We start from the raw sequence: 72089 nt of genomic DNA, 5'->3' as shown, positions 1-72089 counted from the left end.
TGAGAAGAAGATTTTTAAAGATTGTCTCAATATATTCCTATGTAAAACTTGATCCCTCTCTTGTGGCCCATCCCTACCCCCGGGGACCATGATTTGAACAAACTTGAATCTACACTACCTAATAATGCCTCTAAACAAGTTTAAGTTTTTCAGGCCGAATAGTTTTTGAGAAGAAGATTTTTGAAAAATACCAACACATTTTCAATAATGCTCAATTAACCCCCCTTTAAAGAGGGCGTGGCACTTCATTTGAACAAACTTGAATCCCCTTTACCTAGTGGTGCTTTGTGTTAAATTTGGTTGAAATCTGTCCAGTTGTTCTTGAGAAGAAGATGAAAATGTGAAAAGTTTACAACGACGACGACGACAACAACGACGACAACGCCGACAGACAACGGACAAATTGTGATCAGAAAAGCTCACTTGAGCCTTTGGCTCAGGTGAGCTAAAAAAAGTGTATCAAAAGATATAACTATTGCTTCTTAGAATAATAAACATTATTTAATATTTCCTTTGTTTCATATTTCAACATTTTGCTTATTAGCTAAAACTCCTGAGTATTTTTCATTTGTGGTATTCCGAATTCTGTTTAATTCAACAAAACTAATTCTGAAATGATATTGAACATATTTATTTTCCATATAAAAGCATTAATATCTAAACTGACAATAAGTAATCTCTGTTGTGTTCATTTTCGCAATTTTATTTACACTCTTCGTTATGGAAATCTTGGATAGTGTCGTAATGATCACTCTCCCATAGTTGTTTGTTTATCGTGTTGTAGGTATGAATTGGCTCAAGGTTGGTATTGTCCACCACGTCAGGTTTTAATTTGCGAACGACGAAAATCACGACGACGACTATTAAGATGTCAAAGACAAATGTACCAAACGTTACACCGACATATAGCGATTGATTCCCGTTTGAGGATGACGGCAGCTGGCACTCGGATCCACAGCACTTTTCATTGCATTCTATGAAGACAATTTTTGGTATAGCAATTATATTTGATAATTCTTAAATGATTGATATTGTACATATAAATTAATAGTTTTCAACAAAAAGTAAGGTCTTAATAAATGTTACGTGCATCAAATCATAAATCTATCTTAAGGAAGGAGTCTTTTCTGGTTTTCGACTTGTCAAACATAAATTTGATTAAATGTTCATTAATTCAAGATGAAAGGAAATTAAAATAGTATATTTTTCTTTCTTTTTAAACTATCATACAACTTGGCATAGAAAAGTAATCAATGTTTAGAATCTAACAAGAACTATATTTTTGGCGGAATATTGGCGTAGGAAAATATCACATGTATCGCAATTCAGAATTGCTGCAGATTAATGAGTCTGTTTTAGCATTTTAAAAACAATAATATTAATGTTGGTTTTTTTACTAATGTGAACTAATGATATTATACTTGGGATTCAGAATATGTTTTTAAAATATGATTTGCCTATCAAATCACATTTTTATAAGCTTTTTAAAGCGCCCATTTTATACATTGACTTTTGTGAAAAAAACACTAAAATCAGTTTTTCTCTCTTATTAAATGGTCAATATATTAGCCTTTCTGTCAATTTATACCTTTATATAAAGTCTTCAATAAAAATCAGAAATGTTTTATCATTGGAAGCATAAAAAAATAATCAAAATTACTTCAAAATTTAAGAAATTTAGAGGAAATGCGGGCTAAGCAATATCAGTTTTAGTATAAATATTAATTCCATTTGAGTAGTATAAGCTAATAGACATTCTGATATTCTATCATTTCATTGAAGAAAAGACTCTTCAAATCTTAAACAAAGAGCTACACTTATTTTCATCATCCTTTGTGTTGAGGGAAAAGGTAGTGACCTTGACCTGACCTTTATGCGAAAACAAAAAGTCAAATTTGATTAAACTGATAGAATCATTTGGTAATATGATCCAATGGACTGTGTCAAAATTTCATGAATTTCTTATTATAAGAAGTATGTTTAATTCCTTTATTTATAATTTTATGGATGCACTTTTTTGTGGACAGTAAAACTATTGAAATGAAATTCATTCCTCAACGACAAAAACGAATATTGATGACAAACCATCTTTTAGACATTGTTGAGATGGACATAATTCCTTCAGGCCGCAAAATCCTTTCAGGAGGTAACCCTTTTTATCGCTAGTACACCAAGAACAACTTGATGTGCGGAAACACTCACTAACAAACGAAAAAAAAATATTAAACGTGAAGTTGTAAAGATTAAAACGTTCACATCTGTACAAATTAGTGGCCTACAATCCGTTCATGTATAATTTCATTTAACATTATTGCCTTTAAAATTTATATGAACTATTGGGCAAAACAAATTTAGTTGGAATGATCCAGCAATTAATATAAAAGATGTCAAAAATGTGAATATTTGGACGGACAGATAGACTGAAGGTCAAACGAACGAGGTAAAAGCGGTAAATAATGCTTACTTCTCTTTAAAGAAGCATAATTAAGAAAAACAAAAACTTAAACTAAAATTCTGCAATAGAACTGCACTTATCGTTTTTTACTTATAGCGAGCGAAGCTAGCTCTAAGAACCAGTGTGCGCGGGAAAAAGAACGAGCTAAACCTATAGATTCATCAAACAAAATGTTGTGTCAACGTCCCATAATGCTCTCTAATGGTTTCACCCGTTGTGCTATGCTAAAAATGGCCGACATTTAACTCGTAATTTAGGGCGTCTTTACGTTTGAAGAAACGTTCTGAGTACTGCTCAAACTTTGGCGAGATCCAAGAGATTTGTTACATGCTTCCATACCTTCGTATTGTGTCGAGATACGTAAACAGCGACCAAAAAGTTCATGGATGACGTCACAGTTCTCTCGCAATATATTTCCCGCGATAAACTAGAGGTGGATCAAATATCTGTAATGCGAGTACTAAATAGCGATTTAAGTATAGACTGCGATACCTGCCTCAGATGATGTTTTTAAAATTTGTGTTCGTAGGTTTTGATAGAGAGATTAAATATAATAGCAAGAGCCATACTTTACTGTCATATCGATCCAATTTTAAGCTGATTTTGTATGCATGTTCAGTAAATATAAGTAGGGAAGATTTTTAAAAAATAGGTCATTTTGAACTAAATAAAGAATAACAAAGAGAAAAAATAAAAAGTTGAAAAATCTGTTGTCAAACAATTAATTCAAAATGGAAAATGGGAAATTACACACCTACAAACAGTAACCGGGGGCACGGATACAACGTTGTAATTTGACTGCAAAAATAAACAAATAAAAAGAATATGAACCAGGTAGAAAAAAATACAATTCAGATAACAACAAGGTACCCCCAAACTAATACTGTATTTATCGTTAACAGTTTTGACAAAATCAAACACGAATTACGTTTTGACAGACTGATCAATTCTCTCCAAAAGTAGAGAACGATTTTAGGTGGAAGCAAATCTATGTATTTTGTAAGAATTTTTTTAAACTTAGAAATATATCTTCCTTGTCTGTCTTTCTTTCTTTTTCCCTCTCCCCCTCTGTCTGTCTGTTTGTCTCTCTGTCTCTCTCTCTCTCGCTCTCTCTCAAATTCTATTACAGTTGATAACTAATAACATGACAATGATGCAAGGTATGTGTAATACTTGCTAGCTGCGCTCGCCCCAACCGTAGCACCGTTAAAGATATTTTAAATAAGAATCAAGTGCTTGCCTTTCTGTTTTTCTACATTCACAACTAGTGGAAAAGCACGTTGGTAGATTTCTAGTTTTATCCTCTTCCGGTGTACTCACTGACCTCAGTGTTGGTAACTGGGGACTACATGGACTAAAACCGTCCCTAACGACAAAAGTTAGTATAACACACTTATTTCTATCATATACATGAACATGTATGTATATGATTAATCTTTAAATATTCATTATTTTTGACTATCTATTCTTAGAAGGATCTACTTTCAAAGCCATATTTATTACTTTAATCCAAGTTTTTTGTAAAGTTCGTGAAGTATTTAGAAAAAAGAGCTTACATATTGTCTCCCGACAAAATGCAACTAAAATAGATACCGAGGCCTGTTTAATCCGACGGCGACAACTCTTGTAATTTGTCATAGACTTCGACAACGTGTTAATGATCACGTTTAATACTTACATATTGGATATCTATCGTGGGTACTGAAACAAAATTTCGTACGATAGAGGCAAATTAAATCATAGTTCATTCAATACGCCATTTCTGATTTCCAAAACTCTCAACTAAATATGAACCTAAACCATAAAAAAAAACTCCATATCTGCCGTCAAAAATAGTGCAACGGCATTGTAAATGCAATCAGCTATCATATTCGGAGTAAGCAAACCAAATACAAACTAGACCTTTACGAAAAAATTCTGATATTGTCAATATCATACAAATCAGAGAAAAAAAGAGTTTAAACAAGGTTCTTACATGGTATCATATTCATTCTTGCATTCGTTGAAGGACAGTTCTTTGTAACAGAGGCAATTACATACTCCTGTGCCACACTGTATTGAGCTATGTGACGTATAGGGCTGTATATAAAAAACAAGGTAAAAACATGCAAATTAAGGTATTTATCGTGCAATATCAAACCTTAGTATTGTTAGATAATGTATCAAATCAAATAGTGATAAAGAAAATGAGAGACTGAAAAAGGTGACAATGTAATCATTACAAAAAATTGTGAAAAATAGAAGCAATGTTTTGTGCCATATTTATTTTTTAAAAAGTAGAAGTATATAAAGTACTTAATTCTCATTAAAGTTTAAGAAAGGAAGAAGTGGAAAAGAGGAGGCATATAGAGAAACAATTTGTTTATTTCAAGTAAAAAATGACTATTATTATTCCTTAAAATAAAAGTCTCAGTGCACATGAACGGAAAGGTCTGACGTACCCCTGACGTGCAACATGTTTCTTCGTCCTGCAGGCGTCTATGTTTAAGAATAATATAAACGTTTGACCCAGATACTGGACGCAGTTCATATCTTTCATCCGAGTCAAAAAATCCATTTGAAACAGACTTCGGCAGCTTAACCTGTCAAAATTAATGGGTTTTTTTTAAATAATACGCGATTCTTTTTTTAAGTTTCTATGATATAGCTTTAATTCTTTTAGTGAATCGTTTACCTTTTTATCACTTAGCTAATCAAATAGCCTTAATAGACGTTCCTAGTTCATATTGCAGAATTGACTTAGTAAGGCAATTTGACCCATCCATCTCCAAGGAATAAACATTATTGGCAACATCTATTAATTTAGGGTTATACATAATTGACGAATCGTAGTGTCTCTATTTGTTTACTATCCGACTTTGTTGCTCTTGCATCTTTAAAGTTGACTGCTATCGTTTTAAATATATATTATTTTTACCCTAAATGTGAACTGTTCCTTTTTATTTCCTGTATCTCTACACGGTTGTTTATACATAACTGCATTGCTTATCAGAGAACGAGAAATTCTTTCCTCCTGTAAAAAAATATTTTGTGACTACAAAATTAACAAAACGAAATTTTCAGACTATCACCATCTTAATCGGTAAATAAGTGTATTGTATTTGTATTTGTATTGTATTTGCTTTACAATCCCCACTTAAGATAAAATGCAAAAAAATACTTTAATGAAAATATCGTAATCACGTTTAAACCTATACGAATTACTTACCTTATAAGTTATATGAACCGGTGCTTTTATTGAGGTTGTTGTCTCTGTGTAAAACGGATGCAAAACAATAAACCCGCTGTTGTCGATCACGATACAACTAAATACAGGAAGTATCACAGAATGCAGAAAACCAACGCAAATTTTAATATAAATGTTTGTTAAGATACACCAGGTAGAATTAAGATTAAAATTCATTATGCATAAAATTACGATTATAAACAATGTGATTTGTTTACTAACGTAAAATATGAAATGGGAAATACAATAGAATACAATAAAAAAAAAATCGTAAATTTTAATATAAATGTTTGTTTAGATATAATTGGTAGAATTGAAATTAAAAATTATGTTGCATAAAAATACGATTGAAAACAACGTGATTCGCTTATTAACGTAAAATATGAAATGACGATTAAATATGAAATAAAAACTAAAGAGAAAGTTGAAAACAAACGTAAACTTCATTGCTAGTAAATGGCATAATACTTTACAAATCAAATAAGATAATGTTACTAAATATAAAAATCTAAACTTTTAAAGAAATCATAACTTTACTAAAATGAATTGCCAATCGACTTACATGTAATTAGTTTTGTTTGCACAAATTGGATATTTATCTTCCAGTATCTGCTTAAAGTAAAATACTGAGAAGTCTGTACCTATCACTGCTTCCAGTTTTCTATCTGGGTTGCTTCCTCTGCAAAAAAAGTAAAGTGAACGCAGAGTGTTTCGAACGGCGTTGATTCCAGAAAATTTTCAACCTAAAGTTTTGACTGACATGTCCGGTAAGATCGTAAAATGTGGGGTTAGGACAATATCGGTCGTGACTTGAATGAGGAAGAGAAAATCTTTTAAATAAAGTGTTATTGAGTAATTTTAAGTGATGAAACTAAAACATTCTTCGTTAACAATGAATTGTCATTGACATATATGTACTTCAGACTTTAATTTTGTATTTATAGTCAGTGATAGGATTTGAATGAAAAAAATCGTTTTGATAATTTATTGTTAAAATGACCTGCGCACATTAATAATGCATGATGATATTTTACAGTAAATGAAACTTGCATGAAATATTTTTCTGAATTTGTAATTTGAAATGAGGTCTCTTATTTTTCAGCTAATTACCAATAGAAACACGTAAGCTGTAAAAATAAAATGATTGCAGCAAAGTAGAAGCTGTTTTCTTTTATCATGGAGATAAACAAGCGTCCCATTTATAATCTTATTACTAAACTTCTGAAGATACAGAAAAGTAATACTACAAACACATACATTGTTATTTTTATTTGAAAAAATAATTTATTATATAGGAGCTATCATTGGAAGGCCGCTTATATCAACTAACATTTTCATTGAAACTTTGATAAAAAATCATAGTTTTCAAAACATTTATCTGAAATAAAATGAAATTGTGTGTATGTAAAATATAACAAGTATTCCTTTTAAAAGAATGATCGGCAATAATGATATATTGATAGCTAGAAACAATCAACATGATCAGTTTGATGTAAATTAATCAAAAAAGTACTGTATTTTTACAAAACATAGAATATTTTGAATCTGTACACTATAATTTTATCATTATTAACCGTCAACAAATATAATTTTGAAATAAATTTGGGGAAAGCTGTTCGTAAACTCCTTGTCTACTTTTATATTTTTAACGTAATTAATAAATGTTAATGTATCTTCTTCAGAATACTGAGTAGGGCTCTTCAAAGAGCATTAACACGTATATAAAGAAAGAGTTGTATTAAAATAATTTTATGCGACTGAAAAACATTGAATGTCATCATAACTTGCTATTGAGGTTGCATTATAAAATAACCTTGTTTATAAATCAAGCCGTCTTCCTAGCTACTATTATGCAACATCAAAAAATCGAGGTCAGTTCATGGAGCATCTTCTTATGATTGAGGTCAGTTCATCGAGGTCAACTCCATTACTGAATGAATCTTTCGATCGAAATTCTTACGCATGAGACAAAATGTGCATTCTTGAATTAACAGGTCGAACTGTATTTTGTGTATGAGGTAAATGAATTGAAATAAAACTGAGTGAAATGTTATATAAATACTAAACCAAACTTCAAGTTTTTATAAGAACTACTTTCTTGGAAGCATTTGCCGGATGCCTCATATGGACACAACAGTGATCGGCCAAAGCCGATCACAAAAACACAGTGGATAAGGCACCAATGTTTTTCATGATTTAAACAACAAGAAGATTGTTCAACATGCACGTCCTATATTCACTGTTTCGTAAATATCTCCATTTTATTAAGCGTTTCATTTATTTTAACCATTTACAATTTATTTCACACAAAGATTGTATGACTCATTTTTGTTTAAATTTGGCCGAGTGGCTTAAAGAAAAATTCAAAAATGTAAAAAGTTTTTAAAAAACACGGATAGAAAGACGGATGGACATCTCAACGGACTGACGACGGACAACAAATGATCAGAAACGCTCAGTTGAACCTTCGTTTCAGGAGACCTAAAAATGACATATTAAAATGGTCAATGATTTATATCACATTATGTACACGGAATTTAATCATGTTACATGAAATAGTTTTTATATAAATTCCTAAGCTTTCATTAATCTTTGTCTACACGTTACGTAATGTTCAGTTGTCATTCCGTATGAAATGCTATGAATCAAGCATTTCTGTAACGTTCAATTGTGGTTAACAAAAAATAGCCAGAAGTTTTTTGGTTTTTTTTCAACTGGATGCTCTGTTTAATTTTCTTTGAATTTGTCTCCACTGTTCTCCATTAATCTCTAAAACAGGTTTTGAGTCTCGTGAACTTGTGAAAAGATTTCTAAAATATGATTTCTTTTGAATCCACCCCTTTAAATAATCTTGTTTGGAATATTGAAGCAGTTTATCAAAATGATATGTTCCAAACACGATTAGAACCATTCTCTGGATGACTTCATGTTGTAACTTGTAACTTGACGTTTCTGCTTCCTGAATTATAAACTCCTTCGACAGCAATGATTTCACATATTCTTTATTTTTGTATATAGTTTTAGGCTTAGTTCCAGAGCATACATCATTCTCTGTATAACAATCTTCTTTTTTTGTGGTTTTAGTAGACTCCATTTGTGTTGTAATCCTATCACTTTCATTCTCACTGGTACCACAGCTGCAGGACCTCAGTATTTCAAAAAGTGTCTCGTTAGGGGCGGTGATATCTATCTCCATTTGATTCATACTCATATATACCAGCAACAAAAACTTTTCATTATCTTTGGATTCATGCATTTCTTCAAAATGTGATTTTAAATAATGTAGTGGACGACTACTGAATACTATTGGACAAATGTTTTGGAAAGCAGCACATCTAGAAAACAATGCACATATTTCTGGATATCCTAATGAATGTTCATTGTTGGCTAGTGCAAGATGTTTGACTTTACTGAAATCTTTATTTTGAGTGAACGTGGTAAAATGTGATTGAAAAATTTCAGTTCGATCATCTTTTGTTAGTTTATTAGAAAGATTTATGAACATGGTGTCCTCTTCGCCGTGCGTAAGAGATATGACCAAATTATAACAATGTTTCATATCCCCATTAAGTGTAATTATTATGAACTGTTGACTTCCAAAGCGTGACATGTTTTCATATAATGTCTTGATTTTATCTCTAAACTGGTCCTTTTCAACCTCCGTTAATTCTTTAGAGATTGCAGTATCAAATATAAGGGGTCGATCATTAAGACTGAATGTTAAAGAATTATGTATAATAATTGGAGGTGAATTGATGAAAGACTTGTACACTTGCTTAGCTGTGGTCTTTTTTCCAGACCCCCACTGTCCTACCAAATAAAGAAATTTTCCACCATTTTTTATAAAATTCACTCCTTCATCAAACGCCGCTGATCCGTAGAAAGGCTCATTTGAAGCTGGTTAATAAAAAAATGTAGAACATTATGACTATTAAAGGGGTATTTGAAATATTTGACTCATAATCATTTTTTTATGTTTTTTTTATTTAAATGTATTCATACCAAATTGTAGAAGCAGTGGATTACTTTCTTCACATCGCCTCTGAAATTCTTCTAAACAATACAAAAAAAAACATTTATCTCTCTTAAACTTATTTTACTTTTAAGATGATACTTGAAACATGGGCTGATATTTTTTGTAAAAATAAATGCATACTTTGAATTTTTTTTAAAACTATTGACAGCACATGTCTACGTCATCGTTATGTCGTAAATAGGCTCTATGTAGCTTAAACAAAGTATCGCTATTGACACATTTAATTGTTTTCACTTAAGATCTGACATTTTAACCTGTTGGTCCTCTTTGGCGTTTTAAGTTTGTACTACCGGTACTATCTTACATTCAACTTTGACTGTATCAATTACTTCAGTACAATGCTGATAATGTTGTCTTGCATAAAAACCATGCTACAATGATATCAATTGTGCTTACAAGTAGACATTTTGTATCTTTGCCAGGATTACACTAAGCGTTACATTGATAAAAAATACTACACAATTGCATTGATATAAAAATCGGAGAGTTAAGCAGTCATCAATAGTCATCAATAGTACAAAGTATTAAACGCACTTAAAGACGTTGTTTACTCAGGGTTTGTGTTCTCAAATTCAGATTGTTATAAAGTTCAATGTCATGAGTACAATTTGTTCTAAACACTAAAATTATTCATGAACTGAATTATTATTGACAAACCATTCGATATTTTTACTATATTATGGAATTAGGCTCAAACAAAGTTGGACTTTTAGCAAAACAGAGGAAATTCGGACTAAATATTTTGAATAGTACTGTATTATTCAAAGTTAAGATTTTATTTGTTAGTCAACATAATTTTGCTTATGTTATGTTGTTTTTATCTCACTTTTTCGTTTAGATATTCGAATGGCACCCACTACAAAAATATTGAAAAATGCATAAAAACGATAAAGGACACCATATCTCAAACTTTTGATCATTGACCTCATATAACTTTTATGCCTGCAGGGTAAGGCTAATATACCTAGTTTAATGCTTTAAATGTTTTAGTACTATCATCATTCAGTTTTTTGTAAAATTGAATAAAAAAGGGGTAGGAATTTGAAAAATGATAGAGGAAATTCGGACTAGAATATTCATAAAAATTGTGAATGAAAACTTAATGATTTGTGTCTGTTTTGTGTCACTGCCATTCATAAACTGTATTTCATTTTTAAAAGAGTTTAGCAATTTGTATTATTTTCACAATGAAGAAAATTTTTATGATAGTGTAAAATTTTTAAGGACTTTTCTTAAATTTTCAAAGAATATTCAATGGCTATTATCTCAAAAAGTAGATATTGACCTAGTTTTGTGAAAGTGAAAAATAGCACTACCGTGATAGGTCTTTAACACACAATAGATGGTTTTTCATTATCATCAGTGGAATTTTTTTTCATTCTGAGTAAACGTATACCTTAACCATAAAAATTATCAATAAATATTTCAATATGAACACAATGTATCATATCTATTCTCAATTATTCGATAACATACAATTAATATATGTGAAAAAGAACGTAAATTAGAAAATAGTTAATTACATCTATAACAGTGGCCCACAATTCATGGGAATAGCAATTAACCTAAGCATAAAGGTGAATTTAATAATATTGATTTGCCTAAACTGCATTAAATACATATTGTCAATTTGATTACCTTTGTGCACTTTTCAAAAGACTTGTCTACCCTTCATTAAAAATTCATAGGTATTAAATTTTACCATATATTCTAACCAAAATGGTGCAACTTTAGATACAGATTAAAAATTCAAAACGATCTTCTGGAAAAAATTCTCTTCTTTTTAAACAACGCTTTATTTACAATTTTCTAGTATACACACGTGCATCCAGCAAGGCGTGAGACTTTGTTTTACTTGAAGTTACACATCTGCTTGGAAATCAAGCCTGGACCTTTTCAGCCCCTTCGGAAACAACACGCATCAAAAATTCAAATGACCTTGCATTATTAAAAAAACTCGGATAGCTAGACCTCTTACAAACTGTTTTTCATCTCATCAAAAAAATTAGCTCCTCTTGCGTGCGAAAACGCCCCAAATTCAAAGTGTAATTCGGGAAATATTTTGCCCCAGCCATGTGAACCATCAGTTTAATACTGTCATGACACCATAAAATATGAATATTTCAATGTTTTAATATTTTTTAAGAAAGGAAAACTTTACAAAAAATGTTACAAAAAGATTTGCAAGAAAGAGAGTCGTACTAAAACGATATTTTTTAAAAAGAGGCTCAGGGCCACATTGCTCACCTGAACAACCATAGCAATAACTTTTCTTTATAGTATCAAATACAAAACTTTTAGGCAACGTAGTGGCGTATAACTTGTCTTTAAAGATTAATAATTTTGCTCCATTTTTTTAAATAAAAAATTAAATTCCTTTCGATCTTTAGGTTTTCAAATATGATTTATAATTTTTTTTCTCTATTTATTTCAATGTAAATATTCCACACGCCTACTCCCCAAACCATTGTGGCCTCACTCTTCCCACCACTTTGTGATCCCATCATACCCCCAGGATCATGATTTAAACAAACTTGAAACGACAATGATTAAGTATGTTTTAACACAAGTCACTGCTTTTATGGTCAAATGGATATTTAGGAGATTTTTTTTAAAAAATCTCTTTTATTCCTTAATGTGAAATTCTGGCTATCTGTGTAATCCAACCCTACCCATGGGGATCATTATTTAAACAAAATTGATTGTACACTACCTGAGGATGCTTTCGAAAAAGTGAAAAAAAAATGCAATTTGTTTTTTAAGAAGATTTTTTAAAGATTTTCTCCATATATTCTAATGTAAAATTTTGACCCTTATTTAAGCCTTACACTACCCAAGGAGATCATGAATTGAATAAACTTGAATCTACACTACTTGAGAATGCGTCACCACTTGTTTTTATTGCCAATTGGTTTATAAGAATAAGTTTTTTGAAAAACACGAACAATTCAATAATTCTTAATCATGTCCCCTTTAAAGGAGACGTGGCTCTTTATTTGAACAACCTTGAAAGCCTTTCCCCCAAGGACGTTGTGTGCCAAGTTTGGCTGAAATTTGCCAGCGGTTCTTAAGAAGAAGATGACAATGTGAACATTTTACGACAACAACATCAACGAGGACGACGACAGACAACGGACAAGCCTTTGGCTTAGGTGAGGTAATATCAACTAAAATTTTATCAGTTGTACTAAGCAGCTATTAGGTATGAATTGCTATTGTTATAAATGGACGGCTTTAAACTTTTGAAACAATAACTTCAGTGAAATGCAAGAAAAGATATTTAATTAGACGTAGTTTTCCAAATCATGTGTTAATAAAGGTAAAATAATAGCTACAACCTGATAAAAACCACAAATAATGACTTACTTCTCTTAAAATTTCGCCGATTTCGGCACCACACAACACAGCATGCAATGAAAAGACAGATGAATAATAATACCACTCCAACAAGGATCCATGGAAGCGGTAGGACATTATCTTTAGAAACTCTAAAATAAACACAGAAAAACATAAGACCATTTGTGTACCAAATATTTCCCTTTTTACTTTTTTTTATCAAAACTACCATGAGGTTAAGATATAAGCATTTATTCAATAGTATTTTTTACCTAACAAGTAATGAGCATTACTGTTTTGTTTAATGACGAAAATAATCCGGATCCGATCCTAAAAGCAGTTTCGTGTATGTTAGCTCACTTCCATTTATGTGTATGTGCTCACAGTATTTTACCGATAGAAATCGTTTGTCTTCCGAGGTCATAATGCATCACAGAAGCATGTTATTTTGTTTTATGAGTATGTCTGCATTGAGAAAACATATTATGCTGTTGCTTGCTTTAGTTTTGCCTGCATTTATTTTGTACTATCTCTGAAATTGAAATATTGTTATGTTCGTCAATTAAGTTGGTCTAATGTTAAACATAAATTGGCTTAATTTTTATACTAATGTCTTACGAATAACAGTGTCAAGCAAGCGTCAAGTCAATAAATTTATCAACAATATGGAGGCTAATTACTTGGTCAATTATATTATGAAGAAGCATGCCTATTGCTTGTAAACATATGTAGAAATTCAGTCATTCCAGAAAATGACACAGTTTGCGTGTTGAACGTTGATTTATTTGTGTGTCTCTATTGTTTACATTTTGTGACAATGTCATTATCTGTTTAAAGTTTTTATACTCTACGAGGAGGCATTCTTTGACAACACCTTTGACTTGTTAGTTCACAGTTACATGTGCTCCCTCTTTATTTCCACAAAACAAAACAAAAACATTTATACATGTATATAAGGTAAAATAAAACTCAACCTAGTATACAATAATTTTACATTTTTTAAAGTAACTGTTTTGGTAATTTAATTAATTTATAAACAGGGCAAAATCTTCTATCAACGGTGTTCATGAATAGATTGTACTTCTTTTTACCTGTTTACTTTATGTTATTAACAAATTATCGTTTGTAGTTACATGTAACTATGTATGCATTACAAAAAATACAAGTCCGATCAAAAAAGAGGTACAAAACAAATTAATTGGTATTCACAGATGTAGTACCTTTAGTGGTTTTTTGTGAAAACCATGTATCTTATCGGGATTTTGTGGATGTTACATTTCTTTTTCAACGGTGAATTTATCAGGGTAAAACTAATTTGTAAAATGCTTTGAGTCTTTTATCTCCCACTGGGACAGTTAGTTTGATTACAGGCAAATTGTAGTGCAGAGTTTGCCAATGGTTGTGTTAGGTATACGACAACAGTCAAATGCGTCGCATAATTCGTTTTAATTATTCTGAAATCACTTTTACATAAAACAATTTTTTAACAAAACACTTACATACAAGACATACCATAAAATATCATCATCTACTAAAAGCAAATCTGCGTATTTTATTCTAAGTTTAACAGTCAAGTCTGCATTATATTCATTATTTTTCAATAAACGATGTTAATTTTCTGTTGATCTATAATTCTCTTTATCCCCTCTTTAAACACAGAGTTCGGTTTAGACTGAAATTTTGTTGATATACATCGGATTTGATATATCTATTTTGAAAGAAAAAGCTAAAAGTATATGCTGTTCTTACTGTTCATCCCCTGTCATACTCTGATCCGGAATAAATGTTGTATTTAAACATACAGGATCTGCAAGGATATTGTTTTTAAGAAAAATTTAAATAGTGCGTATTGTAATATATAAGTGACATGATGTTATAATATATTCACAATTCATAGAATAAAACTTGTTGATCATAAAAAAGAGCATTCTGTTAACAAGATGTTAAGAACATTTAATAAAATCAATGAACAATTTGAAATGAATAAATGACAATAACAAAATGTCAACCGTCTCAAAGATCCATAAAACGAAATACAAATTCAAAGCAGAGCAACACGGACCTCGAAAAAGATAAAGGTAGGATCAGGTACCATGGAGGAGTGAGCATCCTCTGCTAACCCCTCATACCCGCCGTGTGCTCTTTGTCGTAATGGGGAAAAACGGAAAAGTCCGTAGACAGTTGGGTGATTAATTATGGTCTAACAATTAGTATGAAAAACGTCAGTCAGCATGAGACCCTGTGGAAGATTGTATTTGCTGACAAGGTCGTTTTATCGACTCTTATTAACTGAGAGACAAAATCACCATAAGCAGGGGATAAAGGTATATTGCTTATGTAATACATAATCGGGTTTGGTGTTCTGATAATTTTTATATCATACGGCTGTTATCTTTAATGTTAATGGTAATGTGCGAGGATAGTCCTGATGACACTAGTATATATAATAGGGCTCTCGAGTGAAGAACTGATTCTGTATTCGGCTGTCAAAGGAGCAGGTACGGCGATCAGTGTAATACGACTGCACAGTGTTCGTATTGAGTTAAGCTTTAAATAGAGCGTTGATATTTTATATTTTATTAACTGAGTGTACCTGGCTGCAGCTTGTGTCGGCTGCAGGAATACAGTCCTGTACATATGATATAGGCATAGACCCTTATCAGGACAGATCCTGTGCCTCGGATAGAGTCCCGGGTTACATCACACAGATCATAAAGCCCCGTCCCTTTTATCTTGTGAATTATTTTGTTTTGTATGCTTAAGGATGGGTCATTCTTGCAACTATATCTGTATATATTGACTCGTGATTTTTGTGATAGTTTCACGCCGGTATTAATACAAAGTTTTAAATAGACACATTCCCTAGACTGGTCTAAATCACCAAACCCATAACACGTTACACTACATACGTAATAAAAGTTGACTACAGAAAAATTGAAGTCAACGCATTTATCACAAAGTTTTGTTGTTAGGTTACCATCAATGTCCATTTCCAGTAAAGTTTATAAATATGAAACATATGACGCAGACTCAGTGGTATCTTTTATTTCAAGTTCACTGGGATATATTGAGTCGACGTAAGTATGGAAATAACAATTGTTAATTGATAATACGTAGATAATATACCTGAATGTTGAAGTCAACGCATTTATCACAAAGTTTTATACCTGAATGTTGAAGTCAACGCATTTATCACAAAGTTTTGTTGTTAGGTTACCATCAATGTCCATTTCCAGTAAAGTTTATAAATATGAAACATATGACGCAGACTCAGTGGTATCTTTTATTTCAAGTTCACTGGGATATATTGAGTCGACGTAAGTATGGAAATAACAATTGTTAATTGATAATACGTACACAATATATACTGAATGTTGAGTTGAAGGCCACTGCGAGTGATTTATTTTTTTCACGTACAAGATTTTAAATTCTGCTTCATAAAAATACAAAACAGGTCTGCTAACAATTGGGCACAATTAGTACCTTAGGAAATCCAACAGATTGTTGGAAGATTTGAATTCCAAAAACTACATAGATGTTGTCTATCAGACACTCAAGCATCTTTTTAATGTCATCTTCAGAGTACTTGTGTGTGCAGTCAGAATGGTTTTTAGCAAAATAATTTTTAAGTATTCCAATGACAATGTTAGCATTTTTACGACTTCCAAGAAATATCCTTTCTCTTAGGTAGCAAGGGACAGTTTCGGATACATTACCCGATATATTTTTGTAAAATTGAGAGATGCTGTACTTGAAGGCTTATGAGTGTTGCTAAAATTCATGAAATGGTTTTAATAATTATCATTAGTTAGAGAATGTCTCTTGTTGAAATTCAACTGCAATATGTACAGTGTAGGCCCAATATGTTAGGTACATGAGAATCAGAAGAAAAATGCAAAACTGCGGCTATGACTGTTGTATTGACTTTACACAGTGAAATTGCAAGTGACAGACGGGAGGTTAAATAACACGAAAAGCAGGTGGATGGGACATTGTAAACTAAACACCGGTAAATTTCTGACATGTGATAGTGCAACATGCACACGGTACGGAAGGTCAGTTCTTTGCAGGGAATTAGCTGGGAGGTGGGGGGGAGTCTAAAAGGCTAAAAAATCATGAACAATTAGCAAAATATGAAAGGGTCGAAATCTTATAAAAACCAGTATGTAGAACATTTTACAGGTAACTTTATAAAATTAGCTCCAATATATTTTCCAAAAATTCGCATATTTAAAAAATTTCTTTGTCATTGATTATATATACTGTCACATGCATTTAAAATTCTGATAAACACAACTTTAGGTTCGTGAAAAAAGTTTTTATATATGTGAAAATGTCGTCTTTCGATCAGCATGTAATTTCATTTCATTAAAGTATCCGAGATCTCTGAGGTTATTAGGTGAAAATTTAAAAGAAAATGTGTTAAGTTTTTAAATTTATTATTTACATAGTATGTGTTATGTAATAAGTTAGATATTTTGAGAACTAGCTAAAGAGTTGTCGCTTTTCACCCGCAGTGACACATATCTGCAGATAGTGTAGAAAATGACATGAATGTGTAAACACAGTTCTAAAATATCTGAAGAAATATATATGTAAAAGAAAACGACCAACTTCATCTTAACATAAAGCAACAAGAACATAACATTTATCATGTTACCATGCACCAGGAAGAAAACAAATTTGATGGCTTTTACATACAATAAAACCATTATCCTATTCAAAAAGATTGAAACCAAAACATTTAAAAACATTCAAATGAGTTAGCAATCTTAAAATATTAATTTATGAACGAGTTTTGCGACTTAAACCTTAGTAGTGTTTTAATACTTTTCATATTGTTTTAACTCTTCGGACCCTTAGAAGTTCTGAAATATATTAATATTTGTTCTGAATTTTGAGAAACTATAATTCTGAAAAATCTTACACTTGTAGACTTCATTTGACAGAAACTCTACGTCTGGACACGATCTTGTGGACTCATTACAAGGAACTACATCGAGATTGTAGGAACCAGTGATGTATTCTGGGCAATAGTCTATGAAAAGTAATTAACCAGGATGTTTAAAATCAGATTTTTAGGTTCATTAAAAATAGGCAAGATTGTTTTCACACTGAATGACAAACTAAATAATGTTTGTAAAGTTACAAGAAAATACAAAGTCCGCAGTATTGCAAACAATGCATTACGATTTTGTAAAACATGTTTTGTATGCCAAAAACAAAATGAAATGCGTCTGAATGTATCGTGCCTTAATAATATGTTTATCAATGTAAAATAGCTGATTATGTACCCTGTAATATAAAGTTGATACTTACTTGGTTTGACCCAGACCGGCTGTATGCATATCTCAATGGATCTGTTCCTATTATCTTTGATACAATGATAGATATTTGGTGAAACCTGACAGTTAAATAAAGATCTATCCTCTTCATACAGTGTTTTGCTATACGCGCAATGCGTTTTTCGTACCTTTAACATGGCTTCCATTATCGCTTTTGATATATTTATAGCATTAGGCATGTGATAATTTGTCATGCACAGAAACTGGGTAAACCAATGAAACAGACTATTTATTATATACCTATTATTTTTTATCTTAATACTGTTTATTTTACACATTATGATCCAGTTTTCCGAATCATTACACTGTAGGTTACTGAATCCATATCACCACTTTCTAAAACTGACGACGTAGTGTACATTAAAATCATCTGTCTTTCAGCTTGTTTTAAAAGTTATTTCTAAAGCAGATTCAGTTCAAAAGGCTAACAATTAAAACTACTTAACATGGTTTTGTTTTTATCTTTTAATGGAAGGGTTACTATACATTTATTATTTTAAACGAACTTGACATTAAGATGCAGATCACGTCTCGTTTTATCTGTTGATCCGCGCCTGGCAAAGAGAGTTAACCTTACCCTTTGGCGTCAATCGGTATACAGTGAAAATGCTCTGTAACCAGAAGGTTGCCGGACCGGACAGAGGGTGCAGGTTAAACGAAGTTCAAAAAATACTATCTATTGTCGAGGAAATGAATGATATCCCGGTTTAACCGATATTAATATTAATATAATATAGATATATCATATATGTACTTCAGACTTTAATTTTGTATTTATAGTCAGTGAAAGGATTTGAATGAAAAAAATCGTTTTGATATTTTATTGTTAAAATGACATGTGCACATTAATAATACATGATGATAGTTTACAGTAAATGAAACTTGCATGAAATTTTTTCCTGAATTTGTAGTTTAAAATGAGGTCTCTTATTTTTCAGCTAATTACCAATAGAAACACATAAGCTGTAAAAATAAAATGATTGCAGCAAAGTAGAAGCTGTTATCTTTTATCATGGGGATAAACAAGCGTCCCATTTATAATCTTATTACTAAACTTCTGAAGATACAGAAAAGTAATACTAATAATACATACATACTTATTTTTATTTGAAAAAATAATTTATTACATAGGAACTATCATTGGAAGGCCGCTTATATCTAACGTTTTCATTGAAACTTTGATAAAATATCATAGTTTTCAAAACATTTATCTGAAATGAAATGAAATGAAATTGTGTGTATGTAAAATATAAAAACACAGTGGATAAGGCATCGATGTTTTTCATGATTTAAACAAATAGAAGATTGTTCAACATGCACGTCCTATATTCACTGTTTCGTAAATATCTTTCTTTATAAAGTGTTACACCGGGTTGTTGTTTTAGCTATTTACAATCCATTTCACACGAAAATGTTTTGAATCATCTTTGTTTAAATTTGGCCGAGTGGTTTAAAGAAAAATTCAAAAATGTAAAAAGTTATAAAAAACACGGATATAAATACGGATGGACATCACAACGGACGGACGACGGGCAACTAATGATCAGAAACGCTCACTTGAACCTTCGTTTCAGGAGAGCTAAATATGACATATTAAAATGGTCAATGATTTATATCACATTATGTACACGAAATTTAATCATGTTACATGAAATACTTTTTATATAAATTCCTAAGCTTTCATTAATCTTTGTGTACATGTTACGTAATGTTCAGTTGTCATTCCGTATTAAATGATATGAATCAAGCATTTCTGTAACGTTCAATTGTGGTTAACAACAAAAAGCTAGAAGTTTTGTTTTTTTATTTTCAATTGGATGCTCTGTTTAATTTTCTTTGAATTGTCTCCACTGTTCTCCATTAATCTCTACAACAGGTTTTGAGTCTTGTGAACTTTAAAACAGATTTCTAAAATATGATTTCTTTTGAATCCACCCCTTTAAATCTTGTTTGGAATATTGAAGCAGTTTATGAAAATGATATGTTCCAAACACGATTAGAACCATTCTCTGGATGACTTCATGTTGTAACTTGTAACTTGACGTTTCTGCTTCCTGAATAATAAACTCCTTCGACAGCAATGATTTCACATATTCTTTATTTTTGTATTTATTTTTAGGCTTAGTTCCAGAGCATGCACCATTCTCTGTATAACAATCTTCTTTTTTGTGGTTTTAGTAGACTCCATTTGTGTTGTAATCCTATCACTTTCATTCTCACTGGTACCACAGCTGCAAGACCTCAGTATTTCAAAAAGTGTCTCGTTAGGGGCGGTGATATTTATCTCCATTTAAGTCATACTCAAATACACCAGCAACAAAAACTTTTCATTCTCTTTGGATTCATGCATTTATTTTAAAATGCGATTTTAAATAATGTAGTGGGCGACTACTGAATACTATTGCACAAGTGTTTTGGAAAGCAGTACATCTAGAAAACAATGCACGTATTTCTGGATATCCTAATGAATGTTCATTGTTGGCTAGTGCTAGATGTATGACTTTACTGAAATCTGTATTTCGACTGAAAGTTTTAAAATGTGAGTGCAGAATTTCAATCCGATCATTTTTTGTTAATTTTTCAGAAAGATTTATGAACATGGTGTCTTTTTTGCGGTACGTAAGAGATCTGACAAAATCATGACAATGTTCCATATCTTCATTAGGTGTAATTATTATGAGCTGTTTTCTTCCAAAGCGTGACAAGTTTTCATACAATGTCTTGATTTTATCACTAAACTGGTCCTTTTCAACATCCGTTATTTCTTTAGAGACTGCAGTATCAAAGATAAGGGTCGATCATTAAGACTGAATGTTAAAAAATTATGTATGATTTGTTTAGCTGTAGATGTTTTTCCAGATCCCCACGGTCCTACCAAGCAAAGTAGTTTTCCACCATTTTTTATGAAAGTTACTCCTTCGAGAAATGCTGCAGATCTGTGAAAAGGCTCTTCTAATTCTGGTTTGTGAAAAAACAATTACGTTAATAATTATAAGGATTATTCAGAAGAATTTATTTTTCAATGATGTTTCTTTTGTTAAAAAAGTTCATACCATTTGGTGGAAGCAATGGAAAACTTTCTACACCTCTGTCCACTTTTTCTATTAAAATAGTTTTAAAATGTTTATCTCTCTCTAAAAAGAAAAAGATTGATAACATTCTGACTTTTGAAAGGGACAAGGATACCTACTTATCTAGTCAATATCTAGCCAAATTAAGCAGATTAACTCTGATAAAATTGTAATAATCTAATCTTTAAGCACTCTTTTAATTTTTAGATCGTACTACAGTGATGCAAGTTTGACTGAATTCAGAACTTTTTAGTTAATGAAATTTGACTTTGAAGAGATTTATAAGAATAGATACACATAAATGTCGTCAGTACCCTTATGTCGGGAATTTTGGTTTGACTACATGAATTAAATCATGCTCCAGAAAAAACGTGGTGCTTATTCAACTCTAATTTATTTTTTTCATACCTACCCCCTTCATTATTTATGAACAATTGTACATGATACCAATTCTTTAAAGTTACCTTAATTTATATGATAGAAACAGTTTATTGCATTATTTAAAAGCTATACACGGTATTCAACTAATGAAACATCAGTGAAAAGTATTAAAAAATGATCGATAAATAGTTTGATATACTTTTCTAAATCATTATTGTTTAGGTTATTAACGAAGGTAACGTAATAAATTTAAAAATGTCATAAAAATATGACTAACTTTTTCGCAAATTTTTAAATAAAATATAGCTCAGGATAAGGATGAGGATGAGAAGAATCCAACAAGTGTAACGTCACCGGAATTTACGGTGCCGGTCAGTTTTGGGTTTCTAATTTACTTGGTGATAATTACATCCGGTAAGCTGTTTCTGGGAGACATTATTTCCTGCGCGTCTGGGACGCACAGATCCATTCTGAAGACCCTCTACAGCGTCAGGGACGCTTCGTCATCCATATTTTCGTGGTGCAAAGGCGCAACGATGTATGTCTTTTTCCTTACACCTACATATTTGTAATATTTTCTGATTATTTATTTAAAACTTCATTCGAGATTTTTGGCAAGTGTGTATGAAAGTGCAGTGTGTGATAAATTTTTCTAATTATATTAGGTATAGTAAGAATGTCTATATGTTGTTAAATTTCAGTTGTTACCGTAAATTTCCTGCTATATTGGCTGAATAAAGAATGTAAAAAGCTGGGCGTTTTACTTCAACGTAGAAAATGGGCCTGTGGCAGAACAGTAACAAATCGTTTTGTTTACCACCTCAACCATTCTGAGAGTCGATTGCAGCCTATCCTGGGGATAAGACGACTTTCTGGTGGACAGCAGATTCCTGTGAAGCTGGGATTTCCAACCAACTACCCCCCCCCCCATTTTGGTCCATACCTTCGCTGGAGGATTTTTCGTGGTATTTGTGGTGCATGGTGTTCCTGGACATTGTGTGTATATGTGCAAACACTAGTGACATATCGGTAACTTTATATCAAATAATATGTTGACATTATTTGAAATGAACAATAGTACAGATATTATAGATTGATCATGATAATATGCTATGTCAAATATTTTTTCTGGTCCATTGGTGTTGAATATTTTCTCAATACCAGATAACTCTGTTCTATGCATCAGTACTTTGAAAGAAAGCATTAATTTTCATGTATTCGTGGTGTGCATGTGAATTTGAAAGTTAATTGTGCATTTTTTCTCATCTAACATATCTAATGCCATTTTTAGCATGTGTATATATTTTCAAAATTTCATGGCATAATTTCATGTGAAAATCACTACAGTATTATCAGTATGGCATCTGGTGGAAAACCCATACCCATAGTTGACGAGGAGGAAAGTGAAGAGGAGACAGTTCTTCCAGAGGAAGGTGAGGGAAAACGACTGAAAACGCAGACAAAGAAAGGCATGGAACAGTTTTTGACATTTCTTAAGAAATATAGTTCTCAAGAACAAAAGGCATGGACAATGATTGAAGAAATCTTAGTTGATATAGATGAAAATATAGACCAGAAGAATTTTAAAGACTTACGCAAAATTAAAGCAGAGCTTCAGCAATTTAAACGTACTTACTTTGATTGTGCAAATGACTTTCTTTCATTTCTTAAAAGAACAAACACAAGAGAAAGTAATGAAGAATTTTCTATTCAAGAACCAAGATTTTGTAAACGTTCTGACATCATAGATCAGCTCATGAACCGTATTGAGGACGCCCTTCTGGACGCAGCAGACACCATATCACGAGCAAGTAGTTCCGAAGGATCCCGATCACAGAGTAGAAGTTCTGCCAGTGAAATGTCAAAGTCTCGTGTTCTGTTAAGACAGAAGGCAGAAGCAGAAAAAGCTAAATTAGCTTTCGTCAGACAGCAAGTTGACCTTCAAACCGAGAAGTCAAAAATTGAAGGACAAATACAAATTCTGAATCAAACGTGTTCAGCAGCAATCGCGGATGCAGAAGCCAAAGTGTTCGAAAGAGAAGAAAGTGAAACCAAAAGTGAAAGAAATTCCATCTTAGATGAACTACCCAAAGACAGAGGTCAGCGTGTTGCAGATTATGTGGAAAGTGTTTCTCGAGATCAAGAATCAAGTGTTAGATCACATGTGAACCCAAAAATCGTTCAACCAATTCCCTCAAGTTATAACTTTGATGTTCCTTTAACTCGACCAAAGGAGGATTCAGTGGAAACTGTTACTAAATTTTTGTTAAGGAAGGAAGTGTTGTTATCCCGGTTTAGTAACTTTAATGATGAACCAGAGGCTTACAACGCATGGAAACTAAACTTTACCTCAATCATAAAGGACCTGCAGATTTCAGAATTCGAGGAACTTCAGTTACTTGTGAGATGGCTAGGACCGGAGTCCTCTAAACATGCAGCGGACATCCAACAAGCAAACGCCGGAAAACCTGGAAGGGGACTACGTCAGATTTGGGCAAGATTAGATGAGAGATATGGGGCAATCGAACTCATCGATGATTCATTAAAATCGAAGTTGGCCGCTTTTTCGCAACTTACGATAAAGGACCCTAAAGAACTTTACAAACTGTCTGATCTACTGACACAAGTGGATGGTGTGAAGAAGAACCCTAAATATTCAGCAGCATTATCCTATTATGACACCTCTCTTGGAATTGCACCAATAGTAAGCAAACTTCCTTATCAATGGAGAGAAAAATGGATCAACAGGGCCTCAGAATATAAGGAGCGTCATAGTGTTCCATACCCACCATTTACATACTTTGTGAAATTTATACAAGACTTATGTCGTGTGAGAAATGACCCTGGATTTCAGTTCAGTGAACCAACAAAGAAAGAGACTAAAACCAAAAACACTAGACAGATTCGTTCAAGAAAAACTGATGTTAAGCCGAGCAAGTCAACAGGACAAAGAAAATCATGCTTTTTAGAACATAGAGTTGAATTCAATCATAATATCAAAGACTGTCGTAAGTTTCGTACCCTTCCTATCGGTTCAAGGAAAAAGCTTCTCAAGGAAAATGGAATTTGCTTTAGATGTTGCGATTCCAAAGAACACTTAGCAAGAGACTGTAATGTGAAATTAAAGTGTGACATGTGTCAAAGTGATAGACATTGTGGTGCCTTACATGTTAACAGTTCCCAGGATAAGGAAAATTCGCATGGCGGGGAGAACAGTATATCATCTTTTACAACTAACTGTACTCAAGTCTGTTCACCCGCATTCAGTGGCAAATCTTGTGCAAAGATTATTTTAGTGAACATCTTTCCAGTTGGCCGTGAAGATTTAAAGAAAAGAGCATATGTGATTCTCGACGACCAAAGCAGCAGGACACTTGCGAAGTCATCATTCTTTGACAAGTTCGGAATCAAGGGACAAGAAATTTCATATACATTGTCATCATGCGGTGGTTCGGCCATGGTCTCCGGGAGACAAGCCTTTGATTTCGTTGTATCTTCAATACAGAGTGGCGAACAAATACACTTACCATCAATTATTGAATGTGATGACATCCCTGTTTCATACGAGGAGATTCCAACCCCAGCTGTAGTTAAGCCATACAAACATTTATCAGACTTGGAGTCTGAGATCCCACCAATAGACTATAAAGCAGAAGTGATTCTTATTGGACGGGATGTTCCCAGTGCTCATCATGTGCTGGAACAAAAGATTGATAAACCAAACCTACCTTTCGCACAGCGACTTCCCTTAGGCTGGGCCGTTATAGGAGAATGTTGCCTAGGTAGAGTACACAGACCACAACATGTGGTTGTGAACAAGACTCAGATTTTACCGTCTGGACGAGGAACTCATTTTACCCCATGTTCATCAAATCTGAGAATCTCAACAAATCAAGATGATACAGACATTCAGTGTTCGTGTGAGAATGGAATTCAGCTTTCTCAGATCTTCGAACGCACCAAAGACGATAACATTCCAGGAATGTCAATCGAGGACAGAGAATTCTTAGAAATCATGAAGGAAAAGTGTCATAAAGATGAGAAAGGACATTGGTCAGCTCCGTTACCATTCAAGTTAAACAGAAATAGACTACCTAACAACAGAGAACAAGCGTTGAAAAGGACTTATTCACTGCTGAAAACTTTTAAGCGTGATCCTGTGAAAATGAACTTAGCCATAAAGTTTATGGAAAATGTGTTTGATAATGGATTTGCAGAGGAAGCTCCAGAGATCCAAGAGGGAGAAGAATGTTGGTATCTTCCCATATTTCCAGTATTCCATCCAAAAAAGCCCAACAAGATCCGTATGGTTTTTGACTCTTCAGCCATTTATCAAGGACATTCATTGAACTCTTCCTTACTTCAAGGACCGGATCTTACTAACAATCTACTCGGCGTACTTTTGCGTTTTCGTAAGGAGCGTGTCGCCATCACTGGAGATATAGAACAGATGTTTCATATGTTTCACATTGATGAAGAACACAGAAATTTCGTTCGTTTCATATGGTTTAGAGACAATGATCCTACCAAGTCTCTTCAAGACTACAGAATGTGTGTACATCTATTCGGGAATTCACCGTCACCCGCTGTCGCCACATATTGTCTCCACAAATGTGTAGAAGAACCTTGTGATAGTGATGTGAAATATTATGTTACAAGAAACTTCTATGTTGATGATGGACTGTCATCTTACGATACAGACAATGAAGCTTTAGATATTTTGTTAAGAACACAGGAAATTCTAAGAGATAGAGGTAAAATTAGATTTCACAAATTTGCCTCCAACAGGCAAATTGTTATGGATGCTTTGCCACCAGAGAATAGAGCAAAGGATTTAAGCGATGTACATTTAGATCTACATACAACTCCTGCACAGAGTAGTTTGGGCTTAATCTGGAATTTATCACTAGATGCTTTCATCTTCTCAACAGATCTCAAAGATGTACCAGAAACAAAGCGTGGTGTGCTATCTTGTTTACATAGCCTGTACAATCCTATAGGATTCCTGTCACCTGTCATTTTGGCTGGAAAATTTATTTTTTCGTGACATTACACAGTTACAACTTGGATGGGACGATCATCTTCCTAGAGACATAATCCTGCGTTGGCGGTCATGGCGAAGCTCTCTTCATCACCTATGCGATGTGAAGATACCTAGGCGATATGTTGCAGTATCTATGAAGAATGCCGAAAAGATCGAGCTCCACACCTTTGCGGATGCATCTGAAAAAGCTATATCTGCTGTTACCTACATCAAAGTTACAAACATGGGAGAAACCTACATAGGATTTGTAACCGGAAAATCTAAACTAGCTCTTCACCATGGACACACAGTTCCAAGGTTAGATCTATGCGCAGCTCTTTTTGCAATAGAAATTGCTTCATTTGTCGAGCGTCAACTTGATACACAGATTCATGATATGCAGTTCTACTCTGACAGTCGTGTCGTATTATGATACTTATATAACAAGACCAGACGATTTCACACGTACGTGTCAAACCGAGTCCAACGGATACTTACAAATTCAAAATCAGAACAGTGGACCTTTGTGAAATCAGACCAGAATCCAGCTGATATAGGAACACGTTCTGTTTTTGCAAACGAACTTGCAACATCTGTGTGGTTAACTGGACCAAAGATTATTTTGGATCATAATCTACAAGATTATTCAAAATACCCGTTATTGGACCCTGATAATGACTGTGAAATTAGAAGGACTGTCACTGTAGTTAAGACAAGTGTACTTCAAGGATTGAACTCAAATGTGTTCACAAGATTTTCTACCTGGGATTCTCTAATTCGTGGACTATCATTCATGCGTAGTGTTATTCGCCAGAAAATCAACCTTGAAAAACTCAGTCAAACAAAGCTTTACCAAAGTATGGAGAAGATTGTTATCAAAAATGTACAGTTTGAAGCTTATGGACAGGATATAGAAAGACTTAAGGAGCACAAACCAGTCACCAAAGGTAGTCCGCTACAAAAACTGGACCCTTATCTGGATAACGAAGGTCTGCTACGTGTAGGAGGCAGAATTCTCACCGGAGATGTACTGGCTGGATCCAACGGACCATTATTGTTCCGAAAAAGTCACATGTGGCAAGATTGCTTATAAAGCACCATCATCAGAAATGTAAACATCAGGGACGTCACCTCACTGAGGGCGCTGTGAGATCCGCAGGTTACTGGGTAATGGGTGCCAAGAGACTTATTTCATCATTATTAAACTCGTGTGTAATTTGTAGAAAGTTACGACGTAAACTTGAAACACAGAAGATGGGAAATATACCTGACTTTCGATGCAAGCCATCACCACCGTTCACATATGTGGGAGTAGACACCTTTGGGCCCTGGGAGGTGACAGCTAGAAAAACTAGAGGAGGAGTTGCTAATGCTAAAAGATGGGCAATCTTATTTACATGTTTGACGAGCAGAGCAGTACACATAGAGCTGGTGGACGAGATGACATCCAGTGCCTTTATCAATTCCCTCAGGCGTTTTGTAGCAATGCGCGGTAAAGTCACTGAGTTTTATTCAGATAGAGGAACTAATTTTGTTGGAAGTACAGATGCACTTAACATCAATGCAATCAACATAGAATCTCCAACCCTGAAGAAGTATATGGTGGAAAATGGCTCTACTTGGATATTTAACCCACCACATGCATCCCATATGGGAGGGATATGGGAAAGGATCATTGGAACAGCGCGCAGAATTCTTAATGCTATCATCATGGAGTCAAAGAAACCACTTACACATGATGTTTTGAATACATTTATGTATGAAGTTTGTGCTATTATCAACAGTCGACCATTAGCGAACGTGTCGGTAGATCCAACACAGCCATCAGTTCTTTCCCCTTCAGTATTGCTGACACAAAAGACTGAAGTTGATTATGGACCTTTTCAAGCAGTTGATGTGAAGGACATGTACAGATCATCATGGAAACACACACAACTTTTAGCCAACCAGTTCTGGAAAAGATGGCAGCAAGAATACCTTTACAGTCTTCAAACCAGGCGGAAGTGGACTTATTCTAAGGAAGACATCAAAGTTGATGACGTAGTACTCTCAAAGGATTCTGACACCGTTAGATACGAATGGCCAATGGCAGTTGTTCAACGTACCTTCCCAAGTAAAGATGGACATGTTCGGAAAGTAGAGCTACGCACCGTTAGAAACGGAACTTGTATTACTTATGTGAGACCTATCACCGAGATAGTTCACTTATTTACACCTTAAGGAGAGTGACATTATAGAACGTCAGGCGGGGAGTGTAACGTCACCGGAATTTACGGTGCCGGTCAGTTTTGGGTTTCTAATTTACTTGGTGATAATTACATCCGGTAAGCTGTTTCTGGGAGACATTATTTCCCGCGCGTCTGGGACGCACAGATCCATTCTGAAGACCCTCTACAGCGTCAGGGACGCTTCGTCGTCCATATTTTCGTGGTGCAAAGGCGCAACGATGTATGTCTTTTTCCTTACACCTACATATTTGTAATATTTTCTGATTATTTATTTAAAACTTCATTCGAGATTTTTGGCAAGTGTGTATGAAAGTGCAGTGTGTGATAAATTTTTCTAATTATATTAGGTATAGTAAGAATGTCTATATGTTGTTAAATTTCAGTTGTTACCGTAAATTTCCTGCTATATTGGCTGAATAAAGAATGTAAAAAGCTGGGCGTTTTACTTCAACGTAGAAAATGGGCCTGTGGCAGAACAACAAGAATCCACGTCGTAGAGGAAGTATTATTGCTTATATCTCTAAATAAACACAAAAACCATTAAATTTTGTTGTTTTATTAATAATTATATATCTATTCATTTTTGAAACTCTTAATCAGATTGTAAAATTTACCTTTACCTCAAAATATATAGACTAAATTACATTCATATTTCTTAAGCTATCCATAGGTGATCCTTGTTATTTTCACGGACACAAAAAATCATAGGATGAAATTAAAATAAAGGTTAATTCGAAGGTAGCATTCTATGTTTTAATTCAAATGTTTAACTATCAAAATGCAAAGTATTCAATTTATGTTATATATGAGGAGATGGTGTTTTGAACTTCTTTTATGTTTTAACTTGTACGAGGGCTGTCCAAAACTGTCTTGAACAATCGTGGAGTTTTTTGTCATTTTAAACGGGTTTAATTATAATAATATATTGCCGAAGTATTTGTTTTTAAATTCTAAATCAAATAAGAAGGAGGTTTTCCCTAAAATTGAACTAAAATTGAACTAAATTAAAGGGTCGCGTAGGTACGCACGAACAAGTGTAAAAAATGTCCAAACTTCATAATTGATGTTTGAGGCATAAATATTTAGTTTTATTTAGTTTTATGAAACATATCAAAACTACACAATCTTCAGTATGAAGTATTCAGTACTGTGTGTGTCATTTTCATGCGTCATTTGAAGCCGTTTTTGAATGAGCAGAGGATTTTTAAAATTTATTACGGCAAGAACATGTCTTTAAAATCGTAAGAAAAAGCGACGTCGGCTGAACGCACAAATCAGCGCGCAATCATGGCATTTTGTGTCGACTTGGGTAAAAACCGATAGAAACGAAACAAACGATAAAGGAAACAGAAAAACATAGGATTAGTTGGAGTGATTTCTGATGGAGCGTGCAAATGTACCCTCTGGCCAGTCGGTAAATGCAACATATCACTTCCAGGTAAACCAAGGACTACGAAGTTATTGAAGCGTTGTCCGACCAGGCCCTGCGGCCTGTATAGGCATTGTATATATAATGATAACTCCAGTGTTAAAATGTATATTGCTCTGATTTTAATTGCATACACATGAATATACTCTATATTAAAATATTGAGACCTTTCCTTAAAATGGCGTCATTATTTTGAGTGAAATTGCATGTGTCCAGGAAATTTTTGGGTAGCCATCCTTTATATAAACTGATAAATTAAACTAGAAAGAACATATATACATTGTCTTTCTAACTCATTTAATCTTAGAAATAGTGTTCAAACATAATATAAAATGCACGTAATTTCAAAAAAGAGGAATAGCTTCTTTAAACGCACGTAAATTTAGATATATCTCGCATTACACTCTCCACCAGTGAAAGACATGAAAAAAGATAGTGAAAAGAAACAATAAAGGAATATTTAGATATTTACAGCGCCATATCAAGTTATAACAGTAACAAATAAGAAATAACAATCAGAAATAACTCAATATTCAACAATGAATTGAACACACTAGCAAGATATGCCATCGACCTACTAGCAGTCTTAAAAAAATAATATTTTTGAGAATAAATCATGCTTACCTGTTATTATCAAAAGTTTTGCGGCTAATGGTAGAATCTATATTTCAAGTTAAATGCAATAGAAGTATACATACTGTTCACTACACAAAAACCATGTTATGTATCATAATCACTTTTAACACCACTTTTAAAAAAAGAGAGCCTAGTCATTCTCTTAACGCATAGTGTATATCAGTTTGTAATGTATAATTTATACAATTAATTAGAAAGTAGTACTTACTTTTCATGATCTGTAAACGTTGCATTTAGACACACTGGGTCTGAAAGAACACATCAAGAATTTGAGGAATGTATTTAATAAACAAGTTGGATTTAAATTGAAATAAAAATTTGAGCTATTTTTTTTTATTTCCCCCCGCTTAAGGGGGAACAGAACAATGCAATGTAAAATAGTCTGTCAATAAATTTTTCTTTTTAACATATTAACATTAAGATGTCAACCACAACATATATCATTTTCATGACTACTTTCTTACTTTGCAAGGGAGATATTTTGAAAGGAATTGTCCCTCTTTTTTGGCATTATGATTTTTTTAACAATTTCAATTTTCTGCAATAATTATTTTATTTGATCGAGTTTATTTGCAAATAATATTCATAGATTTTAAGAACGGAAACACATTTCAAAATATATTTATAACATTGGCTTTTTACATTGCAATAACATAATTCTACAAAAATATTTTCACTGACCTTGTATACTTTGTATAATCTCAATATCCGAATACTATAGGCCATATAAGTAGTTTTAGCCAATTATCAGTTTCGAGCTCCTAGTAGTCATTTCTGGTATTAGTGAAAATGGGTAGAATTTAGAAAATTCGATGGAGGAAATTTGGAATAAATTACAGTCAAACTTTGATATTCAAATGTTTGTTGTCTAGGGTTTTTTTTTTTCTCAAATATAATAAGTAGGATAACTCAGTGCTTCAAAATCTCAAAATCGTGTCATGGTTCGAATTATTTCAGAATTTAAAAAAAGAAGGGGGGGGGTAGAATGGATAATCTTGACAGATTTTTGAATAGCATTCAGAGGTCACAAACAATTTACCAAGTCATTTGAAAGTAAAAATTTCAGTTCTTTCGTAGGACTACAATGTACAATTTGTAGGGTTTTTTTTACTCTTATAAAGGAAAGTGTCCACCCCTGAGTAAACTTAATCCTAAATATAAAAGTGATAAGAACAATTTACAGATTAAAATATTGAAATCAATTAATTTGTTTAAAACACTGACCACCATGCGGCATCTGGCATGAATAGGGCCTTTTTTAATCAATTGACGATGCAACTTTGAATGATTTTTTTCCATATGATCTAGTAATTACAAAACTAGCTAACTCTGTGTGTACCGTAAGTTGCAAAATTATGTATGTGAGAAACAGTATCTCTAATATTAAAGTTACCCTGAACGGGTAATTCCACATCCCGCCTTGTGAGGTTTGAAAAATCTTCAAATATTCTTTTGTTTTAATTAGCCTTTTTAAAAAATAATAATAATAAAATAAGAAGCTATAAAATTGACAATCTTACACTTGTAGACCTCAGATGACAGAAATCGTTCTTTTGGACATAATCCATTTGACACATTACAAGGAACACTGTTGAGGGAATTATATTCAGTGATTTACTCTGGACAGTAGTCTATGGGGGAAAAAAACAAGTTATAAATGATAAATACCAATTTTAACGAATCATGAATAAAAATCTTTAAATATAGCAAAAACCCTTGAGTAAAGTTTAGTTATGATATCATATTTACACGTCGTCTATCGATCGTTTGTTTATATTTACCCAAGCATTGTATCACTTTTGTAATAAAGTTTAGCACAAGCTCGGAATATTGCTATTTATACATGTGACCATTGAAATACTGAATAAATTTATAACATTTAAATACAGGCATGTACTATTTGGAAAGTGGGGTTCATACAGAATGTGACTATTTTACATGTAAGCTCTAGAGTTGTCGTGCCTTTATATACAATCATGTTTATAAATTTAATCTGTCTGAAAAAAAAAACATTAAATTACTTACTTGGATCGACCCAAATTGGCTGTGTACATACTGTGGAATCATTAATTTTCGTGGGGGCCAATTTTCGTGGATTGCTGAACTTTTATAGGTTCGTGGGGACGTACTTTCGTGTATTTTCTTATACCTACAAAACGAAATATGACTTTATAACCCTAATATATTATTCGTGGAGGATGTTAATTCGTGGCTGAGAGGAACCCACGAAATCCACGAAAATTGAGCCACCACGAAATCTAATGATTCCACAGTATCTCTCCTAATTTATTCCTATCATCTCGGATACAATGATAAACATTGACTGAACTCAGACATTTAAAGAAGTCTTTATCTTTCTCATATATGGTTTAGTTAAATGCGCAAGGCCCCTTTCGATCTTTAAACATGGCTTCTATCTGTACTCAGGATCTATTTATAGCATTATGTGATAAATTTAGATTCAATCCATATAAGTATATTTTTTACTCGCACCATATACGTCATAAGATTATGTTTACCGAGCATGAATAATAATAAATAGTCATTAAAATTGGAATATGAATAGAAAATAGATACTTTCTACATGCTAACGAATTTTAATCCAGGTGAAGTATGTAGATAGCAGAAGTTATGAGAAAAAAATTCAAAAGTAGTAATGATTGATTTTCTTCTAGTTGTTTATTGCATTAAATATTACTGGATACTGGTGAAAGGATTAAAAAAAAATTAAGATTGGGCCTCAAGAACATAGCCAAAAATTTAATACTTTATGGGGAAATTTTGTAGAGTTACAGTTTCTAACATACAAAAAATTTAATTATTATGGTGCTTAAATCTTGCGCTTTTTTGGGATCAACTTTGGTCAAAATTATTAACTAACACATTTGCTCAAATTAATTAACTTGTGATGTCCTCATGCCTCACACTTTCTTTCCTTAGCCATGCTAATCGGTCAAAGACGGTAAAGTATTTCATAATTTCATGGATATCAACATTTGTAATTTTTACATTGATGAAATCATTAACTTTAATGGGTTTTTGATGATGTTTCAATATTTAGAGGCATTATATGTGACTTGTCTTTAGCCGAATCCCTATTCAGCAACTTTTGATTAAAGTGATGTTTCTTCTTATGAAACTATTATTTTGACAATCTATATAATAACGAAAAACCAAAACAATTATATTTTTATGGGGCTGGATTGGCCAACAAATTAACCTCCAGATCTTCCTTTTTCCTACAATTTTACGGTATGAATAGTAAAGATATAGATTTAAGACAATTCTGAAGTCAATTTTACTCGGTTGGCCTCGTCGATTAATCAGAGACTTTGGTCGAGCAATAGTTACCTACTTGATGAATTATTTAAATAGTGAGTCCTTTCCAAATCAAAAAATGCTACAGCCACTTAATTCTTATCTTAAACTAAAACACATTAAAAAGCTTATGATAATATACTGGAATACCAAATGTACCTGTAAAATGAATTAAAACGTGTTTTATATCTAAATATCATTAGAAAATGTCCTCGTTTTTCCTGGTTTTCTTGTGATGCTTACACATAACTGAGCTCCATGTCATCGAAGGCAAATCAAATGTGACCTGTTCCACGGTAAGTCATTGTCCGTGTTTAATAAACAATCAAAGATTAATAATTATAAATACAAACGTAGTTCAAAAACGTCCGCGTTAAGAAAAAAATTATACTTTAAACTATTCACTTTATTAGGAGTAATCGACTGAGGTTATTTTAGTCGATGATCAGCGTGACCGAGCGATAGTCGAATACTCGAGTACTCGTTGACATCCCTACAAATTAAACAATGAACCACACAAACATTTGCACACCTTTCACACACCTAGAACAATATATGAGAATTTAGAATAAAAAAATTTGAAAAAATTACTGCATAATTTAAAGACACCTCTACACTACCACAAAATAACCTTACAGATTAGTATCCTACTCCAGGGCTTTAGTCCCGTACCTTAATATGGACGTTATCTATTAATTAAATTAAACCAACACAATCATTATCATTATCAATATCATGTAATTCAGATCATCATCTTCATCATCTGCTTCATCGTCTGTTTCATTATCATAATTGTTATTAACACCATCATCATAATTGTCCGCTTAATCGTCCATTTCATCATTATCATCATCATCATCATCATCATCGAAATGGTAAACCTCATTGTTATTAAAATCATTATCATCGCCGTCTGCTTCTTCATTGTCGACAATATCACCACCATCACCACATCACCATCATCATCATCATCATTATGTTCTTCATCATCATCATCAAAACCACCATCATCAAAATCATCGTCATCGACGTCGATAACATTATATTGAATTTGACAAAATTGAAAATGTATTGAAATTTATTGCATTCATTTTTATGAAAAAAGCGAGACATTAACTTATGATGTAATTCATTCTATGTTTAAATCAAGCCTAAGAGTTATGTAATCAAATGAAAAATTGACTTATCAAACATCAAACATCATTTTCAATCAATTTAAAATGGAAAACTTTTCAGCTTGCACTGATTCATAATGTTCATTTTTTAACAAAACTGTGTATATCCAATCTGCATTTTAAAGTTAAAATTGGCATATTATTGTTTTTGAACGCAATGCTTTAATTTTTTAATCATATATTTGTAAATCGTTCATTATAGCAAACGCCATAATATGTTATAGGCTGAAATAATACATAATAAATTTGTTGATCAATTAAGGAGGCCCGGTTGTCAACAAATTAAGTATCAGATTTACCTAAAGAAAAATACAGCAAAAAATTGGCCAAGACCATCGAACCCTTTAAGTTCAACCAAAAGGACGGATATTGTATTTTTTAATTAAAAACGATTTTTACCGTTCTCTTGTCTTGATATATAAAAACTCAATACCAACTTACTAATTGAACAAAGGCTTTTTCTTTGTAAAATGCTAAACATTAAAATTAATCTACTTTGAACTACCATTTTATTAGCTCAATATATAAAAATATTTCATATTTTACATATACTATATCAAAACAAATTAACATAATATTTTGTTAAAAATTGTTCATTCCTGATGTACAAGAGTTCAAATCTATAGACTTTGTTAAACGTATTATATAGGCCTATTACTAAATTATCTCTCTTCTATTTTGCTATTTACACTCTTCGTTATGGAAGTCTTGGATCGTGTCGTAATGATCACTCTCCCGTAGTGTTTTGTTTATCGTGTTGTACGTGTGAACTGGTTCAAGGTAGGTATTGTCCACCACGTCAGGTTTTAATCTGCGAACGATGAAAAACACGGCAACGACGATTAAGATGACAAATACCAATGTACCCAACGATACACCGACATATAGCAATTGATTCCCGTTTGAGGATGACGGCAATTGGCACTCGGATCCACAGCACTTTTCTTTGCAATCTATGAAGAGAATTTTTTGTATAGCTATTTATATTTGATAATTCTTAAATGCATGATATTGAAAATATAAATGAATGGTTTTCAACAAAAAGAAAGTCATCGTTTTGTATAGTCTTAATAAATGCCACGTGGATCAAATCATAAATGTATCTTAATTTATAATTTTAAGGATGCACTATTTTGTGGACAGTAAAACTATTGAAACGAAATTCATTCCTTAACGAAAAAAACGAATATTGATGACAAACCATCTTTTAGACATTGTTGAGATGGACATATTTCCTTCGGGCCGCAAAATCCTTTCAGGAGGTATCCCTTTTTATCGCTAGTACACCAAGAACAACTTGATATGCGGAAACATTCACTGACAAACGAAAAAAAAAACCAATTATTATACTTGAAATGGAAAAGATTAAAACGGACACATTGATACAAATAAGTGCCTACAATCCATTTCATTTTTTTTCTTGCCATTAAAATTTATATGAATTATTGGGCAAAAGAAATTTAGTTGGAATGATCAAGCAAATAAATAAAAGATGTCAAAAATGGGAAAAAGTTTGACGGACAGATAAACTGAAAGTCAAACAGTGTAAAAAGGGGTCAAAAATGCTCACTTTTCCTAAATGAAGCATCATTTGAAAAACAAAAAACAAAAAAGAATATTTGAACTAAAATTCTGCAATAAAACTGCACTTATTGCTTTTTACTTATATAAATAAGAATCAAATGCTTGCCTTTCTGTTTTTCTACATTCACAACTAGTGGAAAAGCACGTTGGTAGATTCCTAGTTTTATCCTCTTCCGGTGTACTTACTGACCTCAGTGTTGGTAACTGAGGACTGCATGGAATAAAACCGTCCCTATGAAAGACGATAGAAGTTAATATAACACACTTTTCTTAGTATCAATGTATATATAATCTTTTGATATTCATCATTTTTAACCATTTCTTAATAGAAGGAACTAGTTTCTATGCCATATTTATTAATTTGATCAAAGAATGCTATTTGCCAAGTTTTTTTTAGAGTTCTTGAAGTATGTTAGAAGAAAGGCTCACAGATATTTTCCCGACAAAATGCTATCAAAAATTAATTTCGATACCTGATTTACCAATCCGACGGCGACAACTCTTTAATTTGTAATAGACTTCAACCACGTGATTATTTATTACATTTTATAAATGCATATTGGTATTTCTATTATTGGTACTTAAACAAAGTTTCGTACGATGAAAGCAGATTAAAAGAAAATTCCTTTAAAAAAAAATCAGAAGATTTAGCACCTTTCATTTAAATATCGTAATCCAAAAACAGAGAGTTTAAACAAGGTTCTTACATGGTGTCGTATTTATTCTTGCATTCGTTGAAGAACAGTTCATTGTAACAGAGGCAATTACATACTCCTGTACACTGTATTGAGCTAGGTGACGCATAGGGCTGTAAATGGATAACAAGGTAAAAACATGCAAATGTATTTATCGTGCAGTATCAAACCTTTGTATTGTGTGATAATGTATCGAATCTAATACTGATGTAAAAAATTAGAGACTGAATGAAAAACAGTTAAACAATGTAATTATTACCCAAAATAGTGAAAAATAGAAGCAATGGTATGTGACATATTATAGCGAAAAGAAGTAGTTTATAGAGTATTCAACTCATATTAAAGTCTAAGTAAGGAAGATGTTGAAGAGAAGAGGCATATAGAGAAACAATTTGTTTATTTCTAGTAAAATATACAATTGGCGAAGACCATTATGTTTAGCACTTTGCAAGTTGATATATATATATATGACTATTATTTTTCCTAAAAATAAAAATCTCAGTGCACATTAACGAAAATGTCTGACGTACCCCTGACGTGCAACACGTTTCTTCGTCCTGCAGGCGTCTATGCTTAAGAATAAGGTACACGTTTGAGCCAGCTACAGGACGCATTTCATATCCTTCATCTGAGTCTAAAAATCCACTTGAAACAGACTTTGGCAGATTTACCTGTCAAATTATATGTTATTTGGTTTTTTTAATTATACGCAATTCTTTTGTTGTTTTTAGTTTTTTTAAGCATTTAGTGAATCATTTATTTATTTTATCACTCAGCTAATCTAATAGCCTTTAATAAGAGTTCCTAGATTACATTGTATAATCGATTTAGTAAGGTCATTTTTCCTATCCATGGCCAAAGAAATAATAATTGGCAAAATCTATTAATTCTGGGTTATACATGTACATAGTTGAAAATTCGGGGTTTTTTTCTCTATTGGTTTATTATCCGATTTTGTTACTCATGTCTCTTTACAGTTGTTGTTATCGTTGTAAATATATTATTTTTACCCTAAATGTGAATTGTTCCTTTTTATTTCCTGTATCTCTGCAAGGTTGTTGATACATAACTGTTCTGCTTATCAGGGAACGAGAAATTCTTTCCTCCTGTAAAACAAATATCTTGTGACTTATAATTAAACAAAAACAAACTAAATGTTCAGACTATCACTATCTTAATCGGTAAACTAGTGTATTTTATTCATTTACTTTACAATCCCCACTTACGATAAAATGCAAGGACAAATTGCCTTAATGAAAATATCATAATCACGTTTTTAAAAATCTTTACTAATTACTTACCTTATAAGTTATATGAACCGGTGCTTTTATTGGGGTCGTTGTTTCTGTGTAAAAAGGGTGCATAACAAGAAACCCGCTGTTGTCGATCACAATACAACTAAATACAGGAAATATCATAGAATACAAGAAACCAACGTAAATTTTAATAAAAATGTTTGTTTAGATATAACTGGTAGAATATTGATTTAAAAATTATGTTGCATAAAAATACGATTGAAGACAACGTAATTCGATTATAAACGTAAAATATGAAATGATGATTAAATATGAAATAAAAACTAAAAAGAAAGTTAAAAACAAACGTATACTTGATGGCTAGTAAATGGCATAATACTTTACAAAACAAAATAATATAATGTTACTAAATACAAAAATTTAAACTTTTAAAGAAATCATAACTTTACTAAAACGATTTGCCAATCGACTTACATGTAATTAGTTTTGTTTGCACAGATTGGATATTTATCTTCCAGCATCTGCTTAAAGTAGAATACTGAGAAGTCTGTACCTATCACTGCTTCCAGTTTTCTATCTGGGTTGCTTCCTCTGCAAAAAATAGTAAAGTGAACGCAGAGTATCTCGAACAGCGTTAATTCCAGAAAGATTAACGTAAAGTTTTGACTGACTTGTCCAATCAGATCGTAATATGGGAAGTTAAAACAAAATCGGGCGTGACTTGAATGATGAAGCGAACAAGAGAATCCTTCAAAGAGTTATTGAGTAATCTTTACGTGATGCAAATAAACAATTCTTCGTTAGTTGTAAACTGACAAAGAAAATAATGTTGAATTAATCAATACTATGATAATGTAGCTGTAAAGAAGTTTTTTTCAAAAAAGTAGGGGAATTATTTTTTTGGCAACGATTTCTATATTTAGGGATTATGTAATGGGGAATTCGGGAATGAAATGCAAACGAAAAGTGTTTAATGAATTTTGATACTGTGCATAGGCAAGCAAGACATGTGGTAGCTTAGTAGAAAAAATGGCTGACAAATTCTCCTTAAGTGAATGATGTTTCACGGTAAATAAACGTTTTCGTATAAAACACACCCACACCCTTTGCAAACGTTTCTACTAGCAAAATAATATCAACCAATATTTAATTGCGGGAAATTTCGGCTTACACTGATTAAAAATGTCAAGGTCTTTTGGCAGGGGGGTTGACTTATAGTAAAAAGGCGATATATTCTTGGATGTTTTGAAAATGTTTTTAAAGATGCAAGTCTACTTTTTAAAAAACTACGTATAGTTTATAAGGCACTAGCGGGGCCAAGCTGTGAGTATGTATGTCTTGTGTGGTCTATTACCTGCCAAAATAGCTAATCGACTATATTGAATGCACCCAAAAGAGGGTTATTAAGATTAAAATACTGTTTCGTTTATTTGAAGAAGCCATTAAAGACCTGTATTTAAAATCCCTTGGAAAAAAAACACAGGAATCTTTGACTGTAATTTCTTTTTTGTTTTCAATCCTTCGGACATATTGCACTACCTTTTTGTAGCACCCTCTGATAATGGATATCATCTTCGAAGACAGCCCACTTAAAAATATCAAACTAATAGACAAATCGTTATGATTATGATTAAATAAGAGAAATATTCCAGTAGATATTCCATTGATACTAATCATTAATATAGCTCATGGACAACGAACAGTTTCGATATGAATTGTTATCCATATTTGGACATTTCTGACACAAATACTTTATAATAATGACGACAGCATATTCACAAGAATTAACTTACCCTTGTAATATGGTCTTTGTGAGAGAAATAATCCTTCCTGATCCCCAAGAATCTTCATATGGAGCAGACAAGACATTTAGCGACTTCTGGGCAGCGGTCCGACGATACCTTTCGGAGGGATACATTATAGTTAACTATGAATATTTCCTTAAGAACTGTTCTTTTTTGGACTCACAAAAAAATGAGAGACGATTTAGTACATATTGATATATCGGATAAGTTCAGTATACAACATAAGACTTTTATGACCTTAAAACAAATTCTTTATATTGTTACCGTTTTTACTCTATTGGGATCCATATTTACACTTGTAATCCCCACGCCGGCTTAAAGGGGCATGGTCACGATTTTGGTCAAAAAATTATTCTAATGTTTACAAAGCCTCATTGAGGCATTTTTAATAGACATCCAAAATTTGAGTATCATTCTTTGAGGTATAAGCGAGTTACAGAGCTTGCAATTCATTGCTATGTAAAAAAAAAAAAAAGAAGCTGTTGTTTACATTTTGAATGTTGAAGTAAAAATTCCTAAAATGAGTTAAACGTAAGGAACTGTTTTTTCATGCAAAAAATGAATAAGAAGATAGACAAATCAGGTAAAATAGTATTTTGGGGTAAATTGAACCTATGTTAACATTATCAGGGGCACGAGCCTTGTTTTCATGTCAAAGAATAGTGAGTTCTGTATCTTGCTTATAACTTAAAAACTACATATAATTAGAAATGCATTCCTAAAGCATCGTGAGTAATAGAAATAGAAAAACAGAATTTGACCAAAATCGTGACATTGCCACTTTAACCAAATAATCGTGACCAAACTAAAATAAACTTAAATAAATTGATCTTTTCAAATTCAATACGAATAACCCCAAAATGTATGAACGGCATAAAAGATACCAAATTTACTGAATTTGGCTTTGACCTGCTCATTAAGAATTTTATGAGGCACTTACCAAGTTCTGAGTTTGTGATTGTAGTCATCCTTTAGCCGTATCCCTGGGTACGTTCTAATCACACCGTCTTCTGTCATGACGTAACGCCAAGCTAGATACGGGGCCTCTTTCTTTGAGGTCGTTGTCCAAAACTTTTCCAGTGGGTAAGTTAACCGTATGGAATTAACTGCTGATGCCTGAATATTGCAAGATAGATCTTTGTTATTTTAATTGCTTCAATTGATCAAACAAATTAAAATCTTCAAACATTTTTTTTTCAGAGACTCCCATTGTAAGGGTTGGTGTATGGGGTCACAAATAAATTGCTGGGATTGTTTTTCTTAATGTTATATAATAATACACCTGATAAAATGAAAATTTATTACGTACTGATGTTTTAATTAAGTGTTATTACTCCACTCTAAATTCCTTGTATCTTTGTATACTACGAACTGCCATACATATATGAAATTCCTGTTTATTTGTATCGATTGTTTAATCGACTTAATTACATGTACTTTTCTTTGTATTAATTATCAAATAATTGATTTGCATTTACATTTTCTTACTTTTAGTCCTGGATTAGTGGTGATGGCTCCAGACAAGTAGTCCTTATACTGCTTTACTCTGACTTCTGTTTCCTTGACTCCAGTGTATGAATACGCCTCAATGAAAGCGTCTGGCGTTAGTTTTACTGTCGATTTTGCTGGATATTGAAAAAGACAAAGATACAGAATGAACGACAAAAGATAAAGGCTGAAAGACAAACGACACACTATTTGTAAGAGATATCTCGATCAAAAGTATATCTTTTTTAAAATGTTCACAAACCTTCTGTAGCATATCTACTAAAATGCCTGCAGAAGGGGGCGGGCCATTGGTTCAAATCCCATCGATGGTAAAGGAAGTCGCCGTCAGAGGGCCTGGTTAAACCATCTTTGTTGGAAACAGTGTTGTTTTGCTTCATAACGATACACAGAGAGAGGTTACTACCTGGAGCCACAATCTGATAATACAAAGCCTCATTTACTACGAAAACGTGTTTTTCACATTTAAGATAAGTGAATGTATGAGAGAATAAATGGGTTGTATTTGTTACCGGGGTCCAATAGTAAACAGCATCTAGATAAACTTTGGAGTCACCCTCAAAGAGTTTCTCTCCTCTAGCCTCTATAATTGTTGTTTTTACAGACGTCTGTGAATCCAAACCCCTATAAAATGAATTAGTACTTTGAATATCTATAATCCATAATCGAATGTGCTAACTGCGAAGAAAAGGAGTCAAAAAATAGTTTAGAAAACAGATATTTCAAGCAGTGATCTTTTTCATCATTCTAGCCAAAACTAAATGATAGTGTGTACAATAAAAGTGATGTAAAAGAGGAAAAAACAAACAGTTCTCTCTGTAATGCACAATACCCACGTGGTTATCTCATAAATATAGATAAAGAATGACAGGCTACACAGAAATAACGAAAACACAAAATAAATTAAGGAAATTGAATACCTGCATCTCTTTTCATTTATTTCCTATGTAGCTTGTGACACGATATTTTATTTGCTAGTGAGCCGGGTGTAAATTTCCGTACATCCTACTTGAGCCGGGGGTAAATAACGTGATATCAAAATGGATTAAATGTGAAGTCACAATACATTAAATGCGCAAACGGTATATCTTGAGAGTGTATAACACCAATAATTGGACAAGGAACATATTCATATGGTTTACACGGGAAATAAATTTGTAATCTAGATCCAATCAAGGATGTTCCAGGATTTACCGCGGGACGTATTCCATGTATGTTATACAACCTGGGGTAAATACCCATCCATCCTAGATTGAACCATGGATAACTTACAGTATCACAGGGACTTTCAAAATCATTTATCAAAAGTCATATTTTTATTGATTAAAAAATGTTTTAAACGTATGGAGTAGTTGTTAAAAATATGTATTTGTATGTTTTAATAAGTATAATTTTCTCAAAGGTATATACATTTTTAAAAGTACACTTACTTTTTCATGGAGTCGATAACTTTTGACACATCACCGGAGGTCTCAAAATTGTATATGTTGTTGATGTCCTGTTCTTGCATTATGATGCCACGAGGGTCGGTAAGCAATGGGTGTAGCAATGTCCTCTCCTCCCCATCAATGATAAATGCATAGGAAAATTCTTCTTTTTTAAGATACAAAATCTCTGCAACCAGTTCACTGATCAAAATGTCCGCGCACACAACTCCAGAAAAAGCCCCGTTAAACGCAACAGGTAGACAACCAGTGATGATTGATTCTATGCAATGACAATACTTACAACATTCAAAATCTTGTATTTTGTATCTACATCAACTGTACATTCATACTTAACTAAGTTATTTACCATGATGTATGTCATGTATATCAAGTATGCAATGGTTATCTATCATATAGGTCAAGTTGGTCTATATCATATAATCTGCACGATGTCTTTAATTCTTTATTCAAATTTATTGAAGACAACCTCACCATTGATAAAGAAATCGATGTAAGGCTGTGTATAAGTTGGGGACGTTGATATGGGCACGCTCAAGTCTACGTAATAGGTTCCCATGATCTCACGTAAGGACGACGTCATAATGTCTGTGATGATCGTTGATTTCCCGCGCTAAAATTGACCAATTATCACTGTATAACTTTCATCATTGACATTGTACTTATGTCAAGATCTAAAATGAATTATTAGCCCTCACTGAAAACATGATTTTATTTCGTAACTTAAAAGAAGAGTTTTATTAAGGCGAACTTATTTGTCATTGTTGTTTCTATTTGTTTACACATTTTTTTTTAGTTTTTAATTTTAGTGAATTGAGTTTTAAAATCATGTGTTTTAAAGCTTTTGTGATTGTGTAAGGGAATTGTATTCAAAAATATATTTTTATCTTACATCGATGATATGATTACAAGTTAGTTACTTTTTACTAGTATGTTAGCGTAATGCTCTGAGGAATTTCTCTTATCATGACTTACCGTCACAAATCCGTATGTGTTGTTGTTAAGTATCTGCTCGGCCATATTTTTTAATAATTCTTGATCACTAGTTCTCAGACCTGTAAAACAAATTTAAGGGACAAGTAACAAGTTTGAAATCCAGGAATGAAATGGGTATTTAATTTTCACATATTAACTCCCCAATAAATGAAGAATAAGAATATGAGGTGAAACGTTTTTGACTGAAAGAATTTTATAACTTATTAAAGCCAGTGTAATTTTTTGCCTTATTTTTAAGGGGTTTAACCATTTTTCTTTAGTTTTATTTTTATTTAGATACTCCTTTTTACCTTTTTAAATTCTATTAATTAGCCTCTATTGATCTCGGTTTCATTCTTATCCCATTTTACCTTTACCAATGCACATATATACTCTTACATGAATGTGTTTGAGTTCTGCCTCAATGCACCTACCAGTGCCTATACCGTACGTGTTGATTATGACCCTGTTTTGCAGGGCCTCGTTTTCATCTCGTATTACTTCAAGAGGATTTCCTTCTGTATTTTTCCCGGCGCTAACAAATAAAAGAATTTGATCTGCAAGAAGAAACATTTATAATGGTATCGACGTAAAATATGTACTTAATATATATCATACAAGTTTGAAACTACAAAGATCAATAAATACTAATAAAGAAAGGAATAAAAAATATTTATCTTGACAATGTCAATTCAAATGTCTTCTTGTTTATTTGCCTTGCGTTTAATTTGTTACCAAAATCTTTAAAATTTTAACCCCGAGTTCTCCTGAATAAGGTTTAATTTGACTTTCACTCACCTCGGGTTTCTGTATAATTTGTCTTTAATAACAAGAATGCTTTACGGAGGGCATTGACATAGTTTGCTCCACCTTCTCCTGTTTGAGATGACAGAAAATTTCTGAAACTCTTCTTGGTGGCACTGGTCACTGGAACAAGTTGATTTTCGTAGCATCCTCCTAAGGTGTTTGCAATGTCATTGAAAACCACCAGACCAAACTATCAAAAGATACAACAGCTATCGCGGCTGCGTTAACAATTACATTCCTAAATAAACGTGAAAAAAGGCTTTAGGACAGCTCGATAGTCGTGACCAATTTTGGACTAAATTGATCTCCTTTCGAAGAACAGCGCTATATAAAAATATACAAGAATACCAAAATTTAAAAGGAAAACTTTTCTTAATTTCTTCACAGTTTTGGTAATTATAGTAGTTAATTTGTTGACCATCCAGCTTTCTTATATCGATCGTCACATCTTATCTGCTGTAAAGATCTTAATGCAAAAAACGCAGAACATCTTTATTGATACAAGGTTTAAAAAACTACGCTTGAAAACCACAAGCTTGAGATTTCGGTCCTCTTATAATTGCTTTTTCAAAAGTGGAAAAAAAAGGAAGACTCACCCTATCCTCTTCGTCCAAAGTCTCCATTACTGTGAGAACTGCATGTTTAGCTTCGAAAAGAATATCTCCCCGCATCGAAGAGGACATTTCTATGACAACCACGACGTCACGAGGAGAGGAAGTTGTTGTGGACACATAGAAGGGTCTACAATACAAAAACAGACGAACTAAAGAAGTTAAGTTATTTTGAATTTACTTTGTTCATTATTTTATGTTATATACCATTAAAAGTTAATTCGAGATTCCATTTCTAAATAAAACGATCAAAATATGATTTATGATAAATAAATGCACCTAAATATATAACTCAAGATACACCGAACATTTATTAATACTACTCAGGAAATTTTCAATCTTTAACTTTTTTCCTTTGTTTACAATGCTTTACTAAAATATTTCCAATGATCTGTCAAAATCTCAGCATTACTTGTCGAGTTATGAACAATAAAGAGAGCTCATAATTATCTCCAATGTTAACAAGGTTTAGGCAATATTTTGTTAAAAAAGGTAAACTGGTTTACGTTTTGATTAAATCTGATTTTGGTTTTTCTTTCTTATCAACAAATATCCAAAGTTTCTAAGATTTATTAGGGTCAATTTTACTTTAAATCTGTTGTTTTCTATTCAGATATCAAAATGTAAACAACAACTTTGTTTAAGCTTTGTTTTCATAACAAAGACTTAGTAACACTGTATTTTTTTAAGAACTTGACGACATACACTCAAACTTGCTTGGTTATTTGAAATACACCATTGAAGCATTAATAATACCAATCAATATAGAAAAATGAAACAGGAAATTGCATAATATGTTGTTGTTAGAAATGTCACAATTATCTTGATGTTTGAGCAATATCAAATCAATCTTTTTGCCTATTACCCATTCGTTTGGAAAAGATTCTGGAATTCCAGTGTAAGGTCAAACACTTTGGTTCTAATAATTTCTCCCCTGGATATTTCAAAGAAATTTCTTGGCTGAATTTTTATTTCTATGTCAATTATTTTTAGATTAAACAGAACTTATTTTCCATCCTGATTTTTTAATCAATTGTATTGAAAGATTTTAATTTGTTTTAACTCTGTGGGAATGTTTGTTTTGGAAATTCCTTCTTTAATTTTTAGAGGAAAACCCATTATTCACCATCCTGATTTCCGAGGAGGTCGTCTTAAAACTTTACAACTTTATTATTGAGCGATATGGGATTGCATTGGAAATTTGCCAATTTCTATATTTAGATATAACATACTTTATTTATCACCCCGACTTCCTAGGATACGTCCAGTTATCAATATTTTTATTGATATGTCCATATTTGTTGTAAATGTGCAAATTTTTAACATTTTTACCATAGTTTTGCATTTCTGCTTAAGGGATCATCTTTTTAAATGTTTCAAACCTATTGTAAAAATCAAAGTTATGTTTTTCATTTCCCAATTTCTTTTGATTTTGGGTATATTCAATTTGAACAATTGATTTATAACGAAAACAAGAGGCCCATGGGGCCACATCGCTCACCTGAGCAACAATGGGCGTTCAAAAGATATTGTGCCATATGGTCCCTCGGTAGAATAACAAAAAATAAATATTGTCAAGTATTCGAATTTTACACTTTATTTAGCATACACGTAATCTTTGACATTGCACCTTCATGAGATACTATTTTTTACCAGAATAAGAAAATCCTACGCAAGATATAAAACTAAACATTTGGTAGGTGTACACTGTTAAGTTGTTAACTTCCAATTCCCTATATATATTCGTTCTGCCCCCCCCCCCCCCCGTGTAAAGCGATCAAAATATATGAGAGCATATAGGTACATTTTTTTCATCAACTAATTACTAGTTATTGTATTTTTTAAAAAAATATAATAGTTATTGTATTTTATTTAAAAAATACTACATGTATAGATGTGAAAAAGAAAATTGTACTTCAATGTTCTCAATTCCTTAAATTTAAAACATTCAAAAATTTAATTTGTCTTCTCCATTATAATTAAATGACTGTTAATTACCTCGCGTACAAACCAGGATAATTTTCCGCTGTGATATTTTCTTATAAATAGCGATGATTACTTATCCCCGCAACAGAAATGTGTCAGAACTATGGAAACTGTTTTAAAAATGTCGTTTTTTATTTACTCGTGTTTGAAAAACTATCAAAATTGATGTAAATTTCACATTATTTATTGTATAAAGAGGGGGCTCCAGAGAGTAGGTATATACAGAATATCATTCTTTTATTTTGTTTTTACAAGTATTTAACATACTCTAATTCATATAGAATTTCTAATGTTCAACCAAAATTTCAGCGTCAATCGTAGAATTATAAGCAAGATACAGAGCTCACAGTTCGCCTAAGTTTGAGTCATATTTTGTTCACATGAGTTCATTACATTCAGCTTAAGATTTTTAACTTGGTATTTCCTATTCAGCATTCAAAATGGAAAAAAAGAATTGTCTAAGATTTTCAATTTTTTTTATTCACTCAAGACCGGTTTACTGGTATTTGAGGTTCAAAATCAGTTTATACAAATGTACATAAACACAGTCCAGGATCACATGTACAGTAGGAGTAATAATGACGAAAAAAGGTTAAGTTTACAATACAATTAGTTGTTAAAGTTGGTTTCTGGAAGAACAGAGTATAAAAATGTTCTTAATAAATATTGACAAACTTTTTACTTTTTTAATCTTTAGTTTTTAAGATCTGTGTACAAACATAGAATTGTGAGCAAATCTCTGTATCTTGCTTATAATTCGAAGCTTAACACTCAAATATGGTTAGTAAATAGAAATTGTAAACAATTAAACACAAGAAACATGCACTTTAACAAATAAGGAAAACAATTTATTTTTTCGAAATGAATTATATATACATGTATACATGTATATACCTACATATTTCCGTCAGCGATATCAAACTCTATTTAAACTGAATAAACTCGAGAAAATGCCGAGCATCTCAACAAAACCTATTGCATTAATCTACCATTACGCAAAAGATACTGCCGAATTACCGATAGAATAAATTGTATTTCAGTACTTTTTTTATACATCAGATTTTTCTTAATTTGCGCAGGTAAACAGTTAACTGTTTGATTTACCGAAGTCTCTGTTTGATTTGATACGTAAAAATCACGGAATACAGACGATAGTTCCCAGGTTACAAAGCATAAATAATGAAAACGAAACGAAAATCAGAACAAGCTAACACCAACGTCATGTGTGAAAACTGTCAACGCATTGAAATATTTAGCCCCAATTTACTTCACAAAATCGGCATCAATATATTTTGCATGTTTCAAAAATTTCCCTTCATACGCAAACAGTTGCACAACAAGCAAATTCATCAGTCAGATCGACCCTTTTTCGTATAATGTCATGGCTGCTTTAAACAAAGAACCTCGTTTTCGAAGTATGGAATACGAGTCTTGGTAAAATGAGTATGCAAACACGGGCCGTGGCAAAATAAAAGCCAGGGCAGATCGACAATCGTCAATTCCAAATACGCATTATTTTGCACAATATTTACAGAGAATACAAATATACTGGTCCATCAAATATCCTGAAATTTTAATGAGATTGGCAGATTAATAACTGCCAATCTTTTGTTTTGCCCAGACCAAGTCTTGCCCTCCCATTTTACCGGATGCCAAACGTGAAGCTGAAACACGCCTTTCCTTTATTATTATTTTCGTAATAACTCAGACTTGAAACAGAATTAGCACTTAATTTTTGCAATTTATATTTTCCTTCCCATAAGGATAATTTATGCTAAACTACGTTGAATTTGCCTCGGTAGTTCTTGAGAAGAAGATTTTTAAAAATGCACCCCCCTTTTTCTACAGTTTCATGGTTTTCTCCGCTTTAAATACAGATCGGACTTTTATTTCTGCAATTTATATTCGCCGTCCCATAAGGATGCTTTGTGCCAAATTTGGTTGAAATTGGATAAGCGGTTTTAGAGAAGAAGTTCAAAATGTAAAAAGTTTACAGACGGACGGACGGACAGACAGACGGACGACGGACAAAATGTGATCAGAATAGCTCACTTGAGCTTTCAGCTCAGGTGAGCTAAAAACTACATTGAATGTTTTTTATAATTTTTTGATGCTATGTCAAAAAATTCTCTATTATTAAAATATACGACCATTTAAAACTTAAGAGTTATTAAGCACTATTTTAGTATTTTGCCCGATTAGGGCTATAAAGCAGAACTTTACAACTCATAAACCTTTTAGATAATGTTGATTTTAAACCACACATACAATAAAGAAGAAAGGTACATCTAAGACTGCATGAAATTAAGAAAACTGCGAAGTCTTGTTATCAAACTTATAAATCTTTGCCTTTTATATAAAATCAAATCATTTTTCCTTAAAGATGCAGGACCTTGTTGACGTCTAGCTATTTGCTGAACAGGCTTTTGTATTTCTAGTGGTTTTAAAGCAACCATATATACTACCAATGATGAATCAGGAAGTATACAGTATATGTGTTACTCCCAAGGCAATCAGTTTGAAGCAAAGGAGCCAAGCCCGTTTTGACCTCAATTTCAATGTTTTAACGGTTTTAAATAATGTGGTTTTCAAATCCCTGGTCAATGTATTAGCTATTTATACTCAATTAGAAAAAGTAAAAGGGTATATTGTGCCGGTAAGTTGTCAAATGTGTTTTCTTTGCAGTATATTTACCTGAATCGAGGATCGTATGTATCACAATCCGTCAGTTTGGTGGCCGGGTAATTGATGTAAAGACCAGAATTCATTGCAATGTACTGGAATTGGAGGTGCTTCACATCTAAATTCGTTTTCAAGACTGTAAGTATGTTAGTAGATGGAAATCGGATGTTCTCTTGGTTCACATAGGCTGGCTTGCTGTAGCAAAATTTGTCTTCAGACACCTAAATGGAAAACTCAATTTGAGGCAAATGCCACTGATCCACAAGAGAGGGAAATTTCGTAAATATTGAATGTGTTCAGTATGCGTTTTATTTCTTAGTGTGATTTTTATCATAAATGTATTCAGATCCCAAACATTATGCACACAAGATATATTTGTCAACATTCGTTACCTTAAGAAGTTTCGTACTCATCGTGTAAATGTGAGTGAATTTCTTACGTCAGTTCTGAAACGGAGATTTCCCTTGTACTCTCCGTCCACACAGCAGTCCTGAGGGACATAATCAGACGACAGCTGGTCCTCCTCTACAGCCTCCTTCAGCTTCTTCAGAGCATTGTCCACTTCAATCATTCGTCCTCCAATTTTACCTGCAATCTTGTAAATCGTTGGGAAAACAAGTAGGACCAAATACATATTGAATATATCATTTAATGTCACAATATTTACCCTTATTAGATTTTAGACGTAGAAACAATTCATAAGTTTTAAAGTGTTTTAATCATTTGTTTAAATTTCTATCATTATACCAATTTTTTAATTGTAAAGCATTAGGAAAGCGTGATACAGCGGACTCTAGGTTTTTGAGCGATCTGTCTTTACCTCTCGAACTAACATGATTCCATCGATATTTTTCTCTTTGTATTGCAGTTTGTTGTACTCTCCCTACAGGAAACAAAAACATCGTATTAATAAAAAGGTATATTTTTGTTATATCATAAGATTTTCCTATAACAGATAAATTATGAAGCATCAAATTAAAATATAAAGACTTGGCGCTATGAGAGTAATTCTGGATTTTATACAATATCTTTCTAATTACCACGTCAGCTTTGTACAATTTAGTGTGTAGTGAAGTCTGTAGTGCTTTCTACCTGTAGAAATGACCACCCCACTGAATCTGCCACTTTATTTAGTTCATCGGAAAGAATGCCTGCGTTGATATCCTGGGCACTCGTTAGAACCACTTGATTCACAATGAACAGACACACGAACAGGTACGGGACCCTCATTGTTTTACCTTGAGAAGAGAAGGGATTTTATAACAATTTACCAAATTAAACGTTATGAAATAAAACCAATTTTACTGTTGTCGTAAAATTTAGTTTTAAAGTTTTGAAACGTATTATACAATGTAAATTAAACATATCTAAAATAAATAAAAAAAATTCATAATTACATAAACTCGTTAATAACATTACAAAGATCAACTTCATGGTTGTGTAGACAATATGAAAGTTGACAAAAACAAAAATTAGATGAGCTTAAAGGTTTTGACTGTCAGTGCTTGCCGATCTCAAAACCAGTGGGTGACTCTACAATGTTAAAACAACGTCGAGTTCATATCGTCAGCATTATATTATATCTATAATAAAAATACAAATTTTTTATCTCAAAATTCGATATGTAAAGGTGCAAACTACTTGAACTTTAAAAATAAACTTTTTATATAGTGAAAAGGGAATCAAAATCACTTGACTGATAGAAAAATACATTTCAAATTTGAATAAAATTTAGATTACTTACCCAGTTTTAATTCTTAATTCGACAAATTCACAGCTAAGTGAAAACAGTCGTCAAAATAATCACAGTCGGAGAAGGAAGTCCTTCTGCACAGTGCACACACAATACTTGACTTATAATCAGGAAAGGAACACTTCACATTCTCAGTGGACCCTTTGACAGTAGTTAAAATTACATGATATTTTATTATTACCTTGTGAATACAATTGTGATAAATAGTATTGTACAGGAGTTTCCATTGATTTCATATATAACTCATATTGAATCATTGTATATTAGTTAAATGTGTTTTGCTAGATAAAAGTTACAATAAAATGAATCAAATTCACAGGACGGAAAGCGTTAAAGAAGCTGGTAATTTTGCATCTTAAACAATTCGAAGAGTTGTCTTTTCTTAATAAAAAGAAGAAAATTTTACGTTTTGTCAAGATATCTGCGGTACACGATTAATTTTATTTCATGGTTTAATAGAGAAAAGGACTGTGTGTAAGGGACTTATGAGGTATTTTGCATCCCTCTTTTCTAACATTGAAGTTTTATAAAGAGTTGTTTATTTAAACAACGGTGGAAGATGGTTTGAAATGATATTGAAAATGTGTGTAAAAGGTTGTCAATCACAATGACGTAATGTAAAACAAAAATCTTGAAGAATGCTTTGATTTGAGAGATGAATTTAATGATGTTCTGTTGATCGACATATCATTTAATATTTGTTAGTTTGATAAGATTATGGCACTTCTAATTGGTCGAAAAATTTCTTTGATACCTGCATGAATAAAATTTTTGCCTGATCTACTTTTTTCAACTGTTCCGATTTAACAGAATTAAAGAGAAAGGAAAATTTAAAAATAAACACTGTCAACAAAATGTTAGGGTGTGTCTGTTTAATTGTCAGCAAACAAAATACAACTTTATAGATATAAGAAAAAATTTAAAATTTAACCTTCAGAAATAAACAGTACACATTATTTAATTCACTAAATAGAAAATCAAGCGTCTTTTAGGATTTCGACTGCTTGAAATCAACGATCAACATTTACGGCGAGGCTAGCAGTTTCAACTCGAGGAATAATAAAGAACATAAAATCCTATGCACTTTCACGGTAGCACTGCTGTTTAAATTTAGTAACGATGAGTTTTAAGTAAACACACGTACATGGTCATCAGAATAAGCATTGTAAAGCAAAGCTATTATAATTGCATCAATTCCTCAAGCGTATTTCAAGTGGCAGATTATCATACCTCACTCTTTATCTAGTTACCATACAATTTACAAAAATCACACATACATACTATTATTTGTCGGCATATCAACTATTTTAGTCCACGATCGCTTCTTCTTGCACGGTTACGGCCAGTTGCATATACATGTATCTGATTCACATTAAACGCAGTTTCAACGAATCTTGCTGAGAAATGCTCATTTAGATGACGTCATAGAAAAACAGCTAATTGACTACTAATAAGAATGAAGTGAAAGGCATTCTTTGTATAATGTTTTATAAAGATTTCATTTTGATTCAATATTATAAAGAAATTAGTTAAAAGGATGACTCCACTTAGCGCGGGGTTTTGGGTCCTTTTCGGTCGCTTCTGTTGCGTTTATTTCTTAACCATATATCACTTTTGTTAAATTTTTTAAAGAGTCTAATCAATTTCCAACATGAATTAAAATTTTAGACTGTGATACAATGAGCTCATTCTATGTTTTTTTTTTCTATACAATTTTCGAAAAAAGAAGTTCAGCTTATCTGCTTTAGATTAATATGCATGAGAGGTGGAATTGACATTATCAGAATGGTACTAAAATTAGACTAGCATTAATAACAATGCCAAGTATAACAATTTATGTGATCAATCTTTCACCATAACCCTATCTATTCTACAAGGTACATGTATTCTATTTACTATGGTTTTGGCAATTAGACCACGTCCATGTAAGTACAGAAGACTTTAAATCAATGCATGACAACTTAACATGTTCGAAAACATTGTCCTAGTCAGTACATAATATGCTACCTTACACGTCACGTGATAGAAATTAATAATTTCAAAGTAACCCGAGGTGAGAAATCACGTGGTGGTCAACATGCATCGACCCTTGGTTACAACAGGGAAAGCGAAAGTAAAAAAGAAACAGTTTTTTTTTTCTCATTTAAACCATGAGCGCATGCTTGTCTATTAAGCTGCCTTTGACATAACTTTGATAATGCAAATTTATAAAAGTCAACAGCTGAACACCAACTGGCGTTTTTGGTCGTGGCTTATTTATTGAAATTGAATATGCATTTTAACAACCGACCTGCCATTCAGTTAGTGATCAGGTATATGGCTGCACCATAAATCAATCAATCATCACATCAACAATCATTTGTTCAATCAATAAATATAAATCAATCACATCAGCGATTCTTTCAAGTCTTCTAATGGTTAACGTCGGCATGTATGCTGAGGCATTTACCTGTGGCAATACTCTACAATATTGTATAACAAGTTTTAGCCAAGTGTTAATGAAAGCTTGATTGTTAATTCTATAGCAAATGGGTACGATTAGAATCATGAAAATTTAAATATTAAATCTAAATATGTCTGATCACAAAAATTACTGTTTAAAATGTTGGTTTAGTGTCACCCGCATCACCTGATAATCATTTTTTAAGTGGTCAATACTGGATTATTAATTAAATTGATGCAATACTTACAGTAGTTGATCATATATTTAACACAGACGTCAAGGTGTTAGAAAACACATGTGCTGCGGAGTGGCATAGCTCTTAAATGGAAAATAATAAGTTTGAACAAAAGTGTTGTCATATATTATAGATTCACAACAATGACTCTTAAAAATTGTTATGATACTGAATAGAGTTGTCTTTCTTTGTCATGATGATGCTGCACGTTACCAAATTAAATTCTCATCGCCGTCTTCATTGTGATTGTGCTACAAATAATTGTTATGATACTGAATAGAGTTGTCTTTCTTTGTCGTAACGATGCTGCACGTGTTCCAAAATAAACTAGTTCTCATCGCCATCTTTGTGATTGTGCTACAAGTGTAACATAATAACATAAGTAATTGTAGGATCAGTATGTAATTGAAGTATACATACATTAAATATTTGTATAATAGCATGAGGAAATTATGATAACTGTTAATTTTTATTTAATTCTTAAATAGCGAAGAATATACTGCACAACTGATGTTGAGGGATTTTAAAAGCACGTGGGAATAAATTGGGTTAAAAGGCAATACTTACAGTAACTGAGCGTATACTTAACCAATGTATTTTCAATAGATGGTTACTCTATTTGTCAGATAGAATGGATTTACAACCTGTAATTTTGTCTGATGATCCGGCATCATGGACGAAGTTGCTGAAAAAAGGATGCCGAACCCGATATCAATTGCGGCCACCACACCCAATGGTTAAGCTTAAGCTAACCTGATCCTTATTAGGATGACGACTAGAGATAAGGTTGCTTCGGGATAAATTCCAATACAACTACTGTTAAACAGAGAACAATAGACAAACATACGCTGACTATATATGAAGTCAGTATAAAAGGTGGCGTCCTCATTATCGTATGGAGATTTAAGAAATCGTGATGACCCCGGCCTACGAAAACAAATTCGTACTTGGAAACGACATACTTTTATTTAACGCAATTTCGTTAAGTTGCAGTTTAGGTGTTGACCATTTCTAGAATTGAAAGAAAAATTCTTTTCAAAGTTTATTTTTTCGCAAATATCGCATGTCCTTAAGTGCAGTCATCCTTTGTGACATTTATTTGATCTCTCAAATCTAGTCATTTATGCATATATTTGTAATGAAATAGGTTGCAAGTTATTTTAATGTGGTTAAGACATCCGTTAATACTTATGAGGATTAAATGACATTGAAATACTTTCACTAATTTAGAATTTTCAAATTTTACAATATTTTACCAAAATGTGTTTTAAACATCTTTGAAAGGTAACAATTTTAAACTCCTCAGCAGGATTCGAACCCAGGGCTTACAGATTCGTAGTGAAACATTCTTTTTTATCTTTTATTTGTAGTGAAACCTTTAAGGTCAACAGTAAGCTGCCTGCAGGTTTATGAAATTCAGGATATAAATTCTTTCAACGATGCTTCATAACAATAGCTTTGCTTGAAAGGATGTACCAGGGCTTAATATTCTGGTAAACACAATGAAAAATCATGTTTGTAACCGTTAATTTCTATGCAATATAAAGAATATAAGTAAAAAAAAGTATCGGAGTTTGGTCCACGTTTAACTAATGAAATAAATTTAGAATGCCTATAGTCCCTTAACAACGGCACCAAACAAGCTCTTAACCTTCCCTTTAAAATGATGTCAAATTAAATATAGGTATCGTTATTACTTTTCCCATGATTCAATATAGAATGTCAGGTAATTTCTACATAACTCCTTTAAAGTTGTAAAGAAGGACACAGACCGCAATTATGTTTCTCTCTTATTCCTTTATACAAAAATAAATCATATAAAAAATTCCACCGGCTCAAATGAGTTCAAATACAGCATACCTATAGAATGACACAACTAGTCCAACAACATATCCAAACTACAGAAAAATCAATCGAGAGGGGACTGAGATATGACCCCTAAAATAACCGCTACCATTAAAATTTCACTTTCACTTTGGAATTTGTGTAAACATTGGCCTCTTTACACCCTTTCTACTGCGCCTGTAAAGATAATTTTTTTAAAAAATTTCCTGCCTGTATTTTTTTCAAACCTTCTTCTTTCCATCCATGCCATAAAAGAAACCAAATTCGACCATTTAGTACCCCTAGGAATTTTTGAAATAATACATACATTTTTAGAATGGAACTACTTGCGTGGTCAATGAGCACGGGGTAAATATAGTGGTATGTGACCAGTACGGGGAAAAGATTTAACAAATCAATTATAACGTCAGAATGGTTCTAGCACCAAAAACCCACTCTGGGATCATTAACTAGATCTTGGCCTTAACTCACTGCGCTGTGACAATTACGGGAAAGAAACTATTTATAAGATTACGCTTGATTTTATTGTGTTTATTTTGATAAATAGTACGTCACGACATAAAGGTGTCCCATACCACCTTAAATTTGGTTGTTTGAATAAATTCATCAATGCTCCTAATATTTTTCCATTTTCCATACTGTACATGTTTATTAAGTTATTTATCTAGTAAAGTCTCTATAATGGGTTTCCATACACATAGAGTATTCAGAGTGTTGTTCATGGTCTGGTGAATCTAAATTCTGATTAGTTGGTTTGAAGGTGAAAGGTTGAAGTTTTTGAAGGTAGAGTGATTTGGGGAGTTTGATTCAATTATACGGTAACTACTGATAAGGACTTTCTATGTCATGTATCATGAGGTCCACGCAGAAAATATATAAGCGAGGTTAAACCGGATGCTATGGGGAAAATTCAGCCTGCGCTGAGCTAGCCTGGTTTCTGTGTGTAATCGGTAGCTCAGGGAAACAGAATAGCACACGTTTATCTGAATCGGGATCGGGATTGCATATGCACAGATAAGTTCAAAGGCATTGTAATTGTAAAGTTGTCGGTAATCAGTGCAGAAACAAAGTATTCCTTTTAAAGAAATGATCGACATGTGATATGAACTGTCAGTACATGTATTATGAAATAAGTTAATATTATACGAAAGCCGAGAAGGATCATTCGAGATTCGAGATTCGAAATACGAGATTCGAAATACGAGATTCGAGATTCGAAATTCGAGATTCAATATCTAAATTAACCAATCAAATCAAGGATCTGAAAATATGTATCCTAGCGACATCAAACTGTTCTAAATAAAAATCATACGTACATGCTCTTATATACAAATAAATGCTATGTTCACTTCTCCCTACCTAACTAAATAATTATTTGTATTTACTTTTACACAGAATATCTAAGTAGACTAGTAATAATGCAGTGTGCTTCGCGGATCTAAGTGATTTTGTTTGCCCTGGTGCATTTCCACCTGATGCGTTTGAACCCTAAGGTATTTCACCACCAGTAATAGTTTAAAACCCGGGTTTATTCACTCCTTTTGTGTAAAAATGCGGTTATGGTAGAGAACTTCATAAGCGTACATGTAGCTTATTTTTTCTGTAGGGGGTCCTAGGCCAATTTTTAAAAAATTTACTATGTAAATTTAATAAGCTCCAATTTTCCCGAGGAGGGGGTCCAGATCCCCTGACCCCCTCCTTTCTAGATCCCCGCATGAAGATTAGTACATGTATCTAAATAATCTAAATATAAATAATCTGTCCTGTTTCACTAATAAATATAAGCATTACTTATCGTTTTTATGTATGCATACAGTGATACACTAGTACTATGATTAAAAAGAAATCATTGAGATATTATCACATCATACGGAATTATTAATCAATACAATTTTTTTTTCCTTTTCCTCAGTAAACAACTTATTATGAGTCTTACTTTTGGAATTGTTTTCAATATAGAATGATACCTACTCTCTACAATTAAAGGTAGGGATGATAGGGTGCCAATTTGTTGACATTGCCGATTTCTGCAGAGAACAGTAAAACCTTTTATTTGATTGTGCATGAATATTTCAAAATTAATTGTTGTACATATATTTTGTTATAATTCATTCATTGATATATCAACAAGAAAGAATAAAAGCATATGTTTCACAGCCAAGTTAAGTTTCTCTGTAGTTTCCTACCCCCTACCCCCCACCGCACCAAAATTGACAATAATTACATTTTTTTTTTTAAGTAAATCTCTAAAGATGTAAATAAGCACTGCAAACAAAGATGTGTGTATTTAATAATTATACTACTACATTACACTTAGCCAGATAAAATGCAATCAGGATGAAGCTACAAGGGGTGAGTGGTGCAAATTTACCAATTTGTCGCCATACACACAGAACACCAAATAAAGAAACTGTGAGTGGTGTGTGGAATGCATAAAAGATGGCGGCAAATTATCTCAAATAATCAGTGCAAAAACCCACAAATAGGCTGTTATTTGTTACATATCCTGCAAAAACATTGATAAAAAATGTTATCGTCCCATAACATAGCCGATTAAGTTAATGTGTACATATGGTCAACGTACATGTAATTCTAATACAGTATACAAGAAGGCGGACGTATCAGGCGGGGATCCAGACAATTAAATTTCAAAAATGATCGGTTGAATTACATTAAATGCTTTGAAAATTGTTTTAAACTATCGCACGGGTCAAAATGCGTGATAGAAGCTATGTACAGTGTAATTGGAAACTTTCATTTTATATCAATATGTAGTAGTACCTATTATAACAAATGAGAGTATACATGTAGCACAACTGCCACAAGCAATACATGTCCTTTACCGGCACCACCTCCCTCCCCTTAAAAAAATGAAACAATTGCCGTTTTATTTGCTAAAATGTGTGTGATTCAAGATTTTCCTAAAGGACATACCCGATTAGAAGTGAAAAAGAGTCGTACGTTTTAAACTAATTTTGTCAAAATTTTTAGATTCATTTGGTTATATTTTGGTCCATTTGGGTAAATATATGCACCAGCGCAGCTCTAATTTATATATAATCAGGCCATAAATTCAAAATATTTTCAAAAATTAATAGCTTTAAATCCAGTGGATGAAAGAAAAGGAAAGCAAGTCGAACTCTATGAGTGCTGATACCTGTGTTGAATGAATGGTACAGTAGGATATGCGCAAAAAAGTCCCGTCTTCTCTTTCCTACCCTATAATTATTGGAATATTAAATCCGATTATAAGAGTCAAATTAAAAATCAAGTACGGATATGTACCTGTTTATCAAAAGTAAAACTACTCATAATTTATCTACAGTGCATCGTTATGGAGCTACACTATGGAGCCCCCCCCCCCCTCCCCTCTTGAAATGTATTTACTGAAAACAGATTATTGGCGTACAACATCCGCACACAATTTAAAGAAATTTCATGTTTTTTTATCATTTTCGCTAGCTAATGTAAGACATCACAAATACCCCAAACCCCCTCACGGAAAAGGAAATGCTAGGTGATAAAAGAGAGAGAGAGAGAGAGAGAGAGAGAGAGAGAGAGAGAGAGAGAGAGAGAGAGAGTCGATGTAAATCACAGGTGCGCTAACACCGTTAAAATTAAAGCTTGCTAGTTGGTCTGCCCTACCCTAGCTACCTCCTCTCTTTTCTCGTTTTAGAGGCTTATTTATTGTCTATATATGCTTGTAACAAATCAAATCAATTTCGAATTCTAAATCAAACTGAATTTGACACTACAAAACTCTCTCTGTGTTTGTCTGTCTGTCTGTCTCTCTCTCTCTCTCTCTCTCTCTCTCTCTCTCTCTCTCAATCTCTCTCTCTCTCTCTCATATCGACAATGGCATTGCCATACCCTACAATACACTATTCTTATCTGGATTTTTGTCTTTGAGGTTGTAAATCATTATATCTTCTATTGTTTAAAACTTTATCATAACCTATATTTTGACATGTCGATTATTTCATTGAGTTTTGTTTCATAGCTAAAACATTTAGATTAAACAGATCTTTCTTCGCGAGCCGATTTTTACACAGTTGGGGCGAATACACTTCGGGTTAAAATTGTTCGGGGGGAAATACATACAGGGCAAACAAAACCACTTAGATTCGCAAAGCCAACAGTGTTATTTCTAATTTAATTGTTTATACTGTGTGGAGTTAATTCATCAATGTTAATTTAACCATTTTATAACCACTATATAAGAGCTATTAAGACATTTATTTTTTGTAGGAAAAAGCATGTACGTATGATCTTTATTTAGAACAGTGTGATGTTGCTAGGATACAGGTTTCAGATCCATGATTTGATTGGTTAATTTAGATATTGAATCTCGAATTTCGAATCTCGAATCTCGTATTTCGAATCTCGTATTTCGAATCTCGAATCTCGAATGATCCTTCTCGGCTTTCGTAATATTATGCCAAAACTGCAACATGCGTCAATTAGCATATTTTTCAATGTTTTGTTGTTTTCCGTATACACATGTAGCTTAACTTTACTTTTATAGTAGGCGAGGTAGAGTAGTTCCCGATTAAAAATTTTCAAGCATTTAAGTATGATTGAATAATTATGTGACTGTATATAAGAGGAGATTGAATAATTATGTCACTGTATAAAAGTTTAAATCTCAAGAAAAATGCATCAAAATATGAAATCTATTTACACAAAGCTGTCACTGCAAAGTTAACAAAGTAGTGCAAAGTGTAATGTGTCCGCAAATAGTATAATTCGCCGAATGCCTAATACTATGCATGCAATCTTCATAAATGTAGATCATTATTGTTTTAGAGGTATGAACCCTATAAATTCTGAGATAAAAAGTCAGGGCTATACATATGCGTAATACAACGTACAAATTAGTGGTTAAAAGCAGGACAGGTACATAGCATCAGGGGACCCAGGGGGCCTGCAATGACTTTTCTTAAATTTACATACAAATAATTGAATTAACATGGAGATCCCCCCCCCCCCACTTTTATGGGACCATGTAAGAAATTGAATTAAAAATAAGGCAATAATCAGTGAAATTAAAGTTAAAGGTAACACCCCCCCCCCTCCACGGATTAAGAATTTTCAGGATTTTGGAAAGTAATTAGGGTCTTCCGTTTCCAACGGAAGACCCTCTTGTTATTCTTCGGTTTCTTTTTAGGGTCTTCCGTTTCCAACGGAAGACCCTCTTGTTATTCTACGGTTTCTTTTTAGGGTCTTCCGTTTCCAACGGAAGACCCTCTTGTTATTCTACGGTTTCTTTTTCTTTATTAGGGTCTTCCGTTTCCAACGGAAGACCCTCTTGTTATTCTTCGGTTTCTTTTTAGGGTCTTCCGTTTCCAACGGAAGACCCTCTTGTTATTCTACGGTTTCTTTTTCTTTATTAGGGTCTTCCGTTTCCAACGGAAGACCCTCTTGTTATTCTACGGTTTCTTTTTCTTTATTAGGGTCTTCCGTTTTCAACGGAAGACCCTCTTGTTATTCTACGGTTTCTTTTTCTTTATTATTCTTTTTTTTCTTTTTCTGACTTTTTTGGAGCGCTATTTCTCAAAAACTATTCAACCGATTCGCACACAATTTTCAGGACGAATAAAGCATGATCGGTGCTACATATTATAAAATTTTTAAATGATGACGTCACTTCCGGTTTCACATATTGACGATTTTGTAAACTTTTAAGGGTCATTTTGTCCACGCATCTCCTCCGAAACTAATCAAGATAGAAGCTTGAAATTTTCAGGGATTGTAGATGAATGTATGTAGATGTACCCCCATGCTTCCAATGATGAAAATTTGTAAAGGCCTCAAAGCTCGCCTGAACCTGAAAATTGGCACCAAATTTTTTCACGAAATTTTTGCACATTTTCTGTGATATCTTTTGATGTATAAATATTTTGTTAAAACATCTAATGCAAAAGTTGTTTCAAATTACACGGGCTTTTGTTTAATATCAAGAAAAAGGGGCTGGCCCTTCAAATTAGGGGCCAAGAGGGCTGTTAAATATTCTTAAAATAATTCTTTACTGAATAATAATTTGTTATTAATTATAGAAGCAAAAATGTTCATTGTTGGGCTGTTTATCTATACAAAACCATACTTAAGTCATATGCTACGTAATTAGGGGTTTCAAGGGGCCAGAAATTCAAAATTTCGATCATTAATATCTGAAAAAGGAGAAATATTTTGAAAAGCATTGTAGAACAAACGTTGCTTAAAATAATGTTCTGTACAATATGCCAACTTAAATTTTTTTGTTTATGACCCCATTTAGAAGATAAAGGGCCAGCCCCTAAAACACATTTGTAAAGATATCCTAAGAACGGTTAACATTTTGTGAACACTTGTTGAACAAAATATGTTTATATTTGCAAGACCTTTCATTTGATATCAAGAAAAAGGGGCTGGCCCCTCCAATTAGGGGTCAAGAGGGGTCTTAAATCTTCTTACAATAACTTTTTACTGAACAATAATTTGTTATTAATTATAGAAGCAAAAATGTTCATTGTACAGCTGTTTATCTATACAGTACCATAACTAAGTCATTTATTACGTAATTAGGGGTTTCAAGGGGCCAGAACTCAAAACTTTGATCATTAATAACTGAAAAAGGAGAAATATTTTTTAAAGCAATATAGAACAAAAGTTCTTCAAAATAATGTTCCTAACCATATGATTCCAAAAATTTTGTTGTTAGTGGCCCCGGTAAGGGGTTAAAGGGTCGGCCCCTAAAACGCATTTGTACAGATATCTCGAGAACGGTTTACAATTCATGAACACTTGTAGAACAAAATATGTTTATATTAGCGAGACCTTTTATTTGATATCAAGAAAAAGGGGCTGACCCCTCAAATTAGGGGCCAGAAAGGCTACTTAGTATTTTCATAATAACTCTTTTCTGACCAATGATTTGATATTAATCATTAAGCAGCAAAGAAGCTTTTATTAAGCTTAATTTAAAACCGAAACCCGTTTTAAAATAAGACGATGCATTACAGAGATGTCGAGGTTTAAAAATTGATTTTTCCGGAAATTCTGATTCCGCGTCCATGGTTAAAAAAATAGCTTAATGTTTAAAGTAAAATTAACTCGTACCAAAAATAATTGTTAAGTCGTACTTGAACACATTCGGATTTTTTTCTCTTAAGTCGTTCTTGAAATCTGAAAGGTGTTTGTTAAGTCGTACTTAAAATCATTCGTATTTTGTTAAGTCGTACCAGGAATAATTCGATTTTTTTCATATTTTATATTTTAGTTACTCTTGTTATTGGTTTAAGAGCTCTGCTTCTTACAGGAACTTTTAGCTTTACTTCCGACATTAACGGAAGACCCACTCGTTGCTTTGCAACGAGCTTTGCTCTAGTTAGGGTCTTCCGTTTCCAACGGAAGACCCTCTTGTTATTCTTCGGTTTCTTTTTATTAGGGTCTTCCGTTTTCAACGGAAGACCCTCTTGTTATTCTTCGGTTTCTTTTTATTAGGGTCTTCCGTTTCCAACGGAAGACCCTCTTGTTTTTCTTTGGTTTCTTTTTATTATTATTTTATTTTTTATTTTTTTTCTGACTCCTTCTCGGCTTTATATCTCAAAAAGTTTTCATCCGATTTCAATGAAATTTTCAGAGCTTTTGTGAAGTTATTGTGCCTCAAAGATGATAAAGTTTCAGCATTAACGTCACTTCCGTTCAAATTTGGCGGCCATTTTTAAATTTTAAAAAAGTGATTTTGTCCGGAAGAAATCTCCGTTAACTTTAAAGATATCGTTTTGAAATTTTTACTGATGATAGATGTATCAATTCTATAATGTACTGGGGGGTTTAAAATTTTGTTCATCAATTTTGCTCAAAACCGGAAGCAGTTCCAATTTTTGGAAATTTTCATTTTTTTGAACAAAATAAGACAATACTACAGTCTTAAAGAACTTGCCATGGTGAATTCAAATCTGAAATCCGTTTGAAAATCAAACAATGCATTACAGAGATATCGGGGTTTAAAAATTGATTTTTCCGGAAATTTTGACTCCGCGTCCTTGGTTTAAAAAATAGCGTAATGTTCAAAGTAAAATTAACTCGTACATAAAATAATTGTTAAGTCGTACTGTATCACATTCGGATTTTTTTTGTTAAGTCGTTCTTGAAATCAGAAAGGTTTTTGTTAAGTCGTACTTAAAATCATTCGGATTTTGTTAAGTCGTACCAGGAATAATTCGATTTTTTCATCTTTTTATTTTTGTTTCTCTTGTTATTGGTTTAAGAGCTTTGCTTCTTACAGGAACTTCCAGCTTTACTTCCGACATTAACGGAAGACCCACTCGTTGCTTTGCAACGAGCTTTGCTCTAGTTATTATTATTATTCTTTTTCTTTTCTTCTGACTCCTTTTTTGCTTCATAACTCAAAAGGTTTTTAACCGATTTTGATGACATTTTCAGAGATTTTTGCAAGTTGGCGTCCCTCAAAAATGTAAAAGTTTTAAAGAGAACGTCACCTCCGTTTTGACGTTACGTCATTTTTAAAAATTTAAAAAAGTCATTTTGTCCCGGACTTTTCTCAAACACGCTTTAAGATAAAGGCTTGAAATTTTCAATGCTGATGATTTGGTCGATTTACCTCTGTAATAAGGCTCGAAATGAAAATCTGTCACTTCCGGTCGAAACCGGAAGTGAAACAAATTTTTCGAAAAAATGAATTTTCTGATCAAATCAAAAATGAATATGTGTTTTGTAGAGCTTATTAAGCTAAATCTAACACTGAAAACCGTTTTAAGATCGGACGATGCATTACAGAGATATCGGGGTTTAAAAATTGATTTTTCCGGAAATTTTGATTCCGCGTCCTTGGTTTAAAAAATAGCGTAATGTTTATACTAAAATTAACTCGTACCAAAAATAATTGTTAAGTTATACTTGAACACATTCGGATTTTTTTTAATAAGTCGTTCTTGAAATCAGAAAGGTTTTTGTTAAGTCGTACTTAAAATCATTCGGATTTTGTTAAGTCGTACCAGGAATAATTCGATTTTTTCATCTTTTTTTTTGTTACTCTTGTTATTGGTTTAAGAGCTCTGCTTCTTACAGGAACTTCAAGCTTTACTTCCGACATTAACGGAAGACCCACTCGTTGCTTTGCAACGAGCTTTGCTCTAGTTATTATTATTATACTTTTTCTTTTTTTTTCTGACTCCTTCTCGGCTTTATAACTCAAAAAGTTTCCAACCGATTTTAATGAAACTTTCAGAGATAATGTGAAACTATTATCCCTCAAAGATGTTAAAGTTTTCTTGACAACGTCAATTCCGTTTTGACGTAACGTCATTTTTAAAATTTTCAAAAAGTCATTTTGTCCGCGGCGTTTCTCAAAAACGTTTTGAGATAGAGGCTTGAAATTTTCAATGGTTATGATTTAATTGATTTACCTTTGAATAAGGCTCGAAATGAAAATCTGTCACTTCCGCTCGAAACCGGAAGTGAAACAAATTTTTCGAAAAAATGAATTTTCTGATCAAATCAAAAACGAATATGTGTTTTGTAGAGCTTATTAAACTGAATCTAACACTGAAAGCCGTTTTAAAATCGGACGATGCATTACAGAGATATTGGGATTTAAAAATCGATTTTTCCGGAAATTTTGATTCCGCGTCCTTGGTTTAAAAAATAGCATAACGTTAATAGTAAAGTTAACTCGTACCAAAAATAATTGTTAAGTCGTACTTAAACACATTCGGATTTTTTTTTGTTAAGTCGTTCTTAAAATCAAAAAGGTTTTTGTTAATTCGTACTTAAAATCATTCGGATTTTGTTAAGTCGTACCAGGAATAATTCGATTTTTTTTTCATTTTTTTATTTTAGTTACTCTTGTTATTGGTTTAAGAGCTCTGCTTCTTACAGGAGTTTCCAGCTTTACTTCCGGTATTAACGGAAGACCCAGTCGTTGCTTTGCAACGAGCTTTGCTCTAGTTCTTATTATTCTTTTTTTTCTTTTTCTGACTTTTTTGGAGCGTTATTTCTCAAAAACTACCCAACCGATTTGCAGGAAATTTTCAGGAGTGATAGAACATCATCGTCGCTACATATTATTAAATTTTTGCATGATGACGTCACTTCCGGTTTCAGATATAGACGATTTTGTAAAATTTTAAGGGTCATTTTGTCCACGCATTTCCTCCGTAACTAATCAAGATAGAAGCTTGAAATTTTCAGGGGTTGTAGATGAATGTCTGTAGATGTACCCCCGCGCTTCCAATTATGAAAATTGCTCAAGGCCTCGAAGCTCGCCTGAACCTGAAAATTAGCACCAAATTTTTCCACGAAATTTTTGCACATTTTCTGTAATACCTTTCGATGTGCACATAATTTGTTAAAACATGTAATGCAAAAGTTGTTTCAATTTTCACGAGCTTTCCTTTGATGTCAAGAAAAAGGGGCTGATCCCTCAAATTAGGGGCCAAGGGGTCTGTAAAGTCTTCTTATAATAACTCTTTACTCAACAATAATTTGATATTAATTATATAAGCAAAAATGTTCATTGTACAGCTGTTTATCTATACAGTATCATACTTAAGTATATATTACGTAATTAGGGGTTTCTACGGGCCAGAAGTTCAAAACTTTGATAATTCATATCTGAAAAAGGAAAAATATTTTTAAAAGCAATGTAGAACAAAAGTTGCTTAAAATGGTGTTCTTGTCAATATGCTACCTGAAATGTTTTTGTTTATGACCCCATTTAGGAGTTAAAGGGTCGGCCCCTAAAACACATTCGTACAGATATCTCAAAAACGGTTAACATTTCATAAACACTTGTTGAAGAAAATATGTTTAAATTTGCAAGACCTTAAATTTGATATCAATAAAAAGGGGCTGGCCCCTCAAATTAGGGACCAAAAGGGATCTAATGTCTTTTTACAATAACTCTTTACTTAACAATATTTTGTTCTAAATTATAGAACAAAAAAGTTCATTGTACAGCTGCTCATCTATACAGTACAATACTTAAGTCATATATTACGTAATTAGGGGTTTCAAGGGGCCATAACTCAAAACTATGATCATTAATATCTGAAAAAGGAGAAATATTTTAAAAAGCAATGTAGAACGAAAGTTGTTCAAAATAATGTTCTGAACAATATTAAACCAAAAATGTTGTTGTTAGTGGCAAGGGGTTAATGGGTCCGCCTCTAAAACACATTTGTCCAGATATCTCGAGAACGGTTTACAATTCATGAACACTTGTTGAACAAAATAAGTTTATATTAGCAATACCTTTTATTTGATATCAAGAAAAAGGGGCTGGCCCCACAAATTAGGGGGCACAAGGGCTACTAAGTCTTTTTATGATAACTCTTTTCTGACCAATAATTTGATATTTATTATAAAGCAACAAATAAGCTTTTATTAAGCTAAATTAAAAACTGAAATTCGTTTTAAAATCAGACGATGCATTACAAAGATATCGGGGTTTAAAAATTGATTTTTCCGGAAATTTTGTTTCCGCGTCTTTGGTTTAAAAAATAGCGTAATGTTTATAGTAAAATTAACTCGTACCAAAAATAATTGTTAAGTCGTACTTAAACACATTCGGATTTTTTTTGTTAAGTCGTTCTTGAAATCAAAAAGCTTTTTGTTAAATCGTACTTAAAATCATTCGGATTTTGTTAAGTCGTACCAGGAATAATTTGATTTTTTTCATTTTTTTATTTTAGTTACTCTTGTTATTGGTTCAAGAGCTCTGCTTTTTACAGGAACTTCCAGCTTAACTTCCGACATTTACGGAAGACCCACTCGTTGCTTTGCAACGAGCTTTGCTCTAGTTATTCTTTTTTTTCTTTTTCTGACTTTTTTGGAGCGCTATTTCTCAAAAACTATACAACTGATATGCACAAAATTTTCAGGACTGATAAAGCATGATCGGTGCTACATATTATTAAATTTTAAAATGATGACGTCACTTCCGGTTTCAGATATTGACGATTTTGTAAATTTTTAAGGGTCATTTTGTCCACGCATCTCCTCCAAAACTAATCAAGATAGCAGCTTGAAAGTTTCAGGGATTGCAGATGAATGCATGTAGATGTACCCCCATGCTTCCAATTATGAAAATTGCTCAAGGCCTCGAAGCTCGCCTGAACCTGAAAATTAGTACCAAATTTTTTCACGAAATTTTCGCACATTTTCTGTTATATCTTTTGATGTATAAATATTTTGTTAACACATGTAATGCAAAAGTTGTTTAATTTTGCAAGACCTTTAATTTGATATCATGAAAGAGGGGCTGGCCCCTCAAATTAGGGGCCAAGATGGCTCTAAAGTCTTCTTACAATAACTCTTTACTAAACAATATTTTGTTATTGATTATAGAAGCAAAAATGTGTACTGTACATCTGTTTATCTATTCAGTATCATACCTTAGTCATATGTTACGTAATTAGGGGTTTCAAGGGGCCAGAAGTTGAAAAATTTGATCATTCATATCAGAAAAAGGAGAAATATTTTGAATAGCACTGTAGAACAAAAGTTGTTTAAAATAATGTTCTCAACAATACAAACACTAAAATGTTGTTGTTGGTGGCCCCGGTAAGGAGTTTAAGGGTCGGCCCCTAAAACACATTTATACAGATATCTTGAGAAAGGTTAACAATTCCTAAACACTTGTTGAACAAAATATGTTTATATTTGCAAGACCTTTAATTTGATATCAAGAAAAAGGGGCTGGCCCCTCATATTAGGGGCCAGGGGGCTCTAAAGTCTTTTTATAATAACTCTTTACTGAAAAATATTTTGTTATTATTTATAGAAGCAAGAATGCTCATTGTTCAGCTGTTTATCTATACAGTATCATAACTAAGTCATATGTTACGTAATTTGGGGTTTCAAGGGGCCAGAAGTTGAAAAATTTGATCATTAATATCTGAAAAAGGAGAAATATTTTGAATAGCAATGTAGAACAAAAGTTGTTCAAAATAATGTTCTTAACAAAATGATACCAAAAATGTTGTTGTTAGTGGCCCCGATAAGGGGTTAAAGGGTCACCCCTAAAACACAGTTGTTTAGATATCTCGATAACGTTTTACAATTTGTGAACACTTGTAGAACAAAACATGTTTAAATTAGAGAGACCTTTTATTTGATATCAAGAAAAAGGGGCTGACCCCTCAAATAAGGGGCCAGAAGAGCTATTAAGTCTTTTTATAATAACTCTTTTCTCACAAATAATTTAATATTAATCATAAAGCAACAAAGAAGCTTTTTTATGCTTAATTTTAAACTGAAATCCGTTTTAAAATCGGACGATGCATTACAGTAAAATTGGGATTTAAAAATTAAGTTTTCCGGAATTTTTGATTCCACGTTCTTGGTTAAGAAAATAGCGTGATGTTCAAAGTAAAATTAACTCGTACCAAAAAAAATTGTTAAGTCGTACTTGAACACATTCGGATTTTTTGTTAAGTCGTTCTTGAAATCAGAAAGGTTTTTGTTAATTCGTACTTAAAATGATTCGGATTTTGTTAAGTCTTTCAAGGAATTATTCGATTTTTTCATCTTTTTATTATCGTTACTCTTGTTATTGGTTTAAGAGCTCTGCTTCTTACAGGAACTTCCAGCTTTACTTCCGACATTAACGGAAGACCCACTCGTTGCTTTGCAACGAGCTTTGCTCTAGTTATTATTATTTTTTTTCTTTTTCTTTTTTTTCTGACTCCTTTTTGGCTTCATAACTCAAAAAGTTTTCAATTTATTTAAAGGAAACTTTCAGGGCTTATGTGCAATTATAATGCCTCAAAGATGTTAAAGTTTCCATAATAACGTCACTTCCGTTTTGACGTTACGTCATTTTTAAACTTTAAAAAAAGTCATTTTGTCCGCGACATTTCTCAAAAATGCTTTAAGATAGAGTCTTGAAATTTTTTGTGGTTTTGAATTTGGCAATTTACATGTGCAATAAGGCTGGAAATAAAAATCCGTCACTTCCGGTCGAAACCGGAAGTGAAACAAATTTTTCGAAAAAATAAATTGTCTGATCAAATCAAAAATGAATATGTGTTTAATAGAGCTTATCAAGCTGAATCTAACACTGAAATCCGTTTTAAAATCAGACAATGCATTACAGAGATATCGGGGTTTAAAAATTGATTTTTCCGGAAATTTTGTTTCCGCGTCCTTGGTTTAAAAAATAGCGTAATGTTCAAAGTAAAGTTAACTCGTACCAAAAATAATTGTTAAGTCGTACTTGAACACATTCGGATTTTTTTGTTCTCGACATCAGCAAGGGTTTTGTTAAGTCGTACTTAAAATCATTCGGATTTTGTTAAGTCGTACCAGGAATAATTCGATTTTTTCATCTTTTTATTTTAGTTACTCTTGTTATTGCTTCAAGAGCTCTGCTTTTAACAGGAACTTCCAGCTTTACTTCCGACATTAACGGAAGACCCACTCGTTGCTTTGCAACGAGCTTTGCTCTAGTTCTTATTATTAGGGTCTTCCGTTTCCAACGGAAGACCCTCTTGTTATTCTACGGTTTCTTTTTCTTTATTCTTATTATTCTTTTTTTTCTTTTTCTGACTTTTTTTGAGCGTTATTTCTCAAAAACTACCCAACCGATTTGCACGAAATTTTCAGGAGTGATAGAACATCATCGTCGCTACATATTATTAAATTTTTGCATGATGACGTCACTTCCGGTTTAAGATATAGAATATTTTGTAAATTTTTAAGGGTCATTTTGTCCACGCATCTCCTCCGAAACTAATCAAGATAGAAGCTTAAAATTTTCAGGGGTTGTAGATGAATGTCTGTAGATGTACCCCCATG

The 72089-nt window shown here is 32.6% G+C and overlaps 2 protein-coding genes, 1 long non-coding RNA gene and 1 pseudogene across 6 annotated transcripts; all 4 read right to left on the bottom strand.

Annotated features, from left to right (window-relative positions):
* Positions 1-4422: 4422 nt before the first annotated feature.
* Positions 4423-6357, bottom strand: LOC128171611 (uncharacterized). The gene is made up of 5 exons (XR_008242106.1): positions 6244-6357; positions 5664-5760; positions 5373-5468; positions 4897-5037; positions 4423-4534 (listed from the first exon to the last, which is right to left on the bottom strand). It is a non-coding gene; the product is annotated as an uncharacterized LOC128171611 (long non-coding RNA).
* A 1779-nt stretch (positions 6358-8136) lies between these two features.
* On the bottom strand, positions 8137-18535 carry LOC128176255 (uncharacterized). The gene is made up of 6 exons (XM_052842458.1): positions 18373-18535; positions 17981-18091; positions 14803-14860; positions 13084-13205; positions 9684-9734; positions 8137-8162 (listed from the first exon to the last, which is right to left on the bottom strand). The coding sequence occupies exons 1-6, from the start codon at positions 18533-18535 to the stop codon at positions 8137-8139; spliced, it is 531 nt and encodes a 176-aa protein (XP_052698418.1).
* Positions 18536-19492: 957 nt separating this feature from the next.
* On the bottom strand, positions 19493-22875 carry LOC128176249 (uncharacterized; annotated as a pseudogene).
* Positions 22876-36335: 13460 nt separating this feature from the next.
* LOC128171553 (VWFA and cache domain-containing protein 1-like) lies at positions 36336-55492 on the bottom strand. 4 transcript variants are annotated; one of them, XM_052837351.1, is made up of 26 exons: positions 55455-55492; positions 52756-52905; positions 52409-52544; positions 52104-52249; positions 51832-51894; positions 51451-51606; positions 51024-51232; positions 46329-46473; positions 45724-45922; positions 45360-45482; positions 44926-45005; positions 44425-44563; positions 43936-44212; positions 43018-43129; positions 42750-42924; positions 42488-42624; positions 41940-42115; positions 40988-41095; positions 39669-39785; positions 39240-39336; positions 38949-39044; positions 38469-38609; positions 37951-38051; positions 37350-37475; positions 36861-36976; positions 36336-36612 (listed from the first exon to the last, which is right to left on the bottom strand). In XM_052837351.1, exons 3-26 carry the CDS (start codon positions 52443-52445, stop codon positions 36341-36343), a joined length of 3348 nt encoding a protein of 1115 aa, XP_052693311.1. In that variant the 5' UTR covers positions 52446-52544; positions 52756-52905; positions 55455-55492; the 3' UTR covers positions 36336-36340. The 4 variants fall into 4 exon arrangements, with proteins under 4 accessions (XP_052693311.1, XP_052693304.1, XP_052693327.1 ...); XM_052837344.1 differs by lacking the exon at positions 55455-55492 and having other exon boundaries at positions 52756-54298; XM_052837367.1 differs by lacking the exon at positions 55455-55492 and having other exon boundaries at positions 52431-52544; positions 52756-54296.
* Between the last annotated feature and the right edge of the window lie 16597 nt (positions 55493-72089).

Source organism: Crassostrea angulata, chromosome 1 (assembly GCF_025612915.1).
Source record: "Crassostrea angulata isolate pt1a10 chromosome 1, ASM2561291v2, whole genome shotgun sequence".
NCBI classification, from domain to species: Eukaryota; Metazoa; Mollusca; class Bivalvia; order Ostreida; family Ostreidae; genus Magallana; species Magallana angulata.
This window is presented reverse-complemented; position numbering and strand designations above follow the sequence as displayed.

What these genes read in the sequence shown, in the direction of transcription:
- LOC128176255 (XM_052842458.1), bottom strand. Translation starts at nt 18,535, where the DNA reads ATGTTAAAGGTACGAAAAACGCATTGCGCGTATAGCAAAACACTGTAT. An exon ending in AGTATGACAGGGGATGAACA is followed by an intron (nt 13,206 to 14,802) that starts GTAAGAACAGCA and finishes TGTTTATTTTAG; the next exon opens with AGTTTCTAAAGATAATGTCC. An exon ending in TCCACTGCTTCTACAATTTG is followed by an intron (nt 8,163 to 9,683) that starts GTATGAATACAT and finishes TGTCATTTTTAG; the next exon opens with GTCTCCTGAAACGAAGGTTC.
- LOC128171553 (XM_052837351.1), bottom strand. Translation starts at nt 52,445, where the DNA reads ATGAAGTTGATCTTTGTAATGTTATTAACGAGTTTAT. An exon ending in CATCGATTTCTTTATCAATG is followed by an intron (nt 44,213 to 44,424) that starts GTGAGGTTGTCT and finishes GTCATTGCATAG; the next exon opens with AATCAATCATCACTGGTTGT. An exon ending in TCAACAATGTCTAAAAGATG is followed by an intron (nt 36,613 to 36,860) that starts GTTTGTCATCAA and finishes TTCTCTTCATAG; the next exon opens with ATTGCAAAGAAAAGTGCTGT.